Here is a 69,767-nt window from a genome sequence, read left to right as displayed (position 1 = left end):
CTTCTAGTCCAACTCCCTGCTTAGGCAGGAAAGCCTATACCATTTCAGACAGATGGATATCTGTCTTCTTAAAGACTTCTAGTGTTGGGGCTTTCACAACTTCTGGAGGCAAGCTGTTCCACTGATTGATTGTTCTAACTGTCAGGAAATTTCCCCTCAGTTCTAAGTTGCTTCTCTCCTTAATTAGTTTCCACCTATTGCTTCTTGTTCTACCCTCAGGTGCCTTGGAGAATAGTTTGACTCCCTCTTCTTTGTGGCAACCCCTGAGATATTGGAACACTGCTATCATGTTTCCCCTAGTCCTTCTTTTCATTAATTTCATTAATGTAATAATTTTTATTTGTATTAATATTGGTTTTGTACCAAAATGAACGATACTTAGACACCACGTTGTCAATACAATGATATGGATGATATTGCTGTATGTTTAAAAATAATTTTAAAAAAACTTTATACCCCCTCCATCCAAAAAAGAAATGGTCTTCATCTTTTAAATGCAGATAAACTACTGGATCTAGTCCTGATGTTTTTTCTTCTTCTATGTTGTGCCATGCATTTATGAAGTGGTTGTTTTGTTTCCCAAATGTACAGATCTGCACATGGCTCACTGCATTGTACTGCATATAGCATGTTGCTCAGTTTGTGCAGGGGTATTTTATCCTTGGGGTGGACAAGTTTCTTACTTGGAATCACTGTGGCTTGGTGAAAGGGAACAACACTGGGCCTCCCTTGCCTGATTCCAAGTACGTGCACCCACTACTCTATCTCTGGAGAAAAACCAGCAGCTTTGTATCATAATGATTCTCAGGAAAATCTGTCAATCAGGCATGAGGACCTGGGGATTGTGCCTCCCTGAGACATTCTGTGTTGGGATCCCAATTAATTGGGCATTGGTTGAGATAGGAACTTTCCAGTTCCAGTGCTCTGCAATGCTGACTGTTCATCCCACCCTTCGTTCAGAAGCGCATTGCACTGTACTATATGGGAATCGTTTGCCCCCAATCCCTACAGGCCATTCACCTTTGCAGTCAACATTAGGCTATTCCTGGTTCTGCCCATGCAAATGCTGTTTAATAACCTCATAACATATTCAGACACATTTAGGCAACAGCTTCTAAGTTCTCCCTTATTCCATTGGCTGATTATTATCCAGAGGCTTTGTTCCAGGTGCTCAATTCTCTCCTGGATAATAACTGGCCCACATAAGTTTTATTCAGATTATTAGAACACTATTTATTTAATTAATTAATTAATTAATTAATTAATTAATTAGTTAATTTATATTGCCCCCTATTCACCATGGTGATTGAAGGCAGCACACAGAATATAAAACCACATTTAAACAATAAAACTAATAAAAAGAATCAAATACATTAATATAATATAATATGATATGGTATAGCATAGCATAGCATAGCATAGCATAGCATAGCATAGCATAGCATAGCATAATACAGCAATGCAATGCAATACAATACAATACAATACAACACAACACAACACAACACAACACAACACAACACAACACAACACAACACAACACAATACAATACAATACAATACAGTCACACACACCCCACGCCCCGATGACGGCAGACCACATGAGCCATTTAATGGGCTCCATCCTGCTCTGGGTTCCCCTGGCCTGCTGGCAGAACCAGGTCATTCGCACCTTTTAGCAGAGTATTAGAGTGGGGGCCTTTCTAATCTCTGGAGGGATGATATTTCAGAGAGAGGGAGCCACCATGGAGAAGACCGTTCTTTTGGGTCCCACTACGTGTATCTCCCTTGGGGATGGAACCCACAGCATTCACTGCCTCCCTGCTCTGATGGATCGGGTAGATGTGATGGGCAAGAGGCAGTCCTTCACATAATCTGGTCCCAAGCCATAAAGGGCTTTAAAGGCAATAACCAGCCCCTTGAATTGCACCCGGAAGCAAATTTGCTGGTGTTATCACTCAAATTCCCTTTAGTTTGGATTCTATGTCAACAGAATGTGTAGTGCTGACTGAGGTATCACCAGCTACATTATCTGGGTTTCAATCTGTTATCGCCAAGAAAGTGGAAACTGTGCTCTCTTGGAAGTCCTTAGCTACACAAATGTGCCAATTTTGTGAGTTGCTCACAACTTGGCTGGGATGGCAACAGCTTCGGCCAGCTGTGGGAAAGGTTGCCAGAAAGGCTATAGGTTAAATTAACCCTGAGATCTAGGCAAGCTTTCTCAAAAGTAGTTTGACAACAGGGAGAGTACCAAGAAAAAAACATTCATTTTCTAAAATTTCTTCTTGTTTACCCAAGAATACTGTCTACAGACTGTAACTTTCTTGTCTCTTAGTCAGCTCTCCAAAAATTATATTTCAAGAACAGATAGGAAATAAAATTTTATTCCAGGCACAAAGAATTCCAAAATCAGCTCCAATTTAGGATTAATTTATGGATATCTCTTAGAAAAGAAAATCTACTCTTAACTTTAACCAGGGTTAAAGGGTGCAGATAGTATTAGAAGAGAAAGAGCACTAGAGTTAAATGTCAACAACCTAGACAGGCACCAAATTCCATAGCTCCAGGTGATCTTCCCCACCATTCTCTGGAGACATTATACCACAATGGAGGACAATAGAAGTCAGTTTCCTGGATATTAAATATCAATCAAACTAGAACTAGCTAGAAGGGACCTTGGAGGTCTTCTAGTGCAAAGTTCTCCAACAGTGCTGGCTGAGGAATTCTGGGAGTTGAAGTACACAAGTCCTAAAGTTGCCAAGGTTGGAGACCCCTGTTCAAATCCAAGGCCCTGCTCAAGCTGAAGACCCTGTACCATTTCAGACAGGTACTTGTTATTTTTGTTTTTTCTACCTGTGTAAAGTCTTGCTATTCTCCACACAGAATTTCATTTTGTTGGATAGGGCCCATTGTTCAAGTCTAGATCTTTTTGGATCCTGAGCTTGCCTCCTGGACTATTAACTATCCCTGCTAGCTTAGTGTCATCTGCAAATTTGATGAGCTCCCCTTCAACTCCCTCATCTAAATCATTTATGAAGATATTGAAGAGTAGGAGTCCTAAGACAGAACCTTATGGTACCCCACTGCTTATTTCCCTCAAAGTAGATATAGTACCATTAAGAACTATTCATTAAGTACAGTTTGTTTTCCAGTTACAAAACCATTTGGTGGTGATGCTGTCTATCCCACATTTTTCTAGTTTACCAAGAAGTAGGTTGTGGTCTACTTCGTTCAATGCTTTGCTGAAATCTAAGTATCCTATATACACAACATTTCAATGGTCTACTAATTTAATCACTTTGTCAAAGAATGAAATAAGATTAGTTTGGCATGACCTGTTTTTAACAAACTCATCCTGGCTTCTAAGTATAACCTAGCTTCTATAGTGGATGTTTGCAAATCTCTATTTTGATTCTCTTCTCCAGTATCTTCCTCCAGCATTATTTCTGGACATATTCTGACAGAAAGGAAAACACCATTGTAGAAGAGTGTCCCCAGGGATGTATCTGCAACATTTCACAAACATGCTTTTTTCCAGTCTCCCTCTGTACTTGGAAGAAATTCAGAAGTCCCAAAGGAAAAACAATCCCACTCACAGTAATGAACACAATCCCAGTCTTTGAAATCTCTTCTGCTACTTCTCCAGTGACTGACATTGATGTAAACATCAGCCAGAAGCAACATGGAAGAGATCTTGCATCAGAAAAAGATAAAAGCCTCTACTCTTTGCTGAATGGTTTGTACAAGATTTAGGACACCGGCTGAGACTGTACTATTAAATATACCTTTCTCTCCTTTCCAGATGAAGCTCAGTTTTTTTTTTTTCTTCTGGCTGATGAAAGCTACTGGATATTCCATTTTGTGAGAGTGCTTTCATTGCATCTAACTCTTCTTTGGGCACAGGAGATAGATTTAGACTCATGAATTATGGATCTCCTGCTTATGCTTTTAATATTGATGATGTCCAAATCTGTCTCTGGGAAACATAGAATGACATGCTCACTGAATCTGGAAGAACCCAATAGAAAAAGACCATGGAGCTTCTATGGGGAAGGAGACCATCTCATTGGTCTAGTCACCAGTGGAGATACACTAGCACGTAATATGTTGACTTTTGACATGCCTCCTTACAGTCAGTCTCACGTGTAAGTTATTCAGTATGATGGAATTGTATTCCCTCCATTTGCACTTCTCTCATTCTTGTCTTCTTATTCCACCTATTCCTATATTTCATGAACTGACTAATTTTGTTGATCAATCAGATTTCTATGTGTTATCTCTTTTGTCTCATTTTATGGAATACGCACAAATGAAAAGTCAGTGCAGAAAAAGTACGTGAAAGAAGTCCAAGTTATTTTCCTCTCCACATCCAATCCATAATTCATGATTCTAGTACTTTTGTTTAAAGTAGTGATTGTTGTAATTAACCCTGACTGGTTCATTTGCATATCTTTATAATTCTCATTATTATTCAATCCTGATCCTCATAGGAATAGAAGATTATTTGTTTTTAGAATGACATTTCTCAGTCACTTATGAGACATCTGCTTTTTTATTATGGTTCCACTTTAACAATTGAATTATTTTGCAGACTGGGTTCTGGGCTGATGAGAATTACTATAGCTATTTGTAATTTTTAATCCTGGTGAAGGAATATCTCCTCCTCATTTTCTCAACCTTCACAAATATTAAATGCTGATGGATTAGAATTGGCTTCAAACTCAATGGTTATGTGTTGATAAAGAGAATGAAGTTGCCAAAAAAAAAAAAAAAAAAAGAATTATTATTGCTGTTGAAGATGCCAGTATTAACTGGGGCATTTTTTTTAACACTAGTGAACCTTATGGAGACAAAGGGATACGTTTTATTTTCTTCTTTCAAGTAGCCAACAAGAACTGGCAGCTCGTTAACAATCTCACACTTGGCTACAACATCCATGAGAACTATTTGAGCACCCTTGGCACCTCAGATGCCTTGCTGGACATACTCTCTACTGGAGAAGCAAATGTTCCCAACTACAGCTGTGGAAGAAAGGACAACCTTTTGACTCTTATTGATGCAGCTGACAGGGCAATCTCCATCCAGATGTCCACATTAGTAGGCACCTACAAAGTCCCACAGGTTTGTGTTTTTTTTTTCCTACCTGGTAAAGTGAGTGGGTGCATGAGTGGGTGCATGATAGATCCAACCATATCTTCTCTATGAAATTTAAGTTTCTTTTCACTACATCTATTGTAGGTTTCATATGCTGGGGACTGGGATACACATTAGGGCAGGAGAATCAATCAAAACAGTCACACAGTCTCATGACACCATCCCCATTGCTTTGGGGGCTTCTGCTGTATCCTTGTAAAGGTGAGAAGAGGCTCTGGGTTTAGTCAAAGGATCTTATAATAGGAATTCCTTAATGGAACTACAATTATATGGAGAGAAACATGCAGTGAGGTACCCCAAGCTTCAGTCTTAGGCCTAGTGCTTTTGAACGTCTTCATAAATGACTTAGAAGAGGGGAAATAAGGGGAACTTATAAGATTTTCAGATGACACCAAGGTAGGGAAAACTGGTAACACATTGAAAGAAAGACTCAAGATTCAGGAGGATCCTGACAGACTAAAGTCCTGGACTCTGTGCAACACAATACAATTCAGTGATGAAAAAAGTAAGGCTGTACACCTAGGCAAGAAAAATCAAGTACACTGTTATAAAATAGTTCACACCAATACAGATCTAGACTGCATCAACAAAGGGATGGCATTGTAGGAAGTTATCACCCAGCTCTCTCCCAGAAAAATGAAATATCCTAGGAAATATATTGAAAAGGCAGAATATTTCTCTGGATGTGAAAAGGAAGAAACATGTTTTAAAAGACAGAATAGCTGCCTACAGCTTCCTGCCCATCCCCCTTTGTCAATGAGCCATTAAAGCCCGAGCTAATCCACTTTGCATAATAAAGAGTTCTCCCGTTCAACTCCAGAGTGATGTGATTAAGGCATGATAATATTGGCCCTTTACCCAACTCACCACATGGCATCTGAGAACTCAACCAAACCTGGATTCAAAACGCAACCTAGAGAGTTGCCCTTGCATGGCCCCATGGGAGTCTGACAGCCAATCAGAATACAAAATCAAGATCAAAGGCCAGAGAGGGCATAAAACCAGGGACTCAGCTTCCCTTCCTCCCTTCTTTTCTCCACCAACATTGAAGCATGTGATCACCTTTTCTGTTCAGGGCTCAAGCCATGTGGTCCTGTCCACCATTAAAACCATCTTTCCAAGCAGCCTCCATGTCTCCAGTGTCTTTTTCCCCACTTGGAGCCGAACCCAGAAGGACATTTCTTCCAACAGTATCAAAACTGAGGAGATTATTTGGAGCTAAGGATTGAAATAATGGGACCTAGATGCTTTCTGAGCTTGATTGTTTTCTTATGGACTTTTTATTACCGAAACTAGTAAACTAGTGCTAGTAAGGAATGAGATTTGCTCTCAATTCATATTCTACTGACTTTGGTGGCACTGTTGATGTTACCTAGTTTGAGTAATGAAAAGTCACCAAGACCAAAACAACCAAGGTCAGAAATCACCAAGGAATCAAAACCCCATAAAGTGAAAGTTCTACTTTGTACTTCACTAGTGAGGCCACTCTTAGACTACTGATTCCAGTTCTAGTCACCATGATGCAAAAAAGATCCTGAGACCCTACAAAGAGTACACAGAAGAGCAACAAAATGTTAAGTGGTCTGGAGGCTAAACTGATGATGAAAGATTACGCAAACTAGGTTACTGGTGACATGATAGCTGTTTTCCAGCACTAGGAGGGCTGTTACAAAGAAGAGGGGCTTGATTTATTATCCAAAGCACCTGAGGGCAGGACAAGATCCAATCCAAGGTGGAAGCTCATTAAAGAGGGATTCAACTAAGGAAATTTTTCCTGACAATGATAACAATTAATCAGTGGAACTGCTTGCCTCATGAAACTGTGGCACTCTATCATTGAAAGTTTTCAAGGGAGATTGAACAGCCATTTTTCCAGAATGGAATAAGAGCTGCTTGAGCAGGGTGTTAGACTGCAAAATCTATATGTTCCCTGCCATTCTTGTGATTCTAGGAGTTGGTTCATCATTGAATAATCAAATTACAAAGTATCTTGGGAAAGGAAACAACCAATTGCTGCTTTATAGATCTTACTGCAGCATTTGACATGAGTGAAACAAATATTACTAGTGAAACAAATATCACCACTAGAAAAACCAAAATCATAATATCTGAGAAAGATTTTATTGGTGGATAAAAGGATATCAACTGCTGCCCTCAGAACTGAATTTGCACAATTTCTTCTTTGTCTAAACTTAAGTGAAGGCATATAAGTACTGGTGAAATTAAAGCTCTGAAAACTGACAAACAGCTGTAATTGTGTCTGTTTGAACAGACAAAAATTCTACTAAAGACCTCTTGGATTATGCAACTGACAAATTATATGAGGAGCTGTGATCTCCCTTTCTCTTGTAGAATTGGGGGAAAAAGTTGCTGCACAAGGAATCTGAATTCTATAAAGATGTAGCAATCTTCAACAATTAGATATAATATGGCCCTTCATTGAAGCAATAGATTTTAGTTAATATGTGCACACATGAGACTAATTCTGGGTAAAGGGTAGAGGTGATAGGAAAATATGATTTGCATTAATTATTATTCTTTTTACTTCAAAAAAAATTATATTGCATTTTAATATACAGTCTTTTAAATTTTTTGTGTTTAATACTTTAAATACATGGCTAATCAATAAATTATTCTAGCATGTACAATAGAACAAAGTTGTACTGTAGTTATTAAAAGCTTATCTTTTGTACTTGAAGTGATCCAAAATATACATATAACACAGAATTTTTCATTGCTTTTTCAGATCAGGGACAGAGTTACTTCAGAGTCTCTGAATGATAAAAGCAAATTCCCTTTTTTCCAGCAGATGCTCCCTAAAGAAGAATTTCAGTACCCAGCAATTGTCCAACTGCTCCTCCATTTCAGATGGACCTTGATTGGTCTCCTTGCTCCAGAAACAGAGGAGGGAGAGCATTTCATGAGGACTTTCCCTCCTTTGCTTGTCAGGAATGGAATTTGTGTTGTTATATCACAACAGTTCAAAATGACTAGACATCCAGAACCCCTCAGGGATTCCAGCTCTAAGTGGAAACAAGTCAATGTCTTTGTTCACTTCATAGACTATATTATCATTTCAACTACATTTCGTTCTTTCCAATTAACACTTGAGAGTTTACCAGGGCCCATTGAACGGAAAATCTGGATCACCACAACTTTGGGAAAATATTTAGTGGCTCATCAAAGTTATCTCAGATACATTCATAGTATTTGGAGCTTTGATTTTATGCAAAAAAGGAGTCCAAAATATGGTGCTTTTGAACCCTATTTCAATATAGATCGCCATTTTCGAAAGAAGTCTTTTCACTGTTCTGTTTCAAAGCATGTCTTTTCTGTCAAGGCCCGGAAAAGATGCACCCAAATAGCTCCAATGGAGAGGGGCAGCATCCAAATTGAAAACAGTGACTCTGTTTACATTATCTTTATGACTCTGGGCCAGGCTTTGAAGGCTGCATATTCATCCAGATCCTGGGGGAGAAGGAAGAAGGTTCAAGGGGCAGTGGAAGCTCCCAGGCTGCAGCCATGGCAGGTATGGGGTCCCAAAAAGGATTCAAAAAAATCAAATTCCTTTGGCGAAATAATCCATAGGAGAAGGAGGGGAGCCATCTCATCTTCCTTGTGCTACAAAAGGCCAAAAGATTTAGTCAATGTAGTTGATTGGGGAATTATTTACCAAGAAGCTGGTACCAGATATATTTTGATATTAAACACTACTAATTTTAAAAGGATGTTTGCATTTTTAAAAAACATTCCTGTATTGCTTGTGATTAGCAGTGTACAATTTTATTTTGTAGGAAGTTAGCACCCACCCGTCTCCTAGGAAAATGAGATATTTTAGGAAATATTAAAATGGCAGACTATTACCCTGAAATGGGAGGCAGAAACTCAGTGTTTTCCCTTGTTAATGGGCCATTAATGCATGGCCCAGTCTATTCGACATAACAAGGATCTACCTCCCTCAGGCAGAGCCATAGTAGGAATTGCCCAAAGCCCTTTCATTACATCATCACCAGAAGAGATCCTGGGTGCTGCCATCTTTATTTTCTGTTCTGCATATGGGCAGAACAATCTTCATTGAAAAAATGTATTCCCCCCCTTTTTTTAATAGTGTGTGCATGCAAGTCCCAGAGAGGTCCTAGAGATTGTCCGCTTTTCAGAAGAATGGGGGTATTTTTGCCTTCCCCGGACTCCTGATGCACTCTGCAGGCTTCAGTAGGGCCGGGGAAAGGCAAAAATGCCTCTGTTTTTGCTAAAAATGGCCCATTTTCCACCCATTTTTTGCAAAAATTGGAACATTTTTGCCTTCCCCCAGCACTGCTGAAGCCTGCAGAGTGTTCCTGGGGGCTGGGGAGGACAAAAACTTACTTGGTGGTTTGTAGGCGCTCCGTTAGCATTGGTGAGGCTGGATTCCCCCCCCCCCTTGCAAATCAAAACTTTTCGCCACTGTATCAGTGGGCATTGCTTGGGGAAGGGGTCATCTGACTAAGTGTGTGTGAGTGACATCAAGTTGGCCACACCCACTCAGTCACATGCCCCACATCTAGCCACGCCCACCAAACTGGTAGTAAAAAAATTGAAACCTACCCCTGGTCATCATCCAGCAAGGCTCAACCAGGGCTAGGACCCAAATAACTTACCCCTGCATGGCCCCATGGGAGTCTGAAAAGCAATCAGAACACAAGCTCAAATTCAAAGCCCAAAAGAGGGGATAAAACCCAGGCACTCTCAGCATCTCTGCCATTTCTCTTTTGCCCAGGATCTCAAACCATGTGGTCCTATCCACCATTAAACCATCTTTCCAAGCAGTCTCCATGTTTTCAGTGTCTTTCTTCCCACTTGGAACTGAACCCAGATAGATATTTGTTCCAACAATTTTTATAAATTTGAATGAGACTCTGAGAACACCTGATGGTCTGAGCCTCAGCTGAGTTCTTTTTTCCTGGTGTGACTAATAAATCACAGTGGAACAAGGAAGGTGACTTTCAGCTCTTTATTCCTACAGAAATAGAGAGTTTCACGCTTGGAATAGAGGTACTAATGAAGAGCCCTGATTAAAGTTGGGTTAGCTATTTATGCAAATTTTCTTTTTTATAGAAAAACCTTCCTGATCCAATCATTGTCAGGAGTTTACTACTGTATGTTTGTGGTTTCTTTGTCAATTTTACAAGGAAACTGGTAAATGAAAGGGAAACTTAGACAATTCACTGGGTGATTAAATCAATTCAAAAAGAAGATGTAATAATAGAAAGGGTTAGAGTTACAGGAGCCCTGGGAGGGACCATGCAATATTGGAATTAAACATAATGAAAGCACAAGGAATAGAAAAAAAGTCAAATTGGAGTCTCGGACTTTAAGAGACTTGATTTAAACAAATTTGGATAGTGTTGGGAAAGGATTCCATGGATGAAAATCCTGAAGGGCAAAACAATCCATGAAGCTTGGAAAACTTTGAAAAGTGAAATTATAAAAGACCAGTCTAGCACAATACCAATGAAGAAGAAAAATAAAAGATCTCAAAAGAAACCAGCATGGCAGCACAAACAACTCTATGATAAACTGAAAGACAATATGGAGAAGTATAAAAAGTGGTACAAAGGCTTGCAGCAAATATCAAATATAACAACAAAAAGCCCTGAGGTGGTGCAGTGATTAGAGTGCAGTACTGCAGGCTACTTCAGCTGATTTCTAGTTGCAGTTGAGCAGTTCAAATCCCATTGAGCTTTGACTCAGCCTTCCATCCTTCCGAGGTGGGTAAAAAGAGGACCCAGATTGTTGGGGGCTCTATGCAGACTCTGTAAACCGCTTAGAGACGGCTGTAAAAGCACTATGAAGCAGTATATAAGACTAAGTGCTATTGCTATTCTAAGGTAAAGGTAAAAAATCCCCTCACTCATATGTGCTAGTCGTTCCCAACTGAAGCACCAGTGATCATCTCCATTTCAAAGTCTAAGAGCCAGCACTGTCTGAAGATATCTCCGTGGCCATGTGGCTGGCATGACTAAAGGCACATGGAACACTGTTACCTTCCCACAAAAGGTGGTTCCTATTTTACTACTTGCATTTTTACATGCTTTTGAACTGCTAGTTTGGCAGAAGCTTGGACAAGTAACAGAAGCTCATTCTGTTATGTGGCACTAGGGATTGAAACCAACGAACTGCCTATCTTTCATATCGACAAGCTCAGCATATTAGCCACTGAACCACTACATCCCTAGATTGCTATTCTATCCACATGCAAAGAGAATAAAAAAATTAAGGAAACAATTGATCCATTAATGGGAAAAAATGGCAAGAAGGTGATGAGAAGCAAGAAGAAAGCAGAATGTTTAACCCACTTGCATCTTGTCTTGACATAATGGGGGAAAAGGGCTTCTGTTGGGCCCTAGTGGTTTTGAGGCTTAAATCTTTCCTACATTCCCTTCTGATGTGTCCCTCTCTTCCATAGCGAAAACAATGTGGCCAGGTCCTGCTTAATTCTTATGTGGATTCTTTGGAATGGCAAGATGGGAGGGAATATTCGGTTTCTGGGGAGGAGTTTCTCTTTTCAATTCATTACATGTTTTGGCAAGATCCAATTGACAAATTTTGTTGAACCATTTTTTTCACTTATTAACTTAGTTTTAACTAAGATTCATACATGAAAATATCAGTTAGTGTCAGAAACAAAGTTTCTGCTTTTAAAATCCCCGAATCTTTTCATTCTAGTTCTATCCCTTTTTGGAGAAGAATGAATTCTACAATCTTTCCCATTTGAAACTATACTTGGACCAAAATGGAGAAGTGGCTGCAGATATGGACATCCAGTGTCTTAGGGTTACTCGCTTTAGGAGTTTGGTAAAAATGAAATTGGGAAGTATTGAAAGTCAAAGAATTATTATCAACCAAAGTTCTCTTTCTTGGCTACAGACTTTCAGGGTAGGTTAAATATTGTGGTATTCTTTCTTTTTTCTAAAGATTAGGACCCATTTCAAGTGAGTTAACTCTTGTCAGCATAGTGGATGACCACTGAGAATTAAATGTATGGAGGAGAAAACGTACTGTCAGGCCTGGGAGCCATCTTTTGCATTAGGCCTTCACCCCTGCCAATTTATTGCTGTGGGAAAGTGGAAAGGGGGATTGTATGGAGTGTGGTAGACATAGTCAAAATAACATTCTTTTTTCTGCAAGTCAAGGACAACTTGCCCTGCACCAGGAGTGGCGTGACTGGGAGGCATCTCCGGTTGGCACTGTGCTTGATTGGACCATGTGATGGACATTTTTGGGGCTATGATATGAACATTTTTTTAGACTGCTTGGGGAGAGGGCTTCAGTAGTATTCACAAATATCCCTCAAAGTGTATGCTATGGAATACTCTTTTAAACTGATTCAGGCATTCAACTTCAGATGCTGCGTAGTTATTCTTTAGGACGCACACCATGGTCTTTTCTCTTCTCTACTTTAGAATCTCTTTCAAACTGGGGAGAAATTCTCAATTTTATGTTGCAAATAGCCTCAGGTTCTTTTAATCAGTGTCTTATTTATTTATTTAATTATGGCAGTTTGAGGATGTAACAACAGAGTCAGGTAGTATATTTCAGGCATTGACCACTCTGTTCCTGAAGTCATATTTTCTGCAATTGAGTTTGGAGCATTTTACCTTGAGTTTGTATCGATTGTTTGCCCATGTATTATTGCAGTTAAAACTGAAGTAATCATTGAGAGGTAGGATGTTGTAGCAGACAATTTTGTGTACTACACTTAGCTGAGACCTTAATTGGCAGAGCTCTAGGTTGTCCAAGCCCAAAATTTCAAGCCTGGTGGCATAAGATATTCTATTGTGAGAAAAGTGGAGTACTCTTCTCGTGAAATACCTCTGGACCCACTCTATCATATTAATGTCCAATGTACATTGTGGATTCCAGAGAGACAATCTACATTCAACAATTGGTCTGGCAAAAGTTTTTTATGCCCTAGTGTGCAGTACAATGTTACTGGAGAAGAAGCGTCACAAAATTAGGTTAACAACTCAAATCGTTTTTGGCAATGCTGAATTAGATGAATATAATCATGACCTGTTTGAGGGTAAACATTTTTTTTCCTTTATACATTAATTGAAGGATAGTTTTGAACTATTATCACAGGGGACTGGCCTTGCAATGTTTTATACACCCCGGAAGAAACATTTCCAAATTCAATTAGTCAGAAATTTATTTCTTCATCAGAGGGTCATTATATTTTAACAAAACTAGTAGAATAAAAAATACTATAATATTTTTCTAAAATTTAATATAATAAATCCATCATACGTTATAATCATGTACATATGAAGAATGGAAGAATACACGTTAATACAACCATAAGGAGGAATCCTCTAGTTGTTTCTTAATTCAAAAATCTTCTCTCAGATCCTTCCTCCCACACTTTATTAAGTAGAAAAGTCCTTTATTTCCATGAGATATGCCAGAAGTAAAAGGGAAGAAGTAAATGAATTCTTCAGTGGTTGTATCTCCTGCAACCATTTGGAACTACCATATTTTATGGAGTATAAGATGCACCTCCCACCCCCCACAAAAAAACCCTGCCCTCTTTGCAAAAATGGATGTGCAAAGCATTTAGGAGGCTTGCAAAGTGCTCCTGGAAGCTGGAGAGGGCAAAAATGAACAAAAACAGGCCGTTTTTGCTCCCCCTCAGCCTCCAAGAGAAATCTACAAGCCTCCCAAAGCTCTGCATGCCCTTTTTTATTTTTTATTTTGCAAAAAACAAGGCATGCAGAGCGTTTGGGAGGCTGGTAGAGTACAAAATCTTTTTTTTTCAATTTACGTCTTTAAAATCATGGTGCATCTTATACTCCAGTGTGCCTTATAGTCCAAAAATATTAGTTAGAGAATTCATATTACTTCCAGTGAAGCCCAGAGAGACTACTTATTCAACTTCATATTACCTCCATGCTCCATGGATATTTAGTCCTGACAAATTTTCTTTGGCATTCCTTTTTCTTTCTACTTAGCCTTTGCCTCAGTCCAAATGTGTGGAAAGTTGTCATCCTGGATTTCTCAAACGGGTTCGAGAAGGAGAGCCAGTTTGTTGCTATGACTGTGTTCCTTGTCCAGAGGAGACCATCTCCACTCAGGAAGGTGGGTGACACCAAAGAAAAGAACAGATTTGTGGGGTTCCTCTGGTGCATTTTTATGGAAGTCAATGTTAAATGATGTGTTAAAGGTCAAAAGTTTTTTGTTTATTTTCAAACTGCACAATTCATTATCTAAAAGGAGAAACAGCCAAAAAATCTTAAAGGGAGTGTGGGCTGGATAGAAATAAGCAGGTTTTACTATTGCCAAAGAAAATATTTCTTCTGCTTTATATTTTGGATCTCTCTTCCCACATTTATCTTTCTATGAATATCTGAATTCTTTGAAACTTGAGGAATTGTCTTAGGTCCAGTCTTCCCATGAGCATCACTAGAAGGAATTACTGGTCCACAGTGAGGTGATTCCTACAGTTATGGGTGCACCTCCTTATACAAATGTTACCACTGATGAGACTAGCAATTTCAGATTATTTGCAGGACTAGTTTTTGTATTTTGCCATTTTTTAAAACAAACAAACAATCAAATATTATCTTGTTTCTCTGGAGATGTTAAGAGATGCATCTTAGAAAATCCTCCTGGTATCAATTGTTTCCCAAATAAATTATTTCTTGAAAAGTGAATTGATAGACTACTACAGAAATGTTTCCTTTGGGTTTTTGCAGATACAGAAAAATGCACCTGGTGTCCTGATGATAAATATCCAAATAAGAATCATATTCAATGTATCCCCAAAATTAAATCCTTCCTGTCTTATGAAGAAAATCTGGGCATCATCCTGGTCTCTCTTGCCCTCCTCTTCTTCCTAACCACAGGATTCATTTTAATCATATTCATTAAATACCGAGAAACTCCCATTGTCAAAGCCAACAACCGAGACCTTTCTTACATTCTTCTGGTGTCCCTCCTGCTTTGCTTCTTGTCTTCTTTTCTTTTCATTGGTCAACCAAGAAAAGCCAGCTGCCTTCTCCGACAAAGTATTTTCAGCATCATCTTCACCATTGCCATTTCTTCACTCTTGGCCAAGACAATCACAGTGGTGCTGGCTTTCTTGGCCACAAAACCAGGAAACAGAGTGAAGAGTTGGTTGGGGAAAACCTTAGCCAACTCCATAATCCTTTCTTGTTCTGCTGTCCAAATTATCATCTGCTCCATCTGGCTGGGAATTTCTCCTCCATTCCCTGATTCTGACTTCTATTCTGAGCCTGGAGAGATCATCCTGGAATGCAATGATGGCTCTATTGTCATGTTCTACATCACCCTCAGCTACATGGGCTTCTTAGCTGCCATTTGCTTCACGCTGGCCTTCCTAGGCAGGAATCTCCCTGGGGCCTTCAATGAAGCCAAGCTGATCACCTTCAGCATGCTGGTCTTCTGCAGTGTCTGGGTGAGTTTTGTGCCAACTTACCTGAGCACCAAAGGGAAATACATGGTGGCTGTTCAGGTCTTCTCTATCTTGGCCTCTAGTGCCGGTCTTCTGGGCTGCATCTTCATCCCCAAGTGCTACATAATCATTTGGAGGCCAGACTTGAATAAAAAGAAGCAGCTTGTGACCAGAGGAAATGTAGAAATGTGAGACAAGGATATGTCAACTATCAACCTGTTCCAAAAGGTCAAATGTAGAAAATGGTCCAAGCTGTTCTCCATGGATGATTAGACCAACTTTTTTGCTTCAAGTGTTTAAAAGAAAACTAGCAGTTAAGCTAGTGAGGAAAGTTAATTCTTGGAGTAGTGGGAGAGTATTAACAAGCTGAAAATACAGAAGGATTGCAACCAGAACATCCTTGTTTCTCAGCACATATTACCAAAACTACTATGACAATGGAATAATATGTTTCTTTTTATTTAATAACTCTTTATTGAGGAGAGTAACACTAGATCCATGGGAAAATATCTTTAGGCTTGCTAATTAAAACCATTCATGCTTATGTCATGTATTAAATATGCATATGTACTATTACTATTTTGTCATCTTTTCCTGAAATGTATTGATATGAGTACATCCTTTTGTAGAATTTCCTCCCACTCTTTTCTGGAGGGAGGTTCCTCTAGTGTACACTGAATAAAGAATAACTGCAGTGAGCCTTGATTTTTGGTTTTTTTCTGGGGTTCTGTATTGTTGGAACAGAAACTGATGTCAGCAGTGACATCTTTTCTTGGAGGGTCTGTGAACACTCACTGCGATCAACTTGCCACAGCCAACTCAGCACAGCCAAATTCCTATTGCCAACTCATCATGGGAAAATTCACCATGGCAAATTTGCTGTGAGACAACTTGCCACAGGACAAGGCTTACATTAATATTAAAGATATAGTAGAACAGAATCATTAAAGAAAGTATGCCCTAGGAGGGACAAAATGAAATGTGAATAAGCAAATAATTTAAATAATTAAATTGAATCATTGAATTGTCTACAGCAAGTTGGCTGTGGCAATTTGACCAAGGCAAGTTGGCTGTGGTGAGTTATTCCATTTTGTTCTTGGATGACTAGCTCAGCCTTAGAAATATCCCTTCCTGAAGCTGGGCAGGGCTTGACATTGCTACGACATGACATGCAATCTTGGGGCTCCATGATTGCTGTCAATATCTGTGTTGATGGACGATCCTTTTTGGACCTAAACCATCCTGAAGAGACGGTGATAGAGAAGCGCACACCCTGCTGATCTAAGGGACATCACAAAGTCCCTGATTGATCCAGGAGAAGCTCTTTTTTCCAGCTACAAGAGAAGCAGCTAGAAATTGCAGAAAGTTGGGACAGCCCCCTTCAACAGAAGCAGAACAGGAGAGAGTGTGTGTCAAAATTGGTGAGATAAATTTTACTATTAGAGAAGAGGACATCCAAAAAGACTTGGAGTAAAATTAAAATTGAAGACAGAAAAGAGTAAATGACAAATTAGCCTGAAATAAAACTATTGTGTTATCTATTTTTCTTTAATTTCACTTCTTTTTTTATGGATGGAATTTTTACAAATGCTTCTTACTTTTAACTTGGATTAGTCTCTTTTTTCCTTCTTCTTCTATTTTTGATGACTAGTCTTTCATGACTAATGGGTGCCTGAGCTGTGGGGAAAGCCATCTATGTTCTAGCTGCCATTTTAAAAATGCATCTTGTTTGCTTTGTGGTAGGAAGAGACATATTGCCAAAGTTTGCCATGCCATGTTCCCTGAAACTAATCAGTAAACAAACCCTTCCTTTCCCAAAAGAAAGTTCAGAGATCAGCAGATAAAGGGGAAGATTGTTTCAAAATAATTAAGGTCACAAGACATCCTGAAACTATTATTGGGCAGGCCAATGTAGATGTGAAGAAAAAGATTTTCCTCACAGTATTACTGGAAGGGAAATCATGCAAATTAGAGCTGGATATAGGTTCTGCCATATCAATAGTTTCATGGAGCACACTTAAGCTTGTGGTTCCACAAATCTCCAAACAGAGATTAAAGCATTGCAGTCTCAAACTGAGGGAGTATCAGGCAAATAGCATTCCTATTATTGGCACTGGCAAGTTTAAGGTTCAATTTCAAAGTTTTGTTAGACACCTTCCACTTGTGGTTGTAGAAGGTAGTCTACCCAGTTTCCTGGGTTTAGATTGGGTCTTAGCATTTCAGGTAGCCACACAATCGCTGAACCTGCCATGGCAAGGAATTTGTCTCTGTGTTTGAAGACAGCCTTGGTGAGTATGTGGGTACTCCTATTTCCTCCCATCTAGACCCACAAGTCACACCTATCCGCTGTAAACCAAGACGGGTCACATTTGCCTAAAGTGGATGCTGAAATTGATAAGTTACTGAAGCAAGGGGTATTATTGGAACCTGTAGATCATGCCTGCTGGGAGACTCCCATTATGACACCCATAAATGTGATGGGTCCATCAGATTGTGTGCTGATTACAAATCCACAATAAATTTAGCTTTACAGCAAAGCGCCTACTTGATGCCATTGGTTCAGCACCTGCTGCATACCTTGGGGGGGGGAGATATTCGTTAAGCTGGATTTGGCCCAGGCGTACCTGCAATTGCCTGTGGATAAAGAAACAGTGGAAGCACAGATTATTGTGACTCACAGAGGGGCATTTAAGTATCACAGACTGCAGTTTTGTGTCAGTGTGGCACCAGGCATATTTCAATGCCTTGTGGAGTGTATCCTCCAAGGCATCCCGGGTGGCATCCCTTACTTCGACAACATCCTGGTATCTGCCCAAAATTATGAGGAGCTAATGGACAGGTTGCGGACAATCCTTCGAAAGTTCCAGGACAGTGGTCTAAAACTTAAAAAAGAAAAATGCAGGATTGCAGTTCCTCAAGTGGAATTCCTGGGATAATTAATAGACGCACAGGGCATTTACCCTACAGCTGCTAAAATAAAGGCAATTAAGAATGCTCCTGTGCCTACTAACAAAATGGAACTCCAGGCATTCCTAGGACTTCTGAATTTTTATAGCATGTTTTTGCCCCAAAAGGCTTCCATTGCGGAACTTCTGCATTGGCTATTGGACGCTAAAATACCTTGGACATGGGGAAGATGAGAGAACTTTGCTTTTAATGCAGTCAAAGTCCTGCTAACTTCTCAAAGTGTATTAATTCAGTTCGATGAAAGTTTGCCTCTAATATTGACTAGTGATGCATCTCCTTTTGGAATTGGGGTGTTCTAAGCCACCGTTTATCCAATGGGGTTGAAGCTCCTATAGCTTTCTTTTCATATACTCTATCATAAGCAGAAAGAAATTACAGTCAGCTGGATAAGGAGGCATTAACCCCTGCTGTAACAGGGGTTAAAAAATTCATGAATACCTGTACGGTCATAAGTTTGAGCTGATCACTGATCATAAGCCCTTGTTAGGGCTTCTCGTAGACAACGCCAAACCCTCCTTATCTTGTCAGCCAGAATGACTAGATGGACTGTTTTTCTAGTGTCCTACTCATATACTCTGAAATACCGCCCTGGAAAACACATTGTCCATGTGGACACCTTGAGCAGATGCCCACTTCCTGACTTAGATTTAGATTTAGATTTAATTTAGCATTTATAGGCCGCCCTTTTCCCTGAGGGGACTCAGGGCGGCTTACAATAGTAAGGGAAGGGGAGTGAAAGACAAAATACAAAAGAAAATGTGAAATAACTAAAAAGTACTAAAACACAACATTCACTCAGTATTCGGGAGGGGCAAGAAAATTTATCCCCAGGCCTGACGGGCTAGCCAGATCTTGAGGGCTGTACGGAAGGCCTGGACTGTGGTCAGGGTACGAATCTCCACGGGGAGATCGTTCCATAGCGTCGGAGCAGCAACTGAGAAGGCTCTCCTCCAGGTGGTCGCCAGTCGGCACTGACTGGCGGATGGAATACGGAGGAGGCCCGCTCTATGCGATCTGATGGGACGCAGGGAGGTTATTGGCAGAAGGCGGTCTCTCAGATAGTCAGATCCACTACCATGGAGCGCTTTATGGGTGGTAAGTAAGACCTTGAATTGCACCCAGAGATCTACAGGCAGCCAGCGCAGCTCGCGGAGGATTGGTGTTATGTGGGCGAACCGAGGTGCGCCCACAATCACTCGCGCGGCTTGACTTAGTCAAGGACCCTGCTCCCACATCCCACTGTGCTACTCATTGGTGACTTGCCGGGTCCACTGACAGCCACTGACATTGCCAGACACTCATCAACTGACCAGGTAATCTCACAAGTATTGGTCTGGATTAAGTGGGGGTGGCCGAAAGATGTGTGTGTGAGGAATTCCGCCCATATATAACCAGGCAAAATGAGTTGTCCACAATACAGGGTTGCCTATTGTGGGGTAGCCGAGTTATTATCCCACTCCTAAGCTAACGATTCCAGTCCTCAGGGCATTCCATGTGGGCCACCCAGGCATTGTCCGCATGAAGGCTTTGGCACTGAGTTAGGTCTGGTGGCCCAAATTGGACACCGCTATCACACAGTGGGTTTTTAGAATGTAGGCCATGTCAGGAATCTTGCCCGTTGGCCCCTGCAGCCCCAGCTAGGAAGTGGGAGGGGCCCAGTAGCCCATGGTCCTGCATTCATGTTGATTTTGCTGGCCTGATTAGGGGACAGATGTTTTTAATAGTGGTTGATGCCCTTTCAAAGTGGGTTGAGGTGATACACATCGTGTCTACCACCACAGACACCCTAATCAGGGCCTTGCACCTATTATTTGTCACTCATGGACTGCCAGATGTTGTGGTTTTGGATAATGGACCACAACTCACATCTATGCAGTTTGAATTGTTCATAGTTCAGCAGGGAAATGTAGAACCTTACTTGTCTAAACAATGAATTTCATTTGATTAGATAGGGCCTAGTGTTCAATCTCTCCAGATCCTTCTGGATCTTGAGCCTATCTGTGCTGTGCTGGCACAGTGGTTAGAATGCAGTTCTGCAGGCTGCTTCTGCTGACTGCCGGCTGACAGCAATTCAGTAGTTAGAGTGTCACCAGGTCAAGCCTTCCATCTTCCAAGATTGATAGAATGAGGACCCAGATTGTTGGGGGCACTATGCTGAGTCTGTAAACTTCTTAGAGAGGGCTGTAAAACACTGTGAAATGGTCCATACATCTAAATGCTATTATTATTGCTATCTTCTGGGGTAGCTGAAGATAGGCTCAAGATTCCTGCCAGCTTGCTGTAATATGCAAATTTAATGAGTTCCCCTTCAACTACCTGTCTAAATTATTTATGAACGTATTGAAGAGTACTTGGCCTATTACAGAGTCTTGATGTTCCCCACTGCATACTTCCCTTCATGAAGATGCAATTCCATTAAGGACTATACATTGTATGCAGTTGTTCAGCCAGTTACTAATCCATCTGATGGTGATGCTGTCTAATACACATTTATCTGTCTTATTAAGTAGTAGGTTGCAGTCTACTTTATCAAGTGCCTTACTGAAGTCCCCGTAAAATATGCCCATAGTGTTTTGCTAGTCCACTGATTTAGTCATTCTTGTCAAAGAATACCCTAAGATCTGACTGGCATGATCTAGTTTTGGCTCCTGGTTATAGCTTTGCTTACCTCTAGGTTTTTGCAGATTTTTTGTTTGATTGTTTTTTGCAGGATCTTTCCAGGTATTGTTGTCAGACCTTTAGTTTCCACAATCCATCTCCCCCCCCTCTTTTGAAGATAGGAACCACATCTGTCCTTTTCCAGTCATTTGGTATTTCGCCAGGGATCCTGGATCTTTGAAATATATAGTTCAGTGGTTCTGAGATTATGTTTGCCAGATTTTTCAGAACCCTGTAATCCATCTGGTCCTTGTGATTTCAACTCAGCTATGGTGGATAGGCGTTCTCTTATCATTTTCTTGCTTATTTTGACTTGTATTCCTAATCTGCACTTTACTTCCCCTCCCCCCATAGGTTGGATAGTATTTTTTTTTATTTTGTGCAAAGACAGATATGAAAAATGAATTAAGCAGTTCTACTTTCTCCCCACTACTCATCACCTTATTGCCATTTTCTTCTAGTAATGAACCAATTGTTTCCTTGTTTGTTTTCTTATTATTTACATATCGAAGGAAACTTTTTTGTTGTTATTTTTGACATTTGTTGCAAAACTTTGCTATTTTTGAGACTTAGCTTTCCTGACTTCATCTTTGCAGGTTTGGCCTACTGACATTCTGCCTTAGTTATGTTCCCCTCTTTCCACTTTTTATATTTGTCCTTTTTGACTTTCAGTTTATCAGAAAGTTCTTTGTACGGCTATGCTGGTTTCTTTTGAGATCTTTTATTTTGCTCCTTCATTGGTATTGTGCTAGACTAGGCTTTTATAACCTCATTTTTCAAAGTTTTCAAAGCTTCGTGAATTGTTTTCCCCTTGAGGATTTCCATGTATGGAATCCTTCCCAAGCACTCTCTAAATTTATTGAAATCAGTTCTTTTAAAGTCCAAGACTATAGTTTGACTTTTTTCTATTTCTTGTTTTTGCATTTATGTTGAATTCCATAGTCACGTTCCCACCCCACCAAGGATTCCTGTAACTCCAATACCTTCTATTATTACATCTCTCTTTACCAGCTTCCTTGTGAAACTGACAAACTACAGACATGCAGCAGGAAACTCCTGACAATGATAGGGTTAGAAAGGTTTTTATTATCTTGTGTTAAATACAGCAAATATAATCTTAGATTTTCCATTTTCTGTATTTGGTTGTACATAATAGAATATTTTTTGTATAAATATCTCTGCCAACTTTTACTTAGGGCATTTGATTTGGTGCTCCATCCCAAGATTGAAACTCTCCATTGCTACAGGAATAAACAACTGAAAGCTTCCTTCCCTGATCCAATGTGAGTTATTGACAACTCACACCAGGGAAACAGAATCCAGGTGAGACACAGGCCATGTTTCAAATCCTGGGTGTGTGACCTTATATAGGCTAAGGGTAAAGGACAGATATGATGTTTTGACTGCTCTAAAGAGTTTAGTGGCCAGTTGGAGATTCAAATGGATATGTATCATCACATAACGCTATAATTTAACTACTCTTTAATTATTTCAAGCTAAATGGTTGCCCCATCTCATGGATGGAGAGCAGTTTGCACCATTTTCTAGGTGTAGCCTGCTGAAACATGTTGAGAGCTGAAATTCTTTAGTCTCACATTTCTACATTTCTTCGGGTCATAAGCTGCTCCTTTGTATTCAGGTCTGGCCTCAGAATGATAATGTAGCTCTTGGGGATGAAGATGCAGCCCAGCAGCCCAGCACTGGAGGCCAACATGGAGAAAACCTGAACAGCCACCATATATTTCCCTTTGGTGCTCAAGTAGGTGGGAACAAAAGTCACCCAGACACTGCAGAAGACCAGCATGCTGAAAGTAATCAGTTTGGCTTCATTAAAAGTTGCTGGCAGATTCCTGGCCAGGAAAGCCACTGTGAAGCAAATAGCAGCCAGTAAGCCCAGGTAGCTGAGGGTTATGTAGAACATGAGAGCAGAGCCTTCGTTGCATTGCAGGATGATCACTCCAAACTGGGAGTGAAAGTCAGAGGTAGGGAATGGAGGAGAACGTCCAAGCCAGATCGAGCAGATAATAATTTGGACAGCAACAGAAGAAAGGATGATGGAGTTGGCCAAGCCCTTCCCCAACCATCTCTTCACTTGATTTCCTGGTTTTGTGGCCAGGAAAGCCAACACAACTGTGATTGTTTTTGCAAGGAGGGAAGAAATGGCAACTGAGAAGATGTTGCCAAAAACTGTTTGTCGGAGAAGGCAGGAGGCTTTCCTTGGTTGACCAATGAAGAGAAAAGGAGATAAGAAGCAAAGCAGGAGGGACACCAGAAGAATGTAAGAAAGGTGTCGGTTGTTGGCTTTGACAATGGGAGTTTCTCGGTATTTAATGAATATGATTAAAACAAAGCCTGTCGTTAGGAACAAGAGCACGGCAAAAGAAACCAGAATGATGCTCAGATTTTCTTCATAAGATAGGAAGGATGTAATTTTGGGGATACATTGGATTCTGTCCTGATTTGGATATTTATCATCTGGACATTTGGTACATTTTCCCATATCTGAGAAAACAAAAATGTAATATTTCTTCAACCATTCTTCCATTTACATTTCAAGTAATAATTTCCTGGAACATCATCTAATACTATATATATATATATATATATATATATATATATATATATATATATATATATATATATATATATATGTGTGTGTGTGTGTGTGTGTGTGTGTGTGTGTGTGTGTGTGTGTGTGTGTGTGTGTGTGTGTGTGTGTGTGTGTGTGTGTGTGTGTACACATATACATACATACACACACACATAACAATATATAACAATATTTATTTTGCATTTTTTTTTGGATAAAAGCTGATGATATCAGCAACATTTACCAAGATGCATTTTGTAATATCCCCATAAAAGAAAATAAAAGGAATATCATTTTCTAACAAAAAAAATATTTATTTATTCCCTCCCCCCATCTTCCCACCGGAGACTCTGAGCAGTTTATAAGAATAAAAAACAATAAAACTCTTAGAAAAAATATTTCAGTAACAATAAACATATAAATCATAACTAAAGATGGGGAGGTGATGGGCAATGTGTGCAGGGGGAGTATTTAAGATCTTCTATTGATCCATCAACAATCTCCAGCTAATATTGCTAATAATTGGGAAAAGTCTTTGGACACAAATGATTTTCTGTGCAATATGCACAGCCTTAGTAGAAACCTATATAATTAATAAATAATAATGAATTAGTTAATTCTTCTAGAGAGAGTTACAGTGTCCTGCCTAATGCACTTTTTAATATACCAAACAATCAATCAGAATACATCTGCAAAGGAACTTGGAGATCTTCTAGTCCACACAGACAACCCGCTCAACCAGGATATCCTAAACAATTTGAGACAAGTGGCTGTTCAGTCTCTTTTTAAAGCTTCCAGTGATGGAGCATCCACAGCTTCTGAAGGCACACATAACCATTCCATTGGTTGATTGTTCTCACTGTTAGGAAGTTTCTCCTTAATTCCAGATTGCTTCTCTCCTTAATTAGTTTCCATCCATTGTTTCTTGTCTTGCCTTCTGGTGCTTTGGAAAATAAATTGACCCCTCTTCTTTGTGGCAAATATTGGAATACTGATATCATGTCACCCTTAGTCCTTTTTTTCTTTAGATTAGCCCATACCCAAATCCTGCAGCTGTTCTTTTAATCTCCAGGCCTTTTAGTCTCCAGGCCTTTATGCATTCTAGTTCCTTTTCTCTGCACATTTTCCTGACTCTCAACATCTTTTCTGTAATGTGAGTGTCAGCCTCTGCTTTGCTGCTGCTTCGGCTGCCATTGTAATGGGGAGGGGGGCATGGTAATTGGGAGGGGAATCATGATGTGTTGGAGGAAGATTCTAGGCACTGACCTCACCATCTTACTGTGCATGTGGAGGAAGGGAGTTTCCCGCCAAGGTTAACTGTCCGGCATTCCATCCTGGTGATGTCTTTTGAAGTTATCTCCCACCTGACAGTTGGGTGCATTATAATTGGACTATGGACTGGGGTGCCAAGGGGAGGGGATTGAATTATACATGATCTTCTTTGCTTTCATGCCTAATTAACCAGATTCAGCTTAGCTTTGCTACTGTTCATTTATAATTAGTAAAAGTACACTTGATTTCAAGCAAATGGAGTTGAGTGGTTTCTTTCCTGATTATTAAATGAAGTCGCATCTGACAGTGAGCAAAACTGGATTCCGTATTCCAGATGAGGTCTTACTAAAATTTTATAAAGTAGTACTAATACTTCATGTGATTCTGATTCTACGCCTTTTTTTATATAACCAAGGATTGTATTAGCCTTTTTGGCGGCTGCCACATCCTGGATTCAGAAGATTTTTATTTTGTGAAATGCTGCCTTCAGAAAAATCTAGTCTTGCAAATTATATCAAATGGCTAATGGGAGAATTACTAACATGGATGTAATGAGGTGCCCCCCAAACTATGCACACCATCTCATTGTGGACCTGTGATACCTGCTCAGCTATCCTGAAAGGGAAGCCCATATAGAATGCATTGCAATCATAATTCCAATATGTGGAGCTAAGACAATTCCTCGAGTTTCAAACAATTTAGATATGTTTAGAAAGGTGAAATTGGCAGGACTCATCCAAACTAAAAAGCAGAAAAGATATTTCCTCTGACAGGAATGAAGTTTGCCCAATCTGCCATACCCTCCAATCTCTATCCAGCTGCTACTTCAAGGTCTTTTTGCTCTTCTCTTCTTCCCTTTAGATAAGAAACTGTGTGCTTTAAAAGTAATTTTTTTAAAAAAACCAACCTGTCTTTTAATATGCAAATTCATAAAAATGTTCTAAATTAATCCATTCAGTGGTGGGATTCAAATTTTTTTACTACCGATTCTGTGGGCGTGACTTGGTGGGCATGGAATGGCAGGGGAAGGATACTGTAAAATCTCCATTCCCTCACCCCTCTAGGGGAAGGTTAATGCAAAATCCCCATTCCCTCCTGATCAGCTAGGACTCGGGAGGCAGAGAATAGATGGGGGCGGAGCCATTTAGAAGTCATATTTACCAGTTCTCTGAACCACTCAAAATTTCCACTACCAATTCTCCAGAACTGGTCAGAACCTGCTGAATCCCACCTCTGAATCCACTTCCATAAAGCCTGTCCTTTTCTTTGGTGTCACCCACCTTGCTGTGTGGAGATGGTCCCCTCCGGACAAGGAATGCAGTCATAGCAGCAAACTGGCTGTCCTTCTCGAGCCTGCTTGAAAAATCCAGAATGACATTGGTCCACACATTTGGACTGAGGCAGAGACTACACAGAAAAACAAAGAATTTGAACAAAAAATGATAGGACTAACCATTCATTGAAAATGGCAGTTGACGTGGCAATTAATCAAGTAGTCTCTGAGTTTCACTGAGCTTAATATGAATTCTCTAACTAGTTCTGGAGACACAACTACTGACAATTTTTTCTCTTAATTCCTCCCTTTTCCTTCGGTAATATACTTATACAATCTGAAGGGATGAAATTAATAAAAGATTTAAGTATTAAGTGACAACAGTGGGATCTTCCTTAATTAAGGCAGCATGAATTCCTCCATTCCTCATATATGCATGCTTTTAAAATACGATGATGTATTCATGCTTTAAATTTTACCAAAGGTTTATGTAATTTTCATTCTATTGGATTTATTAAAATAAAAACTGTGGTGAAGATAGTAATTTCTGGCTTGTACGATCCACAAAAGATCTCTTCTGGTCTACCTAAAACATTGCAAGGCTGCTTCCCTTTGAAAGTAATCAAAAACAGTGTCCAAGTTAAGATACAAAGGAATTTTTTCTTACAAATTAGTGCTGTAAATGTTAAAGGAGATGTCCTTTGTTTATTTGTATTTTCCCCTCTTTAATTTATATGGTTTCCTACTTGGTCCCATGAGAGTAAAAGTGACCACTCAGTTTCTAAAACTATAGTGACATGAGATGGAGGTGAGATCAAAAAGGTTAAGCCAGAAATCTTTTGCTACACCAAGACGTACGGTAAGTATGAGTCCTCTGTGACAGTGGTGGGTTTCCATTTTTTTACTACTGGTTTGCTCATACGTGTGCATGCGCAGAAGTGTCCAAGTGGGTGGGCGGAGCCTCCTAAAATTGCTACTACCAGTTCACCCGATCCAGGCCAAACGGGAGCAACCCAACTCTGCTCTGTGAGGTAGGAATATTTGTTAAGACCCAGCTAGTAATTCAAGACAAGGTCCTTTCTATAAAAGAACAACAATTAGGTGTTCTGACCCCTCCTCCATCCAGTAACGAAAGCCGAGACACGCTTAATGAGAATGTCCTTTAATAGCAAGACCAGACTCTCGATGGCTGAAAGCCAAGTAAACAAACAGATAAGGACCTTGGCAGCAAGTCCGACAAACCTTGGCAGAAATTCAGACAAACTCTGGCAGCAATCCAGCCTACCAAGTTAGTTTCTCTTTAGTCAAAGTGTTGACTTCTGCAAGAAGGGCATGGCACAAGCAGTCTTTTTTATAGTCCAGAGAGGAGCCTAATTACCATCAGCTGAGTGTAATTACCTCCTGTAATTACGTAATTGTTCTTGATGCCGAGTAGCTCTTTGACAGTGTGCACCCCGGAAAAACTCACTGTTGGTTTCTGGATCACTCTCCCTTGTCTCCTCCCCACTGATCCAAGGCTCAGGCACCACCTGGTGGCCAACCAGTCTCTCTGTATCCTGCTCAGAGTCGGAACCCTGTCCAGGGTCCTCCACATCCTCCAGGGCCGACTCATAGGGCCCCTTGCTGTTGGAGTCTGGTGGCAGCTCCAATGGCTCCTGCTGGGCCACAACAATTAGGTGACACCAAATGGCATGGCAAAACAGACCTATATTTATTATTAATTAGATTTGGAGACTTCCTTTTGCCCAGGTTGTCTTAAAATAGCTAACAATCAGGAGAAACAATTGCATTCAAGGGTTTTCTGATGAAGTGCCCTCTTACAAGTCAAAGACCAAATCTAAGTTGCATCTCTTTAAAATTGTTCCACTTTACTTCCAGTTTCACAAATTACTTAATTTTGGATCAAAGTCATATCTCAGTGCCTCTGTTCTTTTGGGGAAAGACATGTTTTCTCACCCCAGGCCAGTGATTATGATTTCATGGGACGTGAGGGCTTTGGACTCTTCTTAGGATTAAAACCGAGGTCTTGAGGCCGTTATGGACTGGATGAGGGCTAACAAGCTTGTACTCAACCCGGAGAAGACCGAGTGGCTGTTGTGCTTTCCTCCCAATAATTCGATCGGTGTTCCATCGCTCAGGCTGGGGGGTCAAACTCTATACCCCTCAGAGAGGGTTCGCAACTTGGGAGTCCTCCTGGACCCACAGCTGACTTTTGACCATCATTTGACGGCTGTGACCAGGGGGGCATTTGCCCAGGTTCGCCTGGTGCGCCAGTTGCGACCCTACCTGAACCGGGAGGCCCTCACAACGGTCACTCGGGCCCTTGTGACCTCTAGGCTGGAATACTGCAACGTGCTCTACATGGGGCTGCCCTTGAAGAGCATCCGGTGACTCCAGCTAATTCAGAACGCAGCCGCGCGAGTGATTGTGGGTGCACCTCGGTTCACCCACATAACACCTATCCTCCACGAGCTGCGCTGGCTACCTGTTGATCTCCGGGTGCGCTTCAAGGTGCTACTTATCACTCATAAAGCCCTTCATGGTAGTGGGTCTGCGTACTTGAGAGACCGCCTCCTGCCAATTACCTCCCTGCGACCAATAAGATCACATAGATTAGGCCTTCTCCGAGCTCCATCTGCCAGTCAATGCCGACTGGCAACTACACGGAGGAGAGCCTTTTCAGTAGTAGCTCCGACCCTTTGGAACGATCTCCCCGTGGAGATTCGTACCCTCACCACCATCCAGACCTTCCGCACAGCCCTTAAGACCTGGCTAGCCCGTCAGGCCTGGGGACAAAGATAACTGCCCCCACCCGAATGATGAATGAATGTTGTTTACTATTTTACTTCTATGTATTGTTGTGTCTATTGTCTGTATACCCCCCCCCCTTTATTTTATGTAAGCCGCCCTGAGTCCCCTCAGGGAAAAGGGCGGCCTATAAGCATCAATAAATACTAAAATACTAAAATACTAAAATACTAAAAGGATATCGCATTACCTTGTGGGGAAAAAGTGAGGTCTGAATAACTCTTAAAAATATCACAGACCACAAATCCAGAAGTGGGTTTCTGCTATTCACCCCAGATTCTGCTTGCGGAGAAGCATTGCACAAGTGCACATGCAAAAGCAAACCGGTGGTAAAATAAATTGAACTCCACCACTGCACGGACTTGGATTTTTAGGGTACACTTTCCTCAACCAGGACAAGCTGAATCCTTATTCCAATGATGATTTCTAACTGAAACCAGAGAACCTCCATCCACTTCATCAGATTAAATTTCATCAGATTGAGTCCAACCCTGAACTCAAGTCAACAGAATTGCTTTCTTCTTTGCTGTATGAGAAAAGGATTGATCAAATGGAGGTTGTCCTCGCCACAGTCCTTAGCACTTGACAACCTGTTTTATAAAATACCAGATTGCAAAAGGGCCATGAAATGTGTTCTAAAAATGTTGCCTAGCATTCCATGTTGGACTGTGCTGATTCAACTTTTTAAAATGCTACAGATTATAACATGCAAAGGAAAGTTTGGCCAGTAGTACCGAAGCCTTCCAAGCAATCTAAGAAAACTCAAAGAGTTCCATTCCCAGAATTCAGTTATCCTTGAATTTCATCTTGGCCCTCTTGAAATGGATCCTACAGCTTTCAAAAATAGAGAAAAGACACCAAAATTTCTCCCACCTTGTTGAGCAGTTTTAGTTGTGACAGAGTATCTTGGTTGATGATAAGTCTCTGTCTTTCAAATGTCCCCAGTTGCTCTTTGATGGGATCCTTCTTGGGGAGAATCACCAAGCTCAATATATTCAGATCTCCTGCTATTTCCCCATTTTGGTCCAAGTACACTTTCTTCTGGGAAATATTGCAAAACTCATTCTTCTCCAGAAAGGGATGAAGCTAGAATTGAACATTCAGGAGTCTTAAAAATAGAAACCTTGATTTCTTATCCCCTGTGGTCTTTTCACATTTAAATCTTTCTTCTAAGGCTGTCTAACTTTCAAACAGAGTTGGGTAAATACATGTTACCAATATATTCAAGAGTGAAAAATTTTCAACAAAATTTGATGCTCATTGGGAAAAAAGGCAAATGCAATCATAAGAATTGCAGGAAGTGAATGCTTTGTTCTGGAGAGACCCCCCAACTCAAGTATCAGGTCTCCTTCAAAGTACCATGCTTTGAGAATATGTTACACAGGATTTCTAAAATCATAATTTATTTAAAACGCATGCATCTTTTAAAAATTAGCAGTGTTTAATATCAAAATATATCTGTCACGGTAGCTGTTCTAAGAGGGTAGATTGGTAAAACCTCTTTGCCTTTTGTAGCACAAGCAGGTTGAGATGGTTCAACTCTTTCTCCTTTAGATTCCTTCCTAGAAGGAACTAATTTTGATGGTTCCTCACTAGGACCCCATACCTGCCATGGCTGCAGCCTTGGAGCCCCAAATGTTTCTTCACCCTCCTTTCTTTTCCTCCTGAATCTAGAGGAATATGCAGCATTCAAGGCATGGGCCAGAGTCATAATGACACTGTAATATTGGTCATCCGTTGTGATTTTAACGCTATTCTTTTTCTTTTGTGTCCCCAGTGGAGCTTTTTGTGTGCATCTTCTTCGCCCTTTGACCGAAAACACATATTTTGAAAAAGAACAGTGAAAACACTGATCTTGAAAGTGGGGACTCACAAAAAAATTGGATTCAAAGGCATCATTTGATGGCCTTTCTTTTTCCAGAAAACTAAAGCTCCACATACTATGGACATATTTGCGAATTGTGCTTGAAATAATTGGATAATGCCCTATGCTTGTTAGAATAAAGATTTTCCCTTCAATGGGTCCTGGCAAACCTTCTAGTGTTAAATGGAAAGGAAGAATCCTGTCCGAAATGGATTCATATTCCATGAAGTGAACAAAGACATTGACTTGTCTCCACTTAGAGAGGGCAACTCTGAAAGCTGCTGTAGGTGTACTTGTTGAGAATCTTTCTGATATAACAACACAAATTCCATTCCCGACGAGCGTTGGATTAAAAGTCCTCATGAAATTCTCTCCCTTCTCTGTGTCTGAAGCGAAGAGACCAATCAAGGTCCATCTGAAATGGAGCAGTAATTGGACAATTCCTGGGTACTCGATGCCTTCTCTGGGCTGCAGCTGATAGAAAAAGGGGAATTGACTTTTGTCAGTTGGAGCCTCTGAAGCAGTTTTAATGCTGATCTAAAAAATGAAGAATGTTGTTTTATTAAAACACAATTTCTAATATAATTTGTCAGTTTTACAATCAAAGAGGTATTTAATTTATTTTGTTTATTCTGATATAGAGGATTTTGTGATTCTCTCAGTTTCCATAGCTTCCATAGAACAATAACTGTATGTCCAAATTTTAGGCAAAAAAGAAGTTGTATAAATTACCAAATCAGTTGTGAGGGTAGAAGCTGACGTCTTTTTATGATGAATTTCACAATGAATTTATTAGAGTAAAAAATAGTTGACATATTGACTAATATGCTTGTAATTTTTAAAAATAAAAATGATCAATTAATTTTAGTGCTCACGATGAGCTCATAAAATATATGCATTTTATGAACTATAGATAGGATTGGGACTTTTTCATTAATCTGGGATTTGTTCATCATTGAAACTATCATTATTTTGGCTGAGATCAAGTATGTCCCATCACTGCTGCATCTTTTTCATGTATACACCTTTTCGTTAAACACAGAGTTTCTCCTCATCTTCAGAAGTTTGCACCAGAAGTCTCCAAAAAAATACAGATGGTGTCTTGTGAGCATAGGTCTGTTTTGATCCTTGCTACCTCTCCATTGTGACTCTTCATCCCCAGCCATGATACCTATAATGCCCATGGTGAAAAGCAGTTCTTGATTTTCTAAAAGAAAGTATGGTTGGATTTATCGCTTACCTACCACCACTCCATTCACTTTACCAAATAGAGTAATACAAACCTGTGGGACTTTGTAGGGAGCTACCAATGTTGACATATGGATGGAGATGTCCCTATTGGCTCCCTCAACAAGCACCAAAAGATTGTCCTTTCTTCCACAGTTGTAATTGGGAACATTGGCTTCTCCAGTAGATAGTATGTCCAACAAGGCATCTGAAGTTCCGAATGTATGATCATAGTTGTCATGAATGTTGTACCCCAATGTAAGATTGTGCAGGAGCTGGGGAATCTTGTTGACTACTTGAATGGTGAATATGTGGCATTGCAATGTTATATGATTGATGCTAAACTGATTTGTAGGTAAACTACTGTAAAACAATGTTCATGCTATTATCAACAAGAGAAACACCAAAATGCTTTTAAAAAATATAATAATCCTCTTTGTCTCCAATTTTAAGCCAATTTTAATCCAAAACCAAAGACAAATGATAGACACCATCACAATTTTATTTTAAGGAGTGTTGGAAAGAGGGGATGGAGATAGAACTCCACCAGATACAGAATCACAAATACACAGTTTTTGTAGAGATACTAATTTTCATCTCCCACTATCAAGGATTCAGAATCATTAAATCATTAAAGTAGAACCATCATAAAAGGAAGATGATGTTTCATTAGTGAATCAGAACAGCAACTGTAAAAACAAGTATATCTTTCATAGATCTTGGAGCACCGGGGAACTTCCAGAGGACTGGAAAAGAGCTGATGTAGTTCCCATCTTCAAAAAAGGAAAAAAAAAAAAACATCCAGGAAACTACAGACCTATCAGCCTGACCTCAATACCAGGAAAAATTCTGGAAAAGATAATCAAGCAACGAATTAACAAAAAACTAGAAGTAAACAAAGTAACAGCCAAAAGCCAACATGGGTTTGTCAAAAACATATCATGCCAGACTAATCTTATTGCATTCTTTGACAAAGTGACAAAATTCATGGACCAGAGGAATGGCGTCAATATAATTTATTTATAATTTACTTGGACTTCAGTAAGGCTTTTGTTAAAGTAGACCATAACCTACTACTAGATAAAGTTAAAAATGTGGGTTAGACAGCATCACCACCAGATAGATTTATAACCGACTGACCAACCACACTCAACGTTTAGTCCTTAATGGAACTGCATCTACATGGAGGGAAGTATGCAGTGGAGTACCCCAAAGCTCTGTTTTAGGCCCAGTACTCTTCAATGTCTTCATCATGATTTGGATGAGGGAATAAATGGGGAACTCATCAAATTTGCAGATGACACCAAGGTGGCAGGAATAGCCGACACTCCAGAAGATAGGCTTAAGGTACATAAGGATCTTGACAAATTTAAACATTGGGCACTATCTAATAAAATGAAATTCAATGGTGAAAAGAGTAAGGTTCTACATTTAAGAAAAACAAAATTCACAGGTACAGTATAGGTGGTACCTTGCTCAACAGTAGTAAATGTGAGAGGGATCTTGGAATCCTAGTGGACAACCATTTAAAAATGAGCCAGCAGTGTGCAGCAGCTGCCAAAAAAGCCAAAACAGTCCTAGGCTACATAAACAGAGGGATAGTATCAAGACCACATGAAGTGTTAATGCCACTTTATAATACCTTGATAAGACCACACTTGGAATATTGCATTCAGTTTTGGTCGCCATGATTTAGAAAAGATGTGGAGACTCTAGAAAAAGTGCAGAGAAGAGCAACAAAGATGATTAGGGACTGGAGCTAAAACGTATTAAGAACGGTTGCAGGAACTGGGTATGTCTAGTTTAATGAAAGAAGGACTAAGAGAGACATGATACCAGTGTTCCAATATCTCAGGGGTTGCCACAAAGAAGAGGGAGACAAACTATTCTCCAAGGCATCTGAGGGTAGAACAAGAAGCAGTGGGTGAAAACTAATCAAGGAGAGAAGCGACTTAGAACTGAGGAGAAATTTCCTGACAATTGTTAGAACAATTAATCAGTGGAACAGCTTGCCTCCCAAAGTTGTGAATGCCTCAACACTGGAAGTCTTTAAGAAGAGGTTGGATAGCCATTTGTCTGAAACAGTATAGGGTTTTCTGCCTGGGCAGGGGGTTGGATTAGAAGACCTCCAAGGTCCCTTCCTACTCTGCTATTGTATTGTATTGTATAACAAGTGATCTTCTATTTTTATAAGGAACAGACAATTCTAAATAAAAAGTCATCTATTCCTATATGTATCACTGAATGCTTATTAAAATTTGGAATTGGGCTGAGCAGAAGCAACTACAACCAATTCAATCACTACTTTAAATAAATATTAGTATTCAAGTAATGGATTCAGAATTTGGTGGGGAGAGAAAAATTATCTAGATCTGTTTCAGTTTTTTTCTGTCCCACTTTTACATCTGAGACTCTTCCACAAAATATAACAAAGAGAGAAATCATGGAAATCAAAATGATTCAGGAAATCAGACAAGTCCGACAATATAGGAGCAAGTCAAAAAGAAGAAAAAAAGATGCAGTCTTAGAACTGCAAATGTGGGGTGGGAGGAGAATGCAGCTCCATCACACTGAATGACTTACGAGTGAATATGATTATAAGGAGCCATGTTGAAAGGCAATGTTGTATGTGACGTTGTCAATACAGTGATGATCATACTAATGAGATGGTCTCCTGGCCTGAAATAATTCCATGGTTTATTTCCATCCTGCTGCTCCAAACTCAGTGGGCACTTCACTTTTAGCTTTTCAGAGACTGTCTGAGACACCAGCAGCATCAAAAGCAGGAGCAGGTGGTCCATAATTCATGGGGCTGAATTACTCCTCTTTCTGTCTCCTATTTTGAAAAAAAAATGCAAGCTTTCCAAGATGGAAATACTAGTGGGTTTGCTGATTAAGACAGAGATAAGTCAAACTTCCCCTGGAAAGGATAGAAAGGGACATTTAAGAGCACAGTGCTACCTGTATTAAAGCTTGTGCAAAACACTCAGCATGACTAGAAGCATTTATCCTTCTCCATGTTGCTTGAGTATGATATTTACAACAAAAACACACAGGAATACATAGCAAAAGAGGTCCAAAGACTGGGATGGCGATAATTACAGTGAGAAACAACTTCTCCCCTGAGGCTTTCAAACCTCTTCAGGGCTCCATTTGCACAGTTGCAGTTGGAGAACAGCATGCTTGTGAAAAACCAAAGATTTTTTTTGCTGTTCAGCAAAGGGTCTTCGCCTTCTTATTGTTACATGTGATTACGTTGGTAGGAAATGTAGGAAATTTGATAAGCAAACAAACAAACATTGATGATAAGAGTGAATCCAGGTGAATATCTTCTGATAGCCTTCTTGATGATGTGTTCTCTTCTTGTTCTGAACCAGGCTTCCTTAAACAGCAAGAAGCAGAATCTTGGTCCTGGCCAAACCCCTTTTATTTACACGACTGTAAATAACAACTGATTCCTTTCATTCACAGTCTGCAAGGCTTAGCAGTCTTTCAGAGAAATGTTTATCAAATACGAACCTTATCTCATTTGGCGAGCTGTCGAATAACTAATCTACAAATGCAGGGCAAGGCCAAACATGGCACAGAGTCTCTTACAGTTACAAACAGAATTGACATGACCAAATGAACAAATGGTTTCCTGCAAAATCCCCCCCCCATTTGTTCCTCTTTTGTTTCTTACTGGAAAGTCAATCCTGCTTTCTTTGTTGTTCTTGTCTTCTGGCAACTCTGCACATGCACACACTGGGAACAGGCTCCAGCTGTTCTTCTGTCTCACTGCTGTTTAACGCCCTGTCTGCCTCCAACACAGAGCCCTCGTCTGAGCTTTCTTCAACCCCCCAGGACTGGTCCATGTTCCTCCCCAACCTCCCCACTGTCTGACTCTGTTGCCAGATCTGCTGGCTGCTGGCGGGCCACAATACTTCTATGCTTTTCAACATTAATAGAGGTTTCTGCGGAAGGTCATCCCTCATTCATGGTGTTTGATACTGCTATTTGCCAATGATACCCATCTCTAGTGATGGATGATCCATCTGAAACCTTGGCCACTACTTGGAATAAAGGAAGTGGCTGAGGCATTAGATAGGATCGCATCCATGAGAGTCACCTCCCTTGGGGATTTCATCATTCTCAGTGGATCTAGTAGGATTTGAGGGAAATAAAATAAGACATATCTGGAGTATTGCTGGTGCTCAATGAAAGACAAACTTGATTAAATGTTCATTAATACTATTAAGGTCTACCATATGGCAGTAAGGGAGGCAATAGCCCAGTACTTGTCTAGCCTTATTCCATCCTCAGATAGTCACCCCATGGACCTATGCAAGGTGATCTTTGATAGAGAGAAATCAGAGAACCTCCTGCAGAGTTTTTTGGAGGAATTTATTCAGCATCTGTTGGGCAGTCACTTAGATTTGCTCACACATGGATGCCCCTCTTGTTACATGTTCGGAAGAGATGCTTGGAGACAGATCTTGCCTAGTAATATGGGAACAGTTTGAACCTGTTGGCTAACAGGAAGTGGGCAGGGTCCTTAGGCCTCTGAGTTTGTTCATCTGCTGTTTAGATCCATGCCCCTCCAAGCTTGTTCAAGTGGTCTGGTGAGTGTTCTGTGAGGGCTTCCAGCAGTGGTTCATTGTCTTGTCAGTGAGGGTGTTGGAAAAAAATCAATGTTGAAGGAAGAAAGAGACTAGAAACATGGAGGCTGCTTGGAAGGATGGTTTAATGGTGAACCAGAACTACCAAGCCCATGTGATTATGGTAGAATAACACATGGAGTGGAGAGTGAGATATTTATATCCTCTCTTTGGCCTTGAAAGAAATGTATCCTATTGGTTGTCAGACTCTCAGGGGGCTATGCAAGGGTCCAGCTAACCTTGTAACCTTTGATTGGCTACAAAACTGGGAACAAGTTCTGGTAAACCAAGCCCAAACAATGTGCCAACACCTTGAAATTGCCTAGTGGTTTCAATGTCATTGCAAAATTTGGGGTAAGCAACAGAAGCAATTTTATAAATTAGAGTGCCTTAAGAGAAACTTATTATCTTTAAAACCCACCCATCTATCCAAAACATGGGAAAAAAGTTTAGAATGAGCTGTCAAGGAAGAATTTATACTTAGAAAGTAAACAACAGTTGCTAAGAGAGAGTTAAGATTAACTGTGATGGAGCAGTCAGGTTATTTGATGAGGAATAGAGTGACTCTGTTGAAGTCCACCATGTTCATAGGTGACTTTCATGACAATTATGTAACCCTTTATCTCCAAAACAGATTGGATGGAGTGAAAAAATGAATGAGAACTATGTCCACTACTTTGAGCTTCTGAAATATTTTGTGATACAAATAAAAAAAAATGAATGGAGACTTGATGTCTGAGGAACATAAGAGTCATTTAGGTTCTCTGGGGACAGGATAGGAAAGGATGGTGTTTCAAGGCAAGACTGTCAAGCACAGCAATGTCCTGCTTTATCTCCCCTCTACCCTGAAACACAAACACACAGACACACAGACACACAAACATATGAACATCCTATTGTCTCAGGGTTCTTGGAGGTGATGAAATGATAGGGAAACAAGGAAAGATTTCCTGGGGTGCTCTTACTTTTGGTTCTCAAACCAATTCAACTAAAACAGACTTCCAGAGATTACATGATGGGCTTTTTATTGGAAAACCTTAATTGCCAATAATCTATGATAAGATTAAAATAATGAAACCTTGAAAGAATCCCACTCCAAAAATTATTTCTGGAATACGAGCAGCATTCCCATTGCATAAATGTCAGGTTTCATGTATTTTAGTATTGAAGCATCTTGGAATGATTTCTATACTTGGCCTGCTGGTGTATTGGAATGTGTTGAGAGTGGAAATTATCTCCCTTAGATTTATACATTTCTTCTACTCATAAGATGTTCCTTTGTATTCAGGTCTGATCTCAGAATGATAATGTAGCACTTGGGGATGAAGATGCAGCCCAGAAGACCAGCACTAGAGGACAAAATGGAGAAGACCTGCACTGCCACCATGTACTTCCCTTTGGTGCTCATGTAGGTGGGCACAAAACTCACCCAGACACTGCAGAAGACCAGCATGCTGAAAGTGATCAACCTGGCTTCATTGAAGGTACTAGGGAGATTTCTGGCTAGGAAAGCTACAATGAAACAGATGGCAGCTAAGAAGCCCATATAACTAAGGGTGGTGTAGAACATGGCAACAAACCCTTCATTACATTGCAGGATGATCACTCCAGGCTGAGAGTGGGAGTCCGAGTCAGGGAATGGGGGGGAAACTCCCAGCCAGATGGAACAGATGATAATTTGGACAGCAGAACAAGAAAGGATGATGCAGTTGGCCAAACTCTTCCCCAACCATCTTTTCACTTGGCTTCCTGGTTTTGTGGCCAGGAAAGCCAGCACCACTGTGATTGTCTTGGCCAAGAGGGAAGAAATGGCAACTGAGAAGATGGTGCTGAAAATGGTTTGTCGCAGAAGGCAGGTTGCTTTCCTTGGTTGGCCAATAAAGGGAAGCGAAGACAAGAAGCAAAGTAGGAGGGAGACCAGAAGGATGTAAGAAAGATCTCGGTTGTTAGCTTTGACAATGGGTGTTTCTCGGTATTTAAGGAATATGATTAAAATAAAGCCTGTGGTTAGGAATAAGAGCAGGGAAAAGGAGACCAGGATGATACCCAAATAATCTTCATAAGAAAGAAAGGTTATAGCTTTGAGGATACATTGGACTCGGTCCTCATTCGGGTATTTATTGTCCGAACACTTAGTGCACTTTTCTGCATCTGAGAATATAATAATAATAATAATAATAATAATAATAATAATAATAATAATAATAATAATAATAAAAAGACACTCAAGAACATCTATTAATCAAAGTAAAGAACAAAAATCTTCTGAAGGCCCAACAGACAAAACAAGAATACAGAAAAGATGTGATAAAATCAAGAATGGAGAGTTGGCAGAACAAAGCACTGCATGGTCAATTTCTGGAAAAAATAAAAGATAAAGTGGACAGTGAACAAACTTGGTTATGGTTAAAAACAGGTACATTAAAGAAAGAAACAGAGTCACTAATCCTGGCTGCGCAAGAACAAGCTATCCGCACAAATGCCATTAAGGCCAAAATCGAAAAATCCTCTGATGATGCCAAATGCAGACTTTGCAAAGAAGTTGATGAAACTGTTGATCACATACTCAGCTGCTGTAAAAAAATCGCGCAGACTGATTATAAATTGCGGCACAATTCAGTAGCACAAATGATCCATTGGAATTTGTGCAAAAATTATAATATTAAAACAGCAACAAACTGGTGGGAACATCAGCCTGAAAAAGTCACCGAAAATCAGATGGTCAAGATCTTGTGGGATTTCCGTATACAAACTGACAAAATACTGGCGCATAATACACCAGACATCACACTGGTTGAGAAAAACAAGGTCACAATCATAGACATCGCAATACCAGGTGATAGCAGGGTCGCCGAGAAGGAACATGAAAAAATCGCAAGATACCAGGACTTAAAAATTGAAATTCAACGACTATGGCACAAACCAGCAGTGGTAATTCCAGTGGTAATTGGCACACTGGGTGCTATTCCAAAAGCACTGGAATTACATTTAAAACAGTTAAAAATTGACAAAATCACCATCAGTCAAATGCAAAAAGCCGCACTGCTTGGATCTGCACGCATATTACGAAAATACGTTACGACGTCCTAGGCCCCTGGGTGGGGCCCGACTAGTAACCAATGCCAAATCCGGTGAAACAACTGGCCGCTGTGATACAATTGCATAATAATAATAATAATAATAATAATAATAATAATAATAATAATAATAATAATAATAATAATAATAATTAAAAAAATTCTTTAATATTCCATCCATTCACTTTCAAGCAATACCTTTTTGGGACAACAATTAATAACAGGACCATTTTCCAAGATTAATCTCTTAACATTTTTACAGAAACAAAATAAGAAGTATATAAATTTCTTTTTTTTTAAAGCTACACTTCTAATACCCTACGAATTTGGAGAAATCTTAGGACTCAAATGATTTCCTTTGTAGTGAGCAGATCCTTCATAGGAAGCTACATTATTAGAGCTAAATAATGAATGAATTAATCTTTCTAGTAAAACTTCCTGAGTCCTGCCAGGTGGCACTTCTTAAATACTAACTAGCTTAATAGCCATACTCTGGTACGACACAGGCGTGGCCATGCTCTGGCCACGCCTGTGTCAGTTTCAACAGAGATCTTTTCAGTGGGGAGTGGGGGAGTAGAACTCCTTAGCATCAGAGAGTGTTAATAATAATATAACAAAAACTAATGATCTGATGTTCATTTCAAAAATCCTTTCAAAGCAAACATGTAGAAGCCAAGAGGAACATACATGCAACATTTCAATCTTGTAGGCTTTATGGTTCTGGAGAATTTCGTGATGGGGAGTGAGTCGTTTTTGCTTATATAGATATAGATGATATAGATAGAGATAGAGATGATATAGATGATGTAGATGTAGATGTAGAGATAGATGTAGATGTAGATGTAGATGTAGGTATAGGTATAGGTATAGGTATAGGTATAGGTATAGGTATAGGTATAGGTATAGGTATAGGTATAGGTATAGGTATAGGTATAGGTATAGGTATAGGTATAGGTATAGATAGATATAGATTCAGCGGAAGCCTATTTTTTAAAAAAAATCTTTGGTTGTCAGAGAAAGCGAACCTTGAAAATAATCTGAGAGTTATTGGGAACAATTGTAACATGGGTACAATGAGGTGACCCTAACTTTCCTGCAGCCTCATTGTGGGACAGTGACACATTCTCTGTTATCCTCAAGAGAAGGGCTATATAGAATTAATTGAAATTAACCTTCCAGGTGGTTGACATGATAATTTCTCCAATTTCAAAGAACTCAGACGTTCCTAGCAAGGTAAATGTTGAAGGAGACATACAAACTAAAAAGTAGAAGATAAATTTTCTCTGACAACAGTAAAGTTTTCCCATTCTGTCACACCACCTAGTTTTGTCCATTCCCCACCTTTGTGGTCGTTTTGCTCCTCTTCCTTTCAGATAAGGAAGAAGAAAACAACTGAGCTTCAACCTATCCTTTAACTTGCCATTTCTTGAAAATGCCCTGGATGAATCTAGTTCTGCGAGGACTGTCATTATATTTGGTGTCACTAACCTTCCTGAGTGGAGATAGTCCCTTCTGGACAAGGAATACAGTCATAGCAGCAAATTGGTTCTTCTTCTCGAGCCTGCTTGGCAAATCCAGGATGGCAATTTTCCACACACTTGGACTGAGGCAGAGACTAAGCAGAAAAAGAAGAAATGCCAAAGAAAATATGTTAGGACTCACCATCCATAGAAAATGGTGGTGCAAGACATGAACATTAGCCAAATAGCCTCTGGGATTGACTTAGATAAATAGGAAATTGCTAACTATATCCCATTGCAATAAAGTATTTTTCTATTCAATGAAGTCTGAAGGAATGGAATTGAATGAAAAATTAGATATTAAGTGACAACCAGTGGATCCAGTGTAGTGATAAATTCATATTAAATATTGAAATAAAATTTATTTTCAAAGATGTGTTAAAGTTTTATTCTATTAGATTTATTAACTTTTTGTGAAAGTTTAATGAAAAAAGAAATGGAGGAGCAATAGAATTGGGAAAGTAGAATCTGGAGAAGGGGTTAAATCCATTTTTTTTAATACCGGTTCTGTGGGTGTGGCTTGGTGGTGGTGGTGGTGTCTTGTGACTGAATAGGTGTGGCTAACTATGTCACTCAGGTCACCCACCAAGCCACACCCACAGAACCAAGAGCTACGTTTCCAACATTGCCACTATTTCCTCTGCCTCCTTCTCTTTTCGCAGCCTGCTTTTAAAACACACACATACAAAACACACAGGCAGATAAGGTAAAAAGGAAGTATCCTCCATCCTCCTTGAAGCTTCATTCACCAACCTGCAAGACAGGATAAAAAAAATGCTTGCAAAACCTTTTTTTTTTTTAAGCCTCTTAAAAAAAATCCCAGGCCAAAAATCCAAAGACCTCTCCACTCACTCCTTCCTCCAACAATGGCATCTATTTCCATGTCTGACCCCACTTCCTGATGGCCATTTGTTATCCCAAGCAAGGGGGAGTGTTCTGGGCACAGAAAAGAGCAGCCCTGAGAAGTGATCAGGTGCCATGGGTGCGGCCAACTAATGGTGATTGTAACCAGCTCAAAGAACTGATTAAAATTGGTTTGCCCTTTACTGTTGTCAGAAGTGATGCAAACCAGTAGAATTTCACTTCTGATCTGAAGTATATAAAACATCACAAAACTGCTGTCCTTGGAAAATAGTCAAAAAGGCCTTTATGAGGGCCCTACCCATTAAATATACAATAGGCACACAGAGGAAAAAATTAGAAGAGAGGGCAAGATGAGTAGCCAAATTGGAGGTGGTAGAAAAAGCCTTGCAACAGGACCCATTAGATGATAAGAAAAAAGAAGAAATAGCTATAATTAAGCACGGGATATCTCTTCTAGACAAGGAGGATGTTGCTCGGAAACAGGGGGATTAAGCAAAACTTTTTGGAGCATGCTAACAAACTGGGCCATTGGCTCTCATATAGACTTCGGAAAGAAAGAGAGAGCAGATATTTAGCACAACTGCAGAATAGTAAAGGGGAATTAGTAGAAACCAAGGGGGAGAAACAGGAAATTATTCAAGGTTTTTTTCAGTAACTATATAGTAGAGAGGAAATTTCTGAGGACCAAATTAAGGAATTCTTAGATAATGCAAATGTACCTAAAATTTCAAATGAAGTGAAAGGGGCACTAAACCAAAAGATAACAATAGATGAACTAGAAAAGGCAGTCAAAAAATGAAAATAAAATATATACAAGATGGTTTATAGATGGCACTTTCCCCCAATGAGGTTAGCCAAAATGTTTCCTGGGTTATCCCCACTGTGTTGGAAATGTGAAAGAAGGGATGGCACATTCTAAAATATTTGGTGGACCGGTATTGAGGCCACGAAATACTGGAGAAGGATTCAAAACTGGCTAAAAGAGGTTATCAGGGCAAGTATGGAATGGAAACCCGAGACTTTTTTTACTAAGCATAAAACCAGAAAACATGAGTAAATCTATATGGCATTTGAGCCTACATATAATTGTGGCTGCAAGAATAATCTATGCACAATTTTGGAAATCTACTACCATACCACTGGAAGATGCCATAATTAAAAAGATTTATGAGTGTGCAGAAATGGACAGAATGATGAGTTGGCTGAGGGACAAAGGAGAAACAGAACATTATCTTAGCTGGAACCTATGGTATATGTGGGCAACAAAGAGAACAGCAGGTACTTAAAACTGGGAAAGCTAAATAGTAGTTGTTAACAATGGAACTAAAAGTGAACGTGGGTATTGTAATAGATCCACCTGTTTCAAATGGTACAGGGTTTTCTGCTTGAACAGGGTTGGACTAGAAGACCTCCAAGGTCCCTTCCAGCTCTATTTGATTGATTGGATTTAATGTTGGAGCATTTAGTATGGGTACTGTAGATACCGCTCTGTTGTTTGCTTTGGTATATAGAAAATTATAATGTCAACTGATCTAACTAAAGCTAATAAACTCTTGAGAGTTAAAAAGAAGAACCCCACAGTTCACCTATGAGCTAAAAATTCTTTTCTACTGGTGACTCTCTAGTTTCTATAACGTGAAGTGAGATGGAGGTGAGATCATGAGAACAAGTCCCTTTAAAGACAATAAATCAGGCATCTTTTGATGCAGCACGTGGGACATGAGAATGATTCCTGTGTCAGAAACAAATAGTTCGGAGGCCCAATTTGTGGCAGGCCCAGCAACACATGCATGCACTAAAAAAGCCCTCCCCCCAAAATAAGACCTCCCCTAAAATATTTAAGTGCATGTGCAGACAGTCCCCCGCCATTTCCTGGGGGGAAGGGGGGAACATGCCCCACGTGCTTCGCATGCAGCTGTCATCTACACGGAACAGCCTCCCGGAGGCCGCTCTCACAAACCCTACCTACCACACAACTTCCCTTAGAGGCAGCCACAAAAAGAGAGGCATGCCCAGCAACGCTAGGGCTGGCAAGAAAATGACAGAAGCAGAGACAGAACTTCTGTCCATCTCTGGATCAGCTAATCTGCCGGCTGAGGTTAAGGGGCCTACTGCACCTCAAAAATAATAAGACCTCCCTGAAAATAAGGCCAACTGCTTATTTTGGGGGGGTCTATAGAAAATAAGGCCCTGTCTTATTTTTGGGGAAAACATGGTATTGAACATGGCTGAATTAGTTTAAAACAGTCTTCCATATTACAGCATCTTCATGAATAGTTGTGAAGCCTCCCAAGCAGACTAGGGAAACTAGGTTTCCTATTCCCCACATTCAATTCTCAGTGAAGTCATCAACCATGGTCCCTGTGGGATTAGCCCACTTGAAAGGGATGCTAAAGCTTTGAAAACAGAGAAAGGATGCCAAAATTTCACCCACTTTGTTGCGCAACTTTAGCTCTGACATAACATTTGGGTACAACATAAGTCTCTGTCTTTCAAAAGTCCCCAGTTCCAGTCTGATGGGATCCTTTTCCAGGACAACCAACAAGCTCATGATGCCCAGATCTGCTGCTACATCTCCATTTTGGTCCATGTAGAGTTTAAAGTAGGAAAGATTGCAAAACTCATTCTTCTCTAGAAATGGGTGAAACTAGAATGGAAACATCCAGGAATTTTAAAAGTTAAAGCCTTGGTTTCTTATCCCATATGATATTTTCACATTTGATTCTTTCTTGTATAGCTCTCTAACTTGCAAATGTAGTTCTCTAAGTTCAAAATATGCTTAATTGGGAGAAAATGTGTTACTTTTATCTTCATCAGTAAAGGAAAACAGTTTTCAAACATATATTGCCAGAATTTATATTGACAAAATATAATTCAAATATTTGGTCAATAACCGGGAACAGGTGTCAAAAAGAACAGAAAGGGGAAATTATTCATAAACTCCTTGAAATCTACTAGCTCATTACCAGAAAGCATGGATTTTTAAAAGAAAGTTGCCAGTCTAAACTCTTTTCTCTGTTCGTCAGACATGGTCAAGTGAACTCAGTCATAAGAGAGGAGATTCTGGCTGAATCTGAGGGTAATAACATCCTAGAAAGAGGAACAATTTTAGAACTGAGCTGGTAAAATAGAGAAGTTCAATCTTCCCTTCAATAAATGTCTTAATGCAAAGATAGAGCAGCGATTAGTCAGGAAAGCTTTAACTGGAATTCCAATTAAGACAGGAGGGGTTGGGCTAGATGGTCTCACATTCACCTTCAAATTTATAAAGTTAAAATTCTATGAGCCTAATCACAAATCCATACATACAGGAATTTATTTAAAAATGCATAAATCATTTTAAAAATAAAAAGTGGTTAATAACAATTTTTATCTTTTCTGGTATATAGACTATTTGGAAAATTATTTCCCCAGGTGATGAGATTGGCCAATTTTTTTGGACTTTTTTAGTACAAGTACATTGAAAAAGTTCTCCTCCTTCTTCTTTGTATTGTCCAATGGAATGTATCCCACCTGCCATGGCTGCAGTCTTGGAATGGCCAAGCTCTTTTCCCCTTCCTTCCTTTTCCTCCTGGAATTGGCTGAATATGCAGCGTTCAAGGCATGGGCCAGAGTCTTAATGAAACTGTAATAATGTTCATCATTTGAGATCTGGAGCTTGCTCCCCTTCTTTTGAGTTCCTAGAGGTGATTTCTGAGTGCATCGTTTCCGGCCTTTGACAGAAAAGATGTGCTTTGAAAGCGAACATTGAAAAGTCTGATCTTCAAACTGGGGGGTTAGAAAGAAATGGGGTTCAAAGGCATCATCTTTTGGCCTTTCATTTGGCAGATAAATATAATTCCAAATACTATGGATGTATTTGAGCAGTCTGTGCTTTTTTATTCCATACATGCCCAAACCTGTCATAATCCAGACTTTCCTTTCAATGGGTCCTGGCAAACCTTTAAGGGTTAAATGGAAAGGAAGGATTCTGTCAAAAATGGGATCATATTCTGCAAAATGAACAAAGACATTGACTTGTCTCCACCTAGACATGGCTTCCCTGAAGGATTTTGTGGGTGTGGTTGCTGAGAATTGTTGTGATATAACAACACAAATTTCATTCCTGACAAGCAAAGGAATAAAAGTCCTCATGAAATTATCTCCTTTCTCTGTATCTGAAGCAAAGAGACCAATCAGGGTCCATCTGAAATGGAGGAGAAGTTGGACAATTCCTGGGTACTGAAAACCTTCCTTGAGGAATGTCCGGTGGAAGAAAGGGAACTGACTTTTTTCACTCAGAGCCTCTGAAGCAATTTCAAGACTAACCTGAAAAAGCAATAAAACAATGCAGTAAAAGGCATACAGTATATGATTTATCAACACTAGATAAGATAATCCATTTGGATTCTTTTCATGAATCTGAAAAATTGAAATTGTCATTATTTTGTCTAAGATCATGTGAAAACATGAGCTTTCTATCACTGCTTTTTATTTCTTGTTGCCCAGAAGTTACGTTTAACTGAATACAAAGCCTCTGCTCACTTCACAAGTCTATAGTTGAAGCCTCCAAAACAATAAGAACGTTGTTATGAGAGGATATGCCTGTTTTGATCCTTGCTCCCTCCATAGACAATTCATATAGACAAGATATGGTTCGATCTATCACTCACCTACTACCACTCTACTCAATTTACCAGATAGAGAAATAAACATACAAACCTGTGAGACTTTGTAGAGGCTGACTAATGTTGACATCTGGGTAGAGATGTCCCTTTCGGCTCCATCAACCAGAGTCAACAGGCTGTCCTTCCTTCCACAGCTGTAGTTGGGAACATTGGCTTCCCCTGTAGAGAGTATGTCCAGCAAGGCATCTGAAGTGCCAAGTGTGTTCACATAATTGTCATGGATGTTGTAGCCAAGTGTCAAATTGTGTAAGAGCTGAGGAGTTTTATTGACAACTTGAATATTGAAAATGAAGTGTAATATTCTTGACTGATCAAAAGATAAACTGGTGTAAAGATGCTAATGTTAATATCAACATAAAAAAGAAATAACAAAATATTTTTTTTCTATTTAACACATTATCTTATCAATCATTCAAAGAAAACCATCATAAATGGAAGACGATTTTTTATAAGTGACCCAGAAAAGCCATTCTAAAAATAAATTGGCTATTCCTATAAGGATTGGGAAATGAATACCAATGATGGGTTAGAAACTATGGAAACAAAAGGCATGGATTGGAAGGGAGCGGAAAATAATCTGGATGTCTTTCATTTTATCTTTCTGCCCCATTTTTAGATTTGAGTATCTTCCACAAAATAAGACAAAGAGGAGAAGTCAAAAATGAAAATGGACAGGTCTTGCACTACAGGAGCAAATGAAATAAGAAGAAATGAAAAACAGTGTTACAGCTCCAAAATAAAAGAATTCACATATTCATCACACTGTATTACTTACAAGTCAGACTGAATATAAGGAGCCTTGTTGAAAAGCAATATCGTATGTGATATTTCTGTTGCAGTGATGACTATGCTAATGAGGTGGTCTCCTGGTCTGTAATAGCTCCATGATTTTTCTTCTTCTTGATGTTCCAAACTCAGTGGGCACTTGATTCGAAGATTCCCAGAGATAGGCAGGGACATTAGCAGCTTCAGAAGCGGAAGGAGGAGATCCATAATAAATAGAGATGAATTAATCCCTTTGCTGTTCCTAGATAATAACAAGAAGAGTTAGAGGAATTTAAAGGACTGTTTACAAGATAAAAACGCCAGTGGCTTTTCTGAATCAGACAGAGAGAAACCAAATTTCATCTGGAAAAAAAGAGAAAGTACATTCAGGAGCACACCTCCTACCTGTCCCAAAACTTGTTCCAAAGAGAGTGTTATCTAAGGCATTTATCCTTTTCTGACACAAGATCGCTTCCATATATTTGGTGTTTACATGAATGCAATCACTGGAATAGTAGAGAAGAAATCTCAAAGACCACATTGGTGAAAATTACAAGACACAACTTCTCTTCTTGGAATCCTGAACTTCTTCAAGTGCTTCATTTATAGATAAAAATATGCTATAGAAGAATCACAGCTTTACCCCTGGGAGCACTGTTCTGTAGTAATTGTAGTCTTTGTCAGGACATGTTCAGAAAGTCAAGCTGTAGAAGATAATTCAATATCTTTGTCTTTCAAAATGGCCTCTTGTCCCTGGATACTGCTGTGAAAGATAACCCAGAGCTATGGAACTTTTTAAAAAGTATTTTTATTTTACAGTTTTCTTCATTTTACATCACAGTTTTACTTTGCAATAGTGATATACCGGTTGTATCTACAGTTTTTTAACATTATGCATACTATTATATCTCCTAGTATACAGCATCATGTTCGTAATTATTGTTTCCATATTTCTAACACAAATCTCTACATAATTATCATTCCAGATATGTATCCCCTGAGGCTGTCAAACCTCTTTAGGGCTATATTGGCAGAGCTGTAGTTGGAGAACAGAATGCTTGTGAAAAACCAAAGAATTTTTTTTTGCTGTTCAGCAAAGGGTCTTAGCCTTCCTATTGTAACATGCGATTATATTGGTAGGAAATATAGGAAATTTGATAAGCAAACAGACCAACATTGAAGACAAGAGTTTAATCTCCGGGTGAATATCTTCTGATAGCCTTCTTGGGGGTGTGTTCTGTTCTTGTTCTGACCCAGGCTTCCTTAAACAGCAGGAAGCGGAATCTTGGTGCTGGCCAACCCCTTTTATTTACAAGACTGTAAATAACAACTGATTCCTTTCATTCACAGTCTGCAAGGCTTAGCAGTCTTTCAGAGAAATGTTTATCAAATACAAACCTTATCTCATTTGGCGAGCTGTCAAATAACTAATCTCCAAATGCAGGGCAAGGCCAAACACGGGCTATAGTCTCTTACAGTTACAAACAGAACTTTCCACTCTTGACATGACCAAATGAACAAATTGTTTCCTGCAAAATCCTACCCCCATTTGTTCCTGTTTTGTTTCTTATTGGAGGGGCCAATCACCTCCAAAGTGGGGCTTTATTCCTAAGTCAATCCTGCTTTCTTTGTTGTTCTTGTCTTCTGGCAACTCTGCACATGTACACACTGGGAAGAGGCTCCAGCTTTTCTTCTGTCTCACTGCTGTTTAACATAGGGTGACCAGACGTCCCGCATTTGGCAGGACAGGCATGCTTTTTCAAAATTTTTCCCGTGTCCCGGGCCGTTCTCAAAAGATCCCGCTTTTTAATTTTGGCGCCTTCTTCGATCGCTCGCTCCCCTGCCCATCCGCTGCCACTCGCATGGGCGGGGTAGAGTAGTGAGTGAGCGGGCGGATGGGCGGGGGAGCGAGCTCGCCTTTTCAGCCCCACTTCCACCCAGACAAGCCATGGGAAAGCCTCCGCCTCTCCGAAAAGAGCCACCTGTGTGTGTGGCCCTCGGCGGGATCTGGAAGCGGTGCCTTTCCAGCAAAGCATCCCTCGCGCACTTCGGGGGGCGGCAAGTGAGGCAAGCACAGCGGCCGGAGAAATCAAAAAAGTTGGGGCCTAAGTATGTAGGCCCGTTTCCCATAATCAAGGTCATCAATCCTGTTTCGGTTCGCTTACAGCTACCCAAGCACCTCAACCGTGTATATCCTGTTTTCCACATTAATCTCATTAAACCTGTTCGTTTTTCATCTTTACGTCCACCAGTGGATCCGCCACCTGCCCCCCTATTGATTGATGGTGAGAAGCATTTTGAGGTTCGGGAAATATTGGACTCTCGAAGGCGGCGGAATCGCCTTCAGTACCTGGTGGCTTGGAAGCATTTTCCTCAGTCTCATGCTGAGTGGGTGAACAAGTCCCATCTCCGGGCCCCACAACTACTCCGCCAGTTCTATTCTGCTTATCCGGACAAGCCCTAGTTGACTCTCCTTCCTGACTTTCTCCCTCCCCCCTATTTTTCTTTTTCTGTTTTTTGTTCTTTGTCTGTTTGTTTCTGTTTTGTCGTTTTCCAGGCCTGACCGCCTTTTTCCGGAAGAGGGCTGGATGTCAGCCTCTGCTTGCTGCTGCTTCGGCTGCCATTGAAATGGGGAGGGAGGGGCATGGTATTTGGGAGGGGAATACTAATTGTGCTGGAAGAAGATTCTGGAGTTTCTGCTGCCTGTCTTACTGCGCATGCGGAGGAGGTTTCCCGCCAAGGCCAACGGCACTGACATTCCATCTGGGTGATGCCTTTCGAAGTTATCTCACATCTGACACTTGGGAGAATTATGATTGGACTGTAACTGGGATGCCAAGGGGTGGGGAATGGGTTATTCTATATATCATTTGCTTTTGCACCTAAATAATCAGTCTTCGCTTTGCTACGCTTCTAATCATTTATAATTAGTAAAAGTATACTTGATTTCTATCAATGGAGTCTCATGGTTTTCTTTCCTAATTATTCAATGGAGGAGTGCTGACACTATCTGTGATATATGTGATGCAGCAGTCAAGTTTTTGAATGAGGAATAGAGTGACTCTGTTGAAGTCCACCATGTTTATAGGTGACATTCATGACAATTATGTAATACTTTATCTCCAAAACTGATTGGATAGAGTGAAAAAAAGAATGAGAACTATGTCCACTACTTTGAGCTCCTGAAGTAATTTGGGATATAAATCAAAGAAAATGAATGAAGACTTGATGTCCGAGGAACATAAGAGTCATTTAGCTTCTCTGGGGACAGGATTGGAAAGGATGGTATTTCAAGGCAAGACTGACAAGCACAGCAATGTCCTGCTTTAATTCCCCTCTACCCTGAAACACAAACACACAGACACACAAACATATGAACATCCTATTGTTTCAAGAATCTTGGAGGTGATGAAATGATAGGGAAACTAGGAAAGATTTCCTGGGATGCTCTTACTTTTGGTTCTCAAACCAATTCAACCAATAGAGACTTCCAGAGATTACATGATGGGCTTTTTATTGGAAAACCTTAATTGCCAATAATCTATGATAAGATTAAAATAATGAAACTTTGAAAGAATCCCATTCCAAAAATTATTTCTGGAATATGAGCAGCATTCCCATTGCATAAATGTCAGGTTTCATATATTTTGGTGTATGTGTAACATTTCAGGCATCAGGACACAGGACAGATATCTTTATTTTGATAGCTCAAAAGAGCTCAGTTACCATCTTTATAACCACCATTGCAGTTCTACTGGATAAGGATGGGGGACAGTCTCTTCCAACTGCCCTTTAATTATTACAACCAAAATCATTACCTGAACTCATGTATGGAGGCATCTTGGAATGATTTCTATGCTTGGCCTGCTGGTGTATTGGAATGTGTTGAGAGTGGAAATTATCTCCCTCAGATTTATGCATTTCTTCTACTCATAAGATGTTCCTTTGTATTCAGGTCTGATCTCAGAATGATAATGTAGCACTTGGGGATGAAGATGCAGCCCAGAAGACCAGCACTAGAGGACAAAATGGAGAAGACCTGCACTGCCACCATGTATTTACCTTTGGTGCTCAGGTAGGTGGGCACAAAACTCACCCAGACACTGCAGAAAACCAGCATGCTGAAGGTGATCAACCTGGCTTCATTGAAGGTACTAGGGAGATTTCTGGCTAGGAAAGCTACAATGAAACAGATGGCAGCTAAGAAGCCCATATAACTAAGGGTCGTGTAGAACATGGTAACAAACCCTTCATTACATTGCAGGATGATCACTCCAGGCTGAGAGTGGGAGTCCGAGTCAGGGAATGGGGGGGAAACTCCCAGCCAGATGGAGCAGATGATAATTTGGACAGCAGAACAAGAAAGGATGATGGAGTTGGCCAAGCTCTTCCCCAACCATCTCTTGACTTGGCTTCCTGGTTTTGTGGCCAGGAAAGCCAGCACCACTGTGATTGTCTTGGCCAAGAGGGAAGAAATGGCAACTGAGAAGATGATGCTGAAAATGGTTTGTCTGAGAAGGCAGGTGGCTTTCCTTGGTTGGCCAATAAAGGGAAATGAAGACAAGAAGCAAAGTAGGAGGGAGACCAGAAGGATGTAAGAAAGATCTTGGTTGTTCGCTTTGACAATGGGTGTTTCTCGGTATTTAAGGAATATGATTAAAATAAAGCCTGTGGTTAGGAATAAAAGCAGGGAAAAGGAGACCAGGATGATACCCAAATAATCTTCATAAGAAAGGAAGGTTATAGCTTTATGGATACATTGGACTCGGCCCTCATTCGGGTATTTATTGTCCGGACACTTGGTGCATTTTTCTGCGTCTGAGAAAATAATAATAATAATAATAATAATAATAATAATAATTAAAACATTCTTTAAAATTCAATCCTTTCACTTTCAAGCAATACCTTCTTGGGACAACAATTAATAACAGAACCATTTTCCAAGATTAATTTCTTAACATTTTTACAGAAACAAAATAAGAAGTATATAATTTTCTATTTTTTTTTAAAGCTACACTTCTAATACTTTACAAATTTGGAGAAATCTTAGTACGCAAATGATTTTCTTTGTAGTGAGCAGATCCTTCATAGGAAGCTACATTATTAGAGCTAAATAATGAATGAATTAATCTTTCTAGTAAAACGTCCTGAGTCCTGCCAGGTGGCACTTCTTAATATACTAACTAGCTGAATAGCCATGCTCTGCTACAACACAGGCGTGGCCGTGTTCTGGCCACGCCTGTGTCAGTTTCAACAGAGATCTTTTCAGTGGGGAGTTGGGGAGTAGAACTCCTTAGAATCAGAGAGTGTTAATAATAACATAACAAATACTAATGATCTGATGGTCATTTCAAAAATCCTTTCTAAGCAAGCATATAGAAGCCAAGAGGAACATACATGCAACATTTCAAGCTTGTAGGCTTTATGGTTCTGGAGATTTCGTGATGGGGCGTGAGTGGTTTTTGCTTATATAGATATAGATATAGATGATATAGATAGAGATAGAGATGACAGAGAAGATAGAGATGATAGAGATGATATAGATGATATAGATGATGTAGATGTAGATGTAGATGTAGAGATAGGTATAGGTATAGGTATAGGTATAGGTATAGGTTTAGAGATAGAGATAGAGATAGAGATAGAGATAGAGATAGAGATGATAGAGATAGAGATAGAGATAGAGATAGAGATAGAGATAGAGATAGAGATAGAGATAGAGATAGAGATAGAGATAGAGATAGAGATAGAGATAGAGATAGAGATAGAGATAGAGATAGAGATAGAGAGATAGAGAGATAGAGAGATAGAGAGATAGAGAGATAGATAGATATAGATTCAGAGGAAGCCTATTTTGTGAAATTTCTTTGGTTGTCAAAGAAAGCGAGCCTTGAAAATAATCTGGGGAAATTATTGGGAACAATTGTAACATGGGTATAATGAGGTGACCCTAACTTTCCTGCAGCCTCATTGTGGGCCAGTGACACCTTCTCTGTTATCCTCAAGAGAAGAGCTGTATAGAATTAATTGAAATTAAGTTTCCAGGTGGTTGACATAAGACAATTTCTCCAATTTCAAAGAATTCAGATGTTCCTAGCAAGGTAAATGTTGAAGGAGACATACAAACTAAAAAGTAGAAGATAAATTTTCTCTGACAACAGTAAAGTTTTCCCATTCTGTCACACCACCTAGTTTTGTCCATTCCCCACCTTTGTGGTCTTTTTGCTCCTCTTCCTTTCAGATAAGGAAGAAGAAAACAACTGAGCTTCAACCTATCCTTTAACTTGCAGTTTCCTGAAAATGACCTGGATGAATCTAGTTCTGCAAGGACTGTCATTATATTCTGTGTCACCAACCTTCCTGAGTGGAGATAGTCCCTTCTGGACAAGGAATACAGTCATAACAGCAAATTGGCTCTTCTTCTCGAGCCTGCTTGGCAAATCCAGGATGGCAATTTTCCACACACTTGGATTGAGGCAGAGACTAAGCAGAAAAAGAAGAAATGCCAAAGAAAATATGTTAGGACTCACCATCCATAGGAAATGGTGCTGCAAGACATGAACATTAGCCAAATAGCCTCTGGGCTTCACTTAGGTAAATAGGAAATTGCTAACTATATCCCATTGCAATAAAATATTTTTCTATTTAATGAAGTCTAAAGGAATGGAATTGAATGAAAAATTAAATATTAAGTGACAACAAGTGGATCCAGTGTGGTGATAAATTCATATTAAATATTGGAATAAAATTTATTTTTAAAGATGTGTTAAAGTTTTATTCTATTAGATTTATTAACATTTTATGAAAGTTTAATGAAAAAGGAAATGGAGGAACAATAGAATTGGGAAAGTGGGATCTGGAGCAGGTGTGAAATCCATTTTTTTCATACCGGGTGTGGCTTGGTGGTAGTAGTGGTGTCTTGTGACTGAGTGGGTGTGGCTAACTATGTCACACACTTCACCCACTAAGCCACACCCACAGAACCAAGGGCTATGCTTCCAATATTGCCACTGTTTCCTCTGCCTCCTTCTCTTTTTGCATCCTCCTTATAAAACACACACATACAAAACAAAGAGGCAGATCAGGCAAGAGGGAAGCATCCTCCCTCCTCTTTGTAGCTTCATTCACCAAACTGGAAGACAGGATAAAAAATGCTTGCAAAACTTTTTTTTTTTTTTTAAAGCATCTGAAAAAAAATCCCAGGCCAAAAATCCAAAGACTTCTCCACTCTCTCCTTCCTCCAACGATGGCATCTATTTCCATGTCTGCCACCACCTCCTGATGGCCATTTGTTAGCCCAGGCAAGGGAGAGTGTTCTGGCCACAGAAAAGAGCGGCCATGAGAGGTGACCAGGTGGGCATGGGTGGGGCCAACTAATTGTGATTGTAACCAGTTCAGAGAACTGATTAAAATCAGTTTGCCCGAAGTGATGCAGACCAGTAGAATTTCATTTCTGATGTAAACTACATAAAACATCACAAAACTGCTGTCCTTGGAAAACAGTCAAAAATCTACTTCTAGTTAAGATATAAAGGAAAATTCATTGTCAATTAGGGCTGTCAACTTTTAAGGACACACATTTTGTTTATTTATATATTTATTTTTTCAGATCATATGGTTGCTAGAAAGGTGTTTTTCCTGCAGATATTTCTGATGATGTCATCTTATTGGTAATGAAATATTTGCAAGAAAATCACAAAAGTGAGAGCACCAAGAACCCCACAGTTCACCTATGAGCTAAAAATTCTCTTCTACTAGTGACTCTCTAGTTTCTATAACGTGAAGTGAGATGGAGGTGATATCATGAGAACAAGTCCCTTTAAAAAGAATAAATCAGGCATCTTTTGATGCAGCATGTGGGACATGAGTATGATTCCTGTGTCAGAAACAAATAGTTCGGAGGCCCAATTAGGCATCCAAGAAAAGCTCATTTCTGTAGAAGAACTACAATTAGGTAACATCAACTGGCATGGAAAAACTTAGAGAACTATATTTGCTATTACTCAATCCCAGTCAGTTGGAGAGAGGCATAGATACCTCTGGCCAAATATGAATGGCTTAAAAACATCATAGACAGTGGACCTATCCTTTGAAGGCACAATTTCCCCAACTTGATTAACCCTTAACCACAGACATACTATTCCGGCTACACTACATGAGTTCATAATGACCACTCTTGCAATTTCCTTTACCTAAATAATAAGTGGGATCTGCTGTTAAATTTACTTAGTATAGTTACAATTTTCATTTATTGATCACATTAACAAATTTTATAAATTCTATTCGCAACCGGAACGGTCCATTCCTAAAAATAGGGGTGTTCTGAACATTTTGGGAAACTGTTGTGGTCACTATGACCTAAGGTCTGTGGTTAAAGGTTAAGCTGATTTCTTAATGGGACCGAGAAAACCTACATCCAGTCATGATTCAATTTCATCCAAACCTGAATTCAGGCACAGGTCAATAGAATCACTTTTTTCTTTGCTAATTGAGGGCAAGAAACAAACAAATCCTAGGTTATTAGCCACACAATCACCAGCACTTTGGGGTATCTCACCAGTTTGATAGAAATACTAAATAATAGAAAGGACACAAAAGGGCCATGGTCTGCATCCAAAGAATTCACCCAGCTTCCCTGAAAATAAGACATCCCTGGATAATAAGCCCAATTGGGATTTTGAGTGCATGCACTAAAAAAGCCCTCCCCCCAAAATAAGACCTCCCCTAAAATATTTAAGTGCATGTGCAGACAGTCCCCCGCCATTTCCTGGGGGGAAGGGGGGAACATACCCCACGTGCTTCGCATGCATCTGTCATCTACACGGAACAGCCTCCCGGAGGCCGCTCTCACAAACCCTACCTACCACACAACTTCCGTTAGAGGCAGCTACAAAAAGAGAGGCATGCCCAGCAATGCTAGGGCTGGCAAGAAAATGACAGAAGCAGAGACAGAACTTCTGTCCATCTCTGGATCAGCTAATCTGCCGGCTGAGGTTAAGGGGCCTCCTGCACCTCAAAAATAATAAGACCTCCCTGAAAATAAGGCCAACTGCTTATCTCGGGGGTCAATAGAAAATAAGGCCCTGACTTATTTTGAGGAAAACATGGTATTGAACATGGCTGAATCAGTTTAAAACAGTCTTCCATATTATGGCATCTTCATGAATAGTTCTGAAGCCTCCCAAGCAGTCTAGGGAAACTATGTTTTCTATTCCCCACATTCAATTCTCAATGAAGTCATCCACCATGGTCACTGTGGGCTTAGCCCACTTGAAAGGGATGCTAAAGCTTTGAAAACAGAGAAAAGATGCCAAAATTTCACCCACTTTGTTGCGCAACTTTAGTTCTGACACAGCTTTTGGGAAGATCCTAAGTCTCTGTCTTTCAAAAGTCCCCAGTATCAGTCTGATGGGATCCTTTTCCAGGACAACCAACAAGCTCATCATGCCCAGATCTGCTGCTACATCTCCATTTTGGTCCATGTAGAGTTTAAAGTAGGAAAGATTGCAAAACTCATTCTTCTCTAGAAACGGGTGAAACTAGAATGGAAACATCCAGGAATTTTAAAAGTTAAAGCCTTGGTTTCTTATCCCATATGATATTTTCACATTTGATTCTTTCTTGTATAGCTCTCTAACTTGCAAATGTAGTTCTCTAAGTTCAAAATATGCTTAATTGGGAGAAAATGTGTTACCCCTATCTTCATCAGTAAAGGAAAACAGTTTTCAAACATATATTGCCAGAATTTATATTGACAAAATATAATTCAAATATTTGATCAATTACCGGGAACAGGTGACAAAAAAAAGAACAGAAAGGAGAGATTATTCATAACCTCCTTGAAATCTACAACCTGATTAACAGAAAGCATGGATTTTTAAAATAAAGTTTCCAGTCTAAACTAGCTGGTAGGTCAGAGAGGAAAGAGGAACAGATGAGTTAATTTTACTTTATTGAAGGATACATTGAGAGAATCTTACAAGACTGAATGTACAAATCTCCTAGCAAATTTTTTCCAGTGTCCTTCTGTGTTTTTTTCTTCTCTGCCCATTATGCAACTCTCTTATCTAATCACTACCTAAGCACCCACTCTTTTTCCTGTCACATAAGTCATTCCCATATATTATTATATTTCATTGATAAATTGTAGGATGCTGGCAATATAACTTTATTATAGGAAAAAATTAAATAAAAAAATCTATTTCATTATGTGATGAGTCAGAACCTAGTTATATGAGGGCTGGCTTGTATGATAATTAAGTGGATAAAAACTTTATTAAAGTTTTTTTTATTAAACTTGAACTCAAATAATTTTAATCTTTTTAATCTTCTAATAAGCCTGGTTAGTTCTGAATCACAATTTGTCTTTTGTCATCAATTTTTGTTTAAAGTCAACAGTGCAGCAGAGTTGATAAAATGATTGATGCATGATTTGATGCAAGATTTATACAAACTCTTAGACAAAGCTAATTTGTTCTGATTTAAACAATACCAAGTTTCCAGAAAAAATATTTATGCTTTCCTCATAAAGACAGCTGTATGAGTAAAATGCAGTGGAAGACATCGATTTTAGTAACATGGATTTTTGGTAATATGGATTGGACAAACTAGAAAAATATGAGCTAGCAGTGTGTGGCAGCAACCAAAATGGCTAATACAACCCTTTGTTGTATAAATAGAGCCATTAGTTAGTACCAATTTATAAATCCTTAGAAAACCATACATCAAATATTGCATGCAGTTTTGGTCACCACATTGCAAAAAAGATGTTGAGATTTGAAAAAAGTGCAAAGAGGAACTAAGATGATTAAAAGTCTGGAAACTAAAACATGTGAAGAATGGTTGTAGGAATTGGGTATGGCTAGTTTAGAAAAAAGAAGGACTAGGGAGGACATGATAGCAGTATTCCAGTATTTGAGGGCTGACCAAAGATGCGGGGGTCTACTTTTTGTCCAAAGCAGAAGGCAGAACAAGAAACAATGGATGGAAAATAATCAAGAAGAGTAGCAACCTGGAATTAAGAAGAAACTTCTTAGCAGTGAGAACAATTAACCAGCTTGCCTTCAGAAATTGTGGGTCCTTCATCACTGGAGGCTTTTAAGAAGAGACTGGACAGTAATTTTCTGAAATGGTATAGGTTCCCCTGCTTCATCCAGGGGTTTGAGTAGAAGATTTCCAAGTTCCTTTCCAGCTCTATTCTGATTGTTAAACTAAAAGTATCTCATATAAGTCAATTCATAATACATTGGAAGAAGGATCAGGGATACCAAAGTTGAAAAGTATGCTTGTGAAAATAATCTCAAAATAGCAGTTGTTCGCAAACCAAATGTGAATTGGTGATAAGGTGCTCATGCAAAGAAAATAAATGCATCCATAAGAATATCTGTAAATGAATATTCTGGTTTGGGAAGATCCCAACACAAATACCAGGTCCTCTTGGAGGCAACGTGCTTGGAGAAGGCATTAGACAAAACCTCGATCAGATTTAGGGAAAGGTAAAAAAGAAAAGGAAGAGATCAAAAGAGCTACTCTTAGCCTTGAGGAAAGACAACGAGGAGAAGAGCCCTGTAGCTCTATGGGTCTCATAACACCCAATCAGGGAGCTACTTCTTCAATTCACAAAATCTCTCAGTTGAGAAAGGGAAGATACAATACTTCAAATAACTGAAAAATGTTACTTAGAGGTTTAATATTTTCTCACTGTTATTCAGATATGGCCACATGAACTCAGTCACAAGAGAGAAGATTCTGGCTGAATCCGAGAGTAACAACATTCTAGAAAGAGGAACAATTTAAGAACTGAGCTGGTAAAACAGAGAAGTTTAATCTCCCCTTCACTGACTGTCTTAATGCAAAGATAGAGCAGTCATTAGTCAGGAATGCTTTAAATGGAATTCCAGTTAAGACATGAGGGGTTGGGCTAGATGGTCTCACATTCTCCTTCAAATTTATTAAGTTAAAATTCTATGAGGCTAATCACAAATCCATACATACAGGAATTTATTTAAAAATGCATAAATCATTTTAATGTCAAAATTTATCTTTTGTGGTATAGATTATTTGGAAAAAAATTTCCCCAGGTGATGAGATTGGCCAAATTGTTTGGTCTTTTTAGTACAAGTACATTGAGAAGGTTCTCCTCCTTCTCCTTTGTATTCTCAAATGGAATGTATCCCACCTGCCATGGCTGCAGTCTTTGAGTGCCCAAGCTCTTGTCCCCTTCCTTCCTTTTCCTCCTGGAATTGGAGGAATATGCAGCATTCAAGGCATGGGCCAGAGTCTTAATGAAACTGTAATAATGTTCATCATTTGGGATCTGGAAATTTCTCCCTTTCTTTTGAGTTTCCAGAGGTGATGTCTGAGTGCATAGTCTCCGGCCTTTGACAGAAAAGATGTGCTTTGAAAGCGAACATTCAAAAGTCTGATCTTCAAACTGGGGGTTTAGAAAGAAATGGGGTTCAAAGGCATCATCTTTTGGCCTTTCATTTGGCAGATAAATATTATTCCAAATACTATGGATGTATTTGAGCAGTCTGTGCTTTTTTATTGCATATATGCCTAAACCTGTCATGATCCAGACTTTCTCTTGAATGGGTCCTGGCAAACCTTCAAGGGTTAAATGGAAAGGAAGGATTCTGTCAAAAATGGGATCATATTCTGCAAAATGAACAAAGACATTGACTTGTCTCCATTTAGACATGGCTTCCCTGAAGGATTGTCTAGGTGCAGTTGTTGAGAATTGTTGTGATATAACAACACAAATTTCATTCCTGACAAGCAAAGGAATAAAAGTCCTCATGAAATTCTCTCCTTTCTCTGTATCTGAAGCAAAGAGACCAATCAGGGTCCATCTGAAATGGAGGAGAAGTTGGACAATTCCTGGGTACTGAAAACCTTCTTTGAGGAACATCCGGTGGAAGAAAGGGAACTGACTTTTGTCACTCAGAGCCTCTGAAGCAATTTCAAGACTAACCTGAAAAAGCAATAAAACAATGCAGTAAAAGGCATACAGTATATGATTTATCAACACTAGATAAGGTAATCCATTTGGATTCTTTTCATGAATCTGAAAAATTGAAATTGTCATTATTTTGTCTAAGATCATGTGGAAAACATGAGTTTTCTATCACTGCATTTTATTTCCTATTGACCAGATGTTACTTTTAACTGAATACAAAGCCTCTGCTCACTTCACAAGTCTATAGTAGAAGCACCCAAAGCAGTAAGAATGCTGTTATGTCTGTTCTGGATATGTCTGTTTTGATCCTTGCTCCCTCCATAGACAATTCATATAGACAACATATAGTTGGATCTACCACTCATCTACTACCACTCTACTCAATTTACCAGATAGAGAAATAAACATACAAACCTGTGAGACTTTGTAGAGGCTGACTAATGTTGACATATGGGTAGAGATGTCCCTTTCGGCTCCATCAACCAGAGTCAACAGGCTGTCCTTCCTTCCACAGCTGTAGTTGGGTACATTGGCTTCCCCTGTAGAGAGTATGTCCAGCAAGGCATCTGAAGTGCCAAGTGTGTTCAAATAATTGTCATGGATCTTATAGCCAAGTGTCAAATTGTGTAGGAGCTGAGGAGTTTTATTGACAACTTGAATATTGAAAATGAAGTGTACTATTCTTGTCGGTTCATAAGATAAACTGATGTAAAAAATGCTAATGTTAGTATCAACATAATGAACAGAAATAACAAAATATTTTTTTCTATTTAACACATTATCCTTTCCCACAAACCTATTGAATCTAAAGCCAGTATTGATCCAAAACCGGTGGCAAACTATTGTCACGCATCAACATTAAATGATAATGACTGTTAGTAAGAGAAGATGGAGATAGTTTCCCACCAGGGTTAAATATCACAAATCCACCATAATATGGAGCAGTACCAATTTTCCTCAGCCCAGGAACCATTGTGAAATAATTCAGTCATTCAAATAAAACCATCATAAATGGAAGAGGATTTTTGATAAGTGACCCAGAAAAGCCATTCTAAAAATAAATTGTCTATTCCTATAAGGATTGGGAAATGAATACCAATGATGGATTAGAAAACTATGGAAACAAAAGGCATGGATTGGAAGGGAGAGGAAAATAATGTGGACTTCTTTCATTTTTCTTTCTGCCCAATTTTTAGATGTGATTATCTTCCACAAAATAAGACAAAGAAGAGAAGTCAAAAATGAAAATAGACAGGTCTTGCACCATAGGAGCAAATGAAATAAGGAGAAATGAAAAAGTCTTACAGCTCCAAAATAAGAGGATTCACACATTCATCACTTACATGTCAGACTGATTATAAGGAGCCTTGTTGAAAAGCAATATCGTATGTGATATTTCTGTTGCAGTGATGACTATACTAATGAGGTGGTCTCCTGGTCTGTAATAGCTCCATGATTTTTTTCCTTCTTGATGTTCCAAACTCAGTGGGCACTTGATTCGAAGATTCCCAGAGATAGCCAGGGACATTAGCAGCATCAGAAGCGGAAGGAGGAGATCCATAGTAAATAGAGATGAATTAATCCCTTTGCTGTTCTTAAATAATAACAAGAAGAGTTAGAGGAATTTAAAGGACTGTTAACAAGATAAAAATGCCAGTGGCTTTTCTGAATCAGATAGAGAGAAACCAAATTTCATCTGGAATAAAAGAGAAAGTACATTAAGGAGCACACCTCGTACCTGTCCCAAAACTTGTTGCAAAGAGAGTGTTATCTGAGGCATTTATCCTTTTCTGACACAAGATCCCTTCCATATGTCTGGTGTTTACATGAATGCAATCACTGGAATAGTAACAGAAGACATCTCAAAGACCACATTGGTGAAAATTACGAGACATACAACTTCTCTTCTTGGAATCCTGAATTTCTTCGCTTCATTTCTAGGTAAAAATATGCTATAGAGAAATCACAGCTTTACCCCTGGGAGTACTGTTCTGTAGTAATTGTGGTCTTTGTCAGGACATGTTCAGAAAGTCAAGCTGAAGTAGATAATTCAATAGCTTTGTCTTTCAACATGGCCTCTTGCCCCTGGATACTGCTGTGAAAGATAACCCAGAGCTATGGACCTTTTTAAAAAGTATTTTTATTTTACAGTTTTCTTCATTTTACATCACAGTTTTACTTTGCAATAGCGATATACTGGTTATATCCACAGTTTTTTACATTATACATACTATTATATCTCCTAGTTTACAGCATCATGTTCGTAATTATTGTTTCCATATTTCTAACACAAATCTCTACATAATTATCATTCCAGATATGTATCTCCTGAGGCTGACAAAACCCTTTAGGGCTACATTGGCAGAGCTGCAGTTGGAGAATAGCATGCTTGTAAAAAAACAAAGATTTTTATTTATTTATTTATTTATTTTGCTATTCAGCAAAGGGTCTTAGCCTTCCTATTGTGACATGTGATTATATTGGTAGGAAATATAGGAAATTTGATAAGCAAACAAACAAACATTGAAGACAAGAGTTTAATCTCTGGGTGAATATCTTCTGATAGGCTTCTTGATGATGTGTTCTCTTCTTGTTCTGACCCAGGCTTCCGTAAACAGCAAGAAGCGGAATCTTGGTCCTGGCCAAACCCCTTTTATTTACACGACTGTAAATAACAACTGATTCCTTTCATTCACAGTCTGCAAGGCTTAGCAGTCTTTTAGAGAAATGTTTATCAAATATGAACCATATCTCATTTGGCGAGCTGCCAAATAACTAATCTCCAAATGTAGGGCAAGGCCAAACACAGCACCGAGTATCTTACAGTTACAAACAGAACTTTCCACTCTTGACATGACCAAATGAATGAATTGTTTCCTGCACAATCCCACCCCCCATTTGTTCCTCTTTTGTTTCTTACCGGAGGGGCAACCACCTCCAAAGTGTGGCTTTACTCCTAAGCCAACCCTGCTTTCTTTGTTGTTCTTGTCTTCTGGCAACTCTGCACATGCACACACTGGGAACAGGCTCCAGCTGTTCTTCTGTCTCACTGCTGTTTAACGCCCTGTCTGCCTCCAACACAGAGCCCTCGTCTGAGCTTTCTTCAACCCCCCCAGGACTGGCCCATGTTCCTCCCCAACCTCCCCACTGTCTGACTCTGTTGCCAGATCTGCTGGCTGCTGGCGGGCCACAACACTTCTATGCTTTTCATCATTAATAGTGGTTTCTGTGGAAGGTCATCCCTGATCCATGGTGTTTGATACTGCTATTTGCCAATGATCCCCATCTCTAGTGATGGATGATCCATCTGAAACCTTGGTCACTACTTGGAATAAAGGAAGTGGATGAGGCATTAGATAGGATCGCCTCCATGAGAGTCTCCCCACTTGGGAATTTCATCATTCTCAGTGGATCTAGTAGGATTTGAGGGAAATAAAATAAGACATATCTGGAGTATTGCTGGTGGTCAATGAAAGACAAATTTGACCAAATGTTCATTAAAGCTGCTATTAAGGTCTACCATGTGGCAGTAAGGGAAGCAATAACCCAATACTACTCTACCCTTATTCCATCCATAGATAGTCATCCCATGGACCTATGCAAGGTGATAGAAGCCATCTTGGATAGAGAGAGATCAGAGAACCTCTTGCAGAGTTTTTGGGAGGAATTTATTCAGCATCTGTTGGGCAGTCACTTAGATTTCCTCACACTTGGATGCCAGTCTGGTCGCTGGTTCAGAGGAGATAGTTGGGGACAGATCTTGCCTAGTAATATGGGAACAGTTTGAACCTATTGGCTAACAGGAAGTGGGCAGGGTCCTTAGGCCTCTGAGTTAGGTCATCTGCTGTTTAGATCATTGCCACTCCTAGCTTGTTCAAGTGATCCGGTGAGTGTTCTGTGAGGGCTTCTAGCAGTGGTTCATTGTCCTGTCAGTGAGGGTGTTGGAAAAAAATCAATGTTGAAGGAAGAAAAACACTGGAAACATGGAGGCTGCTTGGAAGGATGGTTTAATGGTGAACCAGAACTACCAAGCACGTGTGATTCTGGTAGAAGACCACATGGAATGGAAAGTGAGATATTTATACCCTCTCTTTGGCCTTGCAAGAAATGTATCCTATTGGTTGTCAGACACTCAGGGGACTATGCAAGGGTCCAGCTAACCTTGTAACCTTTGATTGGCTACAAAACTGGGAACAAGTTCTGGTAAACCAAGCCCAAACACTGTGCCAACTCCTTGAAAATGCCTAGTGGTTTCAATGTCATTGCAGAATTTGGGGTAAGCAACAGAAGCAATTTTATAAATTAGAGTACCTTAAGAGAAACTTATTTTCTTCAAAACCCACCCATCTATCCAAAACATAGAAAGAAATTTTAGAATGGGCTGTCAAGGAAGAATTTATGGAGTCTTAGAAAGTAAACCACAGTTGCTAAGAGAGAGTTAAGATCAACTGTGATGCAGCAGTCAAGTTATTGGATGAGGAATAGAGTGACTCTGTTGAAGTCCACCATGTTCATAGGTGACTTTCATGACAATTATGTAACCCTTTATCTCTAACACTGATTGGATGGAGTGAAAAGAGGAATGAGAACTATGTCCACTACTTTGAGCTCCTGAAGTAATTTGGGATATAAATCAAAGAAAATGAATCAAGACTTGATGTCCGAGGAACATAAGAGTCATTTAGGTTCTATGGGGACAGGATAGGAAAGGATGGCGTTTCAAGGCAAGACTGTCAAGCACAGCAATGTCCTGATTTATCTCCCCTCTATCCTGAAACACAAATACACAGACACACAGACACACAAACATATGGACATCCTATTGTCTCAGGGATCTTGGAGGTGATGAAATGATAGGGAAACAAGGAAAGATTTCCTGGGGTGCTCTTACTTTTCGTTCTCAAACCAATTCAACCAATACAGACTTCCAGAGATTACATCATGGGCTTTTTATTGGAAAACCTTAATTGCCAATAATCCATAAGAAAATTAAAGTAATGAAACTTTGAAAGAATCCCACTCCAAAAATTATTTCTGGAATATGAGCATAAATGTCAGGTTTCATATATTTTGGTGTATGAGTAACATTTCAGGCATCAGGACACAGGACAGATATGTTTATTTTGATAGCTCAAAAGAGCTCAGTTACCATCTTTATAGCCACCACTGCAGTTCTACTGGATAAGGATGGGGGACAGTCTCTTCCAACTGCCCTTTAATTATTACAACCAAAATCATTACCTGAGCTCATGTATGGAGGCATCTTGGAATGATTTCCATGCTTGGCCTGTTGGTGTATTGGATTGTGTTGAGAGTGGAAATTATCTCCCTCAGATTTATGCATTTCTTCTACTCATAAGATGTTCCTTTGTATTCAGGTCTGATCTCAGAATGATAATGTAGCACTTGGGGATGAAGATACAGCCCAGAAGACCAGCACTAGAGGACAAAATTGAGAAGACCTGCACTGCCACCATGTATTTACCTTTGGTGCTCAGGTAGGTGGGCACAAAACTCACCCAGACACTGCAGAAGACCAGCATGCTGAAAGTGATCAACCTGGCTTCATTGAAGGTACTAGGGAGATTTCTGGCTAGGAAAGCTACAATGAAACAGATGGCAGCTAAGAAGCCCATATAACTCAGGGTGGTGTAGAACATGGCAACAAACCCTTCATTACATTGCAGGATGATCACTCCAGGCTGAGAGTGGGAGTCAGAGTCAGGGAATGGGGGGGAAACTCCCAGCCAGATGGAGCAGATGATAATTTGGACAGCAGAACAAGAAAGGATGACGGAGTTGGCCAAGCTCTTCCCCAACCATCTCTTCACTTGGCTTCCTGGTTTTGTGGCCAGGAAAGCCAGCACCACTGTGATTGTCTTGGCTAAGAGGGAAGAAATGGCAACTGAGAAGATGATGCTGAAAATGGTTTGTCTGAGAAGGCAGGTTGCTTTCCTTGGTTGGCCAATAAAGGGAAACGAAGACAAGAAGCAAAGTAGGAGGGAGACCAGAAGGATGTAAGAAAGATCTCGGTTGTTAGCTTTGACAATGGGAGTTTCTCGGTATTTAAGGAATATGATTAAAATAAAGCCTGTGGTTAGGAATAAGAGCAGGGAAAAGGAGACCAGGATGATACCCAAATAATCTTCATAAGAAAGGAAGGTTATATCTTTGAGGATACATTGAACTCGGCCCTCATTCGGGTATTTATTGTCCAGACACTTGGTGCATTTTTCTGCATCTGAGAAAATAATAATAATAATAATTTAAAAAGTCCTTAAATATTCCATCCATTCACTTTCAAGCAATACCTTCTTGGGACAACAATTAATAACAGGACCATTTTCCAAGATTAATTTCTTAACATTTTTACAGAAACAAAATAAGAAGTATATAATTTTCTTTTTTTAAAAAGCTATACTACTAGTACTCTACGAAATTAGAGAAAGCTTAGGACTCAAATGATTTCCTTTGTAGTGAGCGGATTCTTCATAGGAAGCTACATTATTAGAGCTAAATAATAAATGAATGAATCTTTCTAGAAAAACTTCCTGAGTCCTGCCAGGTGGCACTTCTTAAATACTAATTAGCTGAATACCCATGCTCTGCTATGAAACTATGTGACTGGGCTTGATAAATTGATACTTACAGCTTGAAACCTAATAAGTAGTTATGATTGGCCTCTTCTCTTCCCTTCCCTCCCTCAGGCTTGTCCCACAGAAGCCTCCTCTATCCTACCCCCTTCTCTCCCTCAGGCGTGCCCCACAGAATCCTGCCCATAGAAACCTGTCCTATCTTATCCCCTTTTCTCCCTCCCTCTCCAAATTCCCAGTCATGCGCTGGCCATGCCTGTGGCAGTTTGAACAAAGATTGTTTCAGTTGGGGAGGGGAGAGTAGAACTCCTTAGCATCAGAGCGTGTTTATAATAATATAACAAATACTAATGATCTGATGGTCATTTCAAAAATCCTTTCTAAGCAAGCACCTAGAAGCCAAGAGGAACATGCGTGCAACATTTCAAGCTTGTAGACTTTATGTTTCTGGAGATTTCGTGATGGAGCGTGAGTGGTTTTCGCTGATATAGAGATAGAGATAGAGATAGAGATAGAGATAGAGATAGAGATAGAGATAGAGATAGAGATAGAGATAGATAGAGAGAGAGAGAGAGAGAGAGAGAGAGAGAGAGAGAGAGAGAGAGAGAGAGAGAGAGAGATAGAGATAGAGATAGAGATAGAGATAGAGATAGAGATAGAGATAGAGATAGAGATAGAGATAGAGATAGAGATAGAGATAGAGATAGAGATAGAGATAGAGATAGAGATAAAGAGATGTAGATATAGATATAGATATAGATTCAGAGGAAGCCTATCTTGTGAAATTTCTTTGGTTGTCAGAGAAAGCGAGCCTTAAAAATAATCTGGGAACATTATTGGGAACAATTGTAACATGGGTATAATGAGGTGACCCTAACTTTCCTGCAGCCTCATTGGGGGCCAGTGACACCTTCTCTGTTATCATCAAGAGAATATCTGTATAGAATTGATTGAAATTAACCTTCCAGGTGGTTGACATAAGACAATTTCTCCAATTTCAAAGAACTCAGATGTTCCTAGCAAGGTAAATGTTGAAGGAGACATACAAACTAAAAAGTAGAAGATAATTTTTCTCTGATAACAGTAAAGTTTTCCCATTCTGTCACACCACCTAGTTTTGTCCATTCCCCACCTTTGTGGTCTTTTTGCTCTTCTTCTTTTCAGATAAGGAAGAAGAAATCAACTGAGCTTCAACCTATCTTTTAATTTGCATTTGAAAATGCCCTGGATGAATCTAGTTCTGCGAGGACTGTCATTATATTTGGTGACACTAACCTTCCTGAGTGGAGATAGTCCCTTCTGGACAAGGAATACAGTCATAGCAGCAAATTGGCTCTTCTTCTCGAGCCTGCTTGGCAAATCCAGGATGGCAATTTTCCACACACTTGGACTGAGGCAGAGACTAAACAGAAAAAGAAGAAATGCCAAAGAAAATATGTTAGGACTCACCATGCATAGAAAATGGTGGTGCAAGACATGAACATTAGCCAAATAGCCTCTGGGCTTCATTTAGGTAAATAGGAAATTGCTAACTATATCCCATTGCAATAAAGTATTTTTCTATTTAATGAAGTCTGAAGGAATAGAATTGAATGAAAAATTAGATATTAAGTGACAAGTGGATCCAGTGTGGTGATAAATTCGTATTAAATATTGGAATAAAATTTATTTTTAAAGATGTGTTAAAGTTTTATTCTATTAGATTTATTAACTTTTTGTGAAAGTTTAATGAAAAAAGAAATGGAGGAACAATAGAATTGGGAAAGTAGGATCTGGAGAAGGGGTGGAATCCATTTTTTTTTCATACCGGTTCTGTGGGTGTGGCTTTGTGGTGGTGTCTTGTGACTGAGTGGGTGTGGCTAACTGTGTCACTCAGGTCACCCACCAAGCCACACCCACCCAACCAAGAGCTACACTTCCAACATTGCCACTATTTCCTCTGCCTCCTTCTCTTTTCACAGACTCCTTTTAAAACACACACATACAAAACACACAGGCAGATCAGGTAAAAAGGAAGCATCCTCCATCCTCTTTGAAGCTTCAGTCACCAAACTGCAAGACAGGATAAATAAATGCTTGCAAAACCTTTTTTTTTTAAAGCCTCTTAAAAAAAATCCCATGCCAAAAATCCAAAGACCTCTCCACTCACTCCTTCCTCCAACAATGGCATCTATTTGCATGTCTGACCCCACTTCCTGATGGCCATTTGTTATCCCAAGCAAGGGGGAGTGTTCTGGGCACAGAAAAGAGCAGTCCTGAGAAGTGACCAGGTGCCATGGGTGCGGCCAACTAATGGTGATTGTAACCAGCTCAAAGAACTGATTAAAATTGGTTTGCCCAAAGTGGTGCAAACCAGTAGAATTTCACTTCTGATCTGAAGTATATAAAACATCACAAAACTGCTGTCCTTGGAAAATAGTCAA

The 69,767-nt window shown here is 39.6% G+C and overlaps 1 protein-coding gene across 1 annotated transcript; it reads right to left on the bottom strand.

Annotated features, from left to right (window-relative positions):
* Window positions 1-22,820: 22,820 nt before the first annotated feature.
* Window positions 22,821-35,064, bottom strand: LOC148047074 (vomeronasal type-2 receptor 26-like). Its single transcript, XM_087707725.1, has 6 exons — window positions 34,847-35,064; window positions 32,320-32,626; window positions 30,779-31,573; window positions 30,046-30,258; window positions 26,372-26,498; window positions 22,821-23,731 (listed from the first exon to the last, which is right to left on the bottom strand). The coding sequence occupies exons 1-6, from the start codon at window positions 35,062-35,064 to the stop codon at window positions 22,821-22,823; spliced, it is 2,571 nt and encodes an 856-aa protein (XP_087563851.1).
* Between the last annotated feature and the right edge of the window lie 34,703 nt (window positions 35,065-69,767).

This window comes from Thamnophis sirtalis, unplaced genomic scaffold (genome assembly GCF_051295495.1).
Source record: "Thamnophis sirtalis isolate CommonGarterSnake01/CBP01778 unplaced genomic scaffold, rThaSir2_p1.2 scaffold_3, whole genome shotgun sequence".
NCBI lineage: Eukaryota > Metazoa > Chordata > Lepidosauria > Squamata > Natricidae > Thamnophis > Thamnophis sirtalis.
This window is presented reverse-complemented; position numbering and strand designations above follow the sequence as displayed.

Excerpts from the sequence above, each read along its gene's own strand:
- LOC148047074 (XM_087707725.1), bottom strand. The coding sequence starts at position 35,064 with ATGGACCACCTGCTCCTGCTTTTGATGCTGCTGGTGTCTCAGACAGTC. Across the intron at positions 32,627-34,846 it reads CCTTATAATCATATTCACTC|TAGTTTACCTACAAATCAGT; the intron begins GTAAGTCATTCA and ends ATTGTTTTACAG. Across the intron at positions 23,732-26,371 it reads GACCATCTCCACACAGCAAG|ATATGGGAAAATGTACCAAA; the intron begins GTGGGTGACACC and ends TTGTTTTCTCAG.